The sequence below is a fragment of the Amblyomma mixtum genome, chromosome 9 (genome assembly GCF_055824585.1).
Source record: "Amblyomma mixtum isolate Tamu chromosome 9, ASM5582458v1, whole genome shotgun sequence".
Taxonomy (NCBI): domain Eukaryota; kingdom Metazoa; phylum Arthropoda; class Arachnida; order Ixodida; family Ixodidae; genus Amblyomma; species Amblyomma mixtum.
In genome coordinates this window covers 94,031,149-94,101,515 of record NC_143020.1, presented here as the reverse complement: position 1 = coordinate 94,101,515, position 70,367 = coordinate 94,031,149, and the positions used below count along the sequence as shown (strand labels likewise).

Sequence of the window (70,367 nt, the reverse complement as noted above, 5' to 3'; positions counted from 1 at the left end):
AGACAGGAGATAACTGCACAGAATGTTCACTACATCGGAATCAGTGCGAAAGTGTGGATTTTGCTACGTAGAAGACGAAAATGAGTGGGAAGTGCCGGGGAACGGACTTGTCGAACAGACAATGTGAACAGACAACCCGAACAGACAACACAGACAGCCGGCGATTTTTCTTTGTGGTGGTACCTATCGGATTAGTGTTTTCGCGCTAAAGAAAGGAATCCCACGTAGTGTGTGACGTTAGCTTCAGGGGGTCCAAATTATTCCAACGACCTTCCCTACGGCGTCTCTCATAACCTATGTATGTGCAGCAGAGGGACGTTAAATCACACATACAATACCATCGGTATCCCTCAAGAGAAAAGCATACAACAGCTGTATCTTACCGGTACTCACCTACGGGGCAGAAACGTAGAGGCTAACAAAACAGGGCTTAAGTTAAGGACAATGCAGCGAGCTATGGAAAGAAAAATGATAGGTGTAATGTTAAGAGATCGGAAGCGGGCGGAGAGGGTCAGGGAACAAACGCGGGTAAATGACATCCTAGTCGAAATCAAGATGAAGAAGTGGGCTTGGGCAGGGCATGTAATGCGAAGGCAAGATAACCGCTGGTCCGTAAGGGTAACGAAGTGGATTCCAAGAGAAGGCAAGCGTAGCAGGGGGCGGCAGAAAGTTAGGTGGGCGGATGAGACTAAGAAGTTTCCAGGGATAGGGTGACCGCAACTGGCAAAGGACAGGGTTAACTGGAGAGACATGGGAGAGGCCTTTACCCTGCAGTGGGCCTAGTCCGGCTGATGATGATGACAATACTACCATTTTTTTTCAAGGCGCAAAAACAACAAAGGGATGGGGTGGGGCCCTTCCTTAAATAAAGCGGTCCAGAATACCGAACAATTTCCTTTCTTCAGGACCACTGTGAGTGTATTGGATCAGTGTATGTGCGTCAAAAGAACGAATTTCTCATTCATTGCGCAGAGCTTCATGTACTCGGCTGGCCAATACGAGCTCCTGCCCAAAGGCTTTCCCTTGCTGCCACTGGCGCGAACCTTCTGTGCCCTCCCCACGCGAGCTATCTGCTCGTTTTTCGGCGACCAGTTCAGCAACCTTGGAAGCAAGTACATTAACACGGTGAGTGCAGTGCGTCTCGAAAATTCGCATGCCATTTCGCCTGGGCACAAGACAGCTGCTGAGCGGCGCTCTGTGGCAGCAGTCCCAACCGTGCCTGGTCCTTGGCCTGGTCTTTGGCCTGGTCCTTGCCTGGTCCGTGCATGGTCCTTGTTTGGTCCTGGCGTTGTAAACTGAGAAGAATTGTTGTTCACTTCGTGCCAAAGCTTCTAGTGCACCCAAGTCCCTGCTATTTACGATGAAGGTTGAAGGTTTATTAAAACGAAATACAAATGAGTTGTAAGTTTCATAAAAAAGTTAGTACAGTAGGAGGTCCCAAAGCGAAAACTGTCTGAGGGACCTCCCATCAGGAATACATAAGGAAAGTGCATAAGTTTGGCAGAGGAGCTGGAATAAAAGTATACAATCAAGTTAAAACCTATTAGTGTAATTTGCGGCAATGAATAAGTTATACAATAGTTAGCGGGCATAATTTAACAAAAAAGGCATAAAATAGCAAAACATAAGAGATGACAACATAAGAGATGATGACAATGTCGAGAAGGATTTTCGGGCTTACGACTATATGGCTTCGGGAACTAAGCATTCTCTGTCACCAAAGCACCACGTCGGTGTTGCTTTACCAGTGGCAATAGTTCATTCTAGAGGATCAGTATCACTTCTGTGACGCCATGACATATTGTGGCCATCATTTCATCAGCGAAACTGGTTTCTTTCAGTGCATTCAGCGTAACAGCGGGGGTCCAGTGGTTTGACTATCTGCCTCCCATGCGGGAGGGGGGGGGGGTTCGATCCCCAGTACCGCCGGGTACCCTACGGTAATACAATGGGTACAAGCTTCCCCCTGCCTGGTGATCGGCATCTTTAAGGCGAAATGATTGCTAAATAAGTCTTTGACCACGCCTTGAGTAGAAGATATAACCTTTTGTAGTGGCGCTCTTTTTCCGCGGCTGCCCTTGCGCCAATGAAAATGCATCTTCATCAAGTCACTTAACGGTGAGAAATGCGTCTTGGCTGATGAACGCTGATTATGCATATACCTTGTACACCGGGGTGAGAACTCCTGCAGTTATGTTTTTTTGAGAACTATGGTTTTCTTTTTTTTTCGAGAACAGTGTTGGCATGACACAGAAAGTGCACAACACAACGTTACATAGTCGTAGGTTTCTACTGCCTTTGGGCCGATACTTTCAAACCTTTCTCAATTTGCTTTGCATTCGGCGATCTTTCGGGCAAGTATGTCAAGCAGCCAAGCATTTGCCCATTCTTTATTTCAACTCGTCTGCGTGGCTTTTTTTTTGCAGAATTGAGAGTGAAGCGTCGCTTTTGGGTAGTGAATTTTCATCGGTGACTTCAATTATGTTTAAGCTAAGCTGTCATTATTTCGAGGAGGAAGAAGCACTTGTTAATTAGTAAGCACTTTTTTGTGTAATGGCCGTCCATGCTGTGTTCACTTGCGTTGCTTTTAGCATAATCTATGGCGAAACAACAAACACATTTCATATTCCGCAGATGACAGCTATTGGCACGCAGGTGACATTAGTGGGTGCGAAAGCAGTTACGCCCCTCTGAAGTTTTCCTTATAACTTCTTCCACTGTTGTTTCATAGCTTTGTATCACAGCACCCAAGTGCCCATTTTAGACTTCAGAATAAGTTGTAATTATTTTTTCCTTTTCTTTCGGGTTGCTTCTGCAGACTCGAATCCCTGTGTACCTTTGCCACACGCCTGCCGGGACATCGATGAAAAACCTCGTCCATTTCTCGCAGGTAAGTTTGGAAGGAAAGAACGATTTCGCGAGTTTTGCACCCCCAAGCAGCGCATTTTAATCGGCCCAGTATTGCAAATGGGTGGTTTCACTCTCGGCCTTTGTTGGGCCGCCATTTGCCAATACGTTTCCGGTATTGGACCGAATACCTGCGTTGCTTGGGCCATTACAAACTCAAGTGTCGTACCTGCGGACATACAGTAAGGGGGGAAGGATGTTTACCCGCTTCTTTACTACACTAATGTCTTTGACTGCATTTACAGTAGTAAAAATCCTTCCTCGAGTACTAAGAGCACCTTGTCTTGCAGCATCGTGGAATTAACCTTTTTTCAGTGGATGTGAACGCCGATTTATTTTACACTGGTAATGCGCGTATTCTGGTCTTCCTCCAAGAAGCATGAAGAAATATGTTTGCGGCTGAGAAAGCGATCAAAAACATTTGAACAAAAACACGAACAGGAAAGGAATGACACTCTGTGCTATGTGCTAGCTTAAAACAGTTCTAGGTCTCGAGATAAGAATGACTGCCTTCGAGGTGCAGTAGGAAATCACTGCAGACCCAACACCTATTCATTAAAGTCTCTATCTCACCTTCTGCATCATTACGCGTGTATGCGCTACTTTGTTGTTTTATTTCATGCGACGAATTCTAGTTAGTTCGCTTAGTAAAACACGTTGCGGGGCTAGTTGGTGATGCATTTTCTTTTCTTCAAACTTAAACAGCGCTAACTTTTCAGACGAATACACAGATAGACATGACAGGACGTCATGTCATGTAGACACGTCATGTCTATCTGTGTATTCGTCTGTAAAATTAGCGCTGTTTGGGTTGATGAAATGAGTATTCTATGTAGTTAAATTTCGTTCACCTAACATATATTTCCCAATTGCTTTATTTTTTTTTATATCTCCTTGTTCCTACTATGCTGAGTTGCTTCCTTGCGGAGTTATACAGTTTTTGGCACAAACAACATGCTTCACAATGACGTTGTTTGTATTTGTACTCCGCTCAGTAAGTGTCCGGTAAAAATTAGCGACAGTTTAAGTGTGTAGATATTGAACAGCGCGCCAATCGTGCACACTGGTGTTGAACTGGATGAGCAGTATTGGCCCTTCTTATTTTCCAAACAGCTCGTGACCTCCAAGAAGGCAACCAAGTTTGACTACGGGCCTGACGACAATTTGGTTTATTATGGTCAGGTGAGTGCCAAAAATGTTTTTTTTTTATGCTGTAAGTGTTTCGCTCTATAATTTTCGCGCTTCCAGGGTTCGAACTGCAGAAAGTTCTCAGTTGTGGTCTGAACACAGTTTCATAAAAGCCTCTAAGCCCCACTAAGGGTCAAGCGTGGTCAAGGCGTGGTCAGGGCCACCCACGGTCAGGGCGTGGTCAGGGCCACCCAATAGGATTGGGGCGCTTTGAATATACTTTGAGACTGCCTTCGGCTTGAGAGACTTCCCTAATTCGACTCCAGTACTCGGAACAGTATCGCTAAAAGTAAATCAGGACAGGAGATTAAAAAAAAAATCTGATTCATTTTCGCTGTTTTGGCGTTGTTTTAACGGTGAGCTGTCAAAATGGTCTGAAAATTATTGGATCAAAAGAGGTTGAACTTTTTTCTCAAACACATTTCTGCTATTCTCGAATGTCTTGCATGACTGTTTTCAGCATTGTTTGCTTCTTTCGTTTAAAGTAGCATCAGTGCGTAAAAAGAGGAAGGTCACTCGTGGCATGCAAAAAAAAATTTTTAGACACTCTATAGACTGTCCATAAACATGCATCTGTCTATAAAGTCTGTAGACTCTGTATGAACAAATCCTAGAGAACAGATAATCTATAAATTTATGGCCATAGACTTCTAGTAGACTTTTGTCTACAGACAGATTATAGACTATGAGTAGAAAAAAATGAAATCTATGGGAAGGCAATAGAGTGTATAAGAAGTATATAGACTGTCTATAGACCATCTTTATTAGGGTAGTGCCGTGTGCTCATTCGGGATGTCGCTGATAGCGGTGATGATTGGCGGTGTTGAGAGTATGGCTGAGCTGACGTGTTCAAAGTAGCTGGCAAAAAAACGGGCGAGCCAATATCGTGCTTTACTCTTCATAACAAAGGCGTAGATTGTATTGATGACCATTTTACGCAGTCAAATCACTTTGTAGACTGCTAACGAGAAGATATCCTGTGTCCTACGATATAATACTGACATATTTATCGCTGTATATGCAGGAGGAAGCCCCGGAGTACAAGATAAGCAACGTCAAGACAGACGTGGGGCTATTCTGGAGCCGCGGCGACCAGTTCGTACCCCCTGAGAACGTGCGCGAACTCATCAAGGACCTGGGACCACGGGTGAAAAAGAACTTCTACATCGACGATCCCTACTACACCCACTTACACTTCGCAATAGCACTCAATAACCCTCAAGTGCTGTACAAGGACCTAATCGGATTCATCGACAAGTACGCGTCCTCTGCGTAGGGATACCGTACCTGTGTGCAAGCAGCTGGTCGAATGACGGTGCAGTTTTCTTGCCTGAGCGTGAAGAGACAGCCCCGGTGTTACGAGGCAGACGCTACCGAATTCGAAGCAAGTTTATGAGTCTTCGTGCGGACGCCACTGTAGTGACGACCAGATTTTGCGTATTTGTGTAAGGACCTTCCGTGTCCTAACGACAGGCTTTTGTGCCATACGACGACCATTGCTCTTACGAAGAGGTTTCAAGACGCGTGCCCCAGTGACCTCGGAAAAGAACTTAGTTCCTTTTAACTGGGTCTCCGAGTTGTGTGTAGCCCAGAAAGTATCCTTGTACATACAGTTTCTGTCAAAAATTCAAGGGGGTGGGGGGGGGGGGGGAAGCGTTTTGTTGACCTAAATTGCGGTAAGGCGAAAGCCTTTAGTGTGGTGTTGCTGCTTGTGTCACTGATGTGTGGTTAAGATGTTAATGAAGTGCACAATTGTTTGTGCATCTTAAATGCTGGAGACACTGGAGGGCGTTTGGGAGGCATCCGTCTTATTCGACGCCTTTCTGCAAACACTCTCCAGCGTCATAGACATGGGGAACTACATATGCGTTGGCAGGAAGTAGCGTAGCCATTAGCACGCTCGGCTGCGTAACGGAAGGGTGGTAGTTCGAATGCCATCGTGCACAAGGATTTTTTTTCTGGTCTGACTAGAAAAGCGTGACACCTCTGCTGACAATCTTCTGTCGACAACGATGAGGCATTAAAAGCTCTCGCCTTAATATACAGCACAATGGGTTTTCTTCCAAGCCGTGTAGCGGGGCTCTTAAGTACTTTTGACAGTCCTAAGCCTAGGAGGTTTGAGAACTTAAATTCCTCACGCCTTCTTGAGATTAGGGTCTCTGAGTATGCAAGAGGAGCCGCGCTGTAGGACTCAGAAGCAGATCCTCTGGGCTGTATACTTTTGATAAAGACTGTGCCTGCTGTGGTAATGACTGATAACTTTTTGAAGACCAGCATCTCTGAACCAAAATGTGTGCGTTGGAGTTTGGACTTGTTTTATGGCGATAAATATGTGCCTTCAGTGTTGTCGCGTGGGGAAAGAAATGAAACGGGTGTAAGCAACGTTTAAACGAAAATTCCGGAGAAAAAACGGCGATAATTGCTTTGATTAAGAGAAATGGCTCTGTGTCTTTGTCGAAGTTTTATTACCTCGGTATACTTGATAGGCCATATTCAATAGCGAAAAGGACACGTAATAGAAACCCTTCGATGACTGACGATTATCATTATAAACGAAAGCAGATATGCCAATGATATTTTAATACAGCCGACACCTTTTACAGTTCTGTGAGTTTGCATCTGCTCTGCAATGTTGTCAGTTTTGACAATGCAAGGAAAAGTAATTTCTTGAAATAACAATTGTTAACTACAGCTTCAGAGCCCACCGTACTACTTGTCTTCCAGCGGAATTGAAGTAGTTCTTTCTGCTCAGTCTTTTTTTTTGTTTTTAGCCCTGTTCCGTTAAAGCTAGGCCTATCTGTTGCCCAACTTTATATATTATTATAGTTGTTGGTGCTGTAAACTTGAATTCCGGTGTGTGTGTATGCCCAAACGAATACATTAAACTCGGATCAAAGCATTTGATGATTTCTGATGCATTCTGCGTCATTTTACTGTGATTTTACTGTCTCAGCACCTTTCTTCCAAAGCCTATAATATACAACGAACGTTTTGAATCTGTGTTTAACGCACCATCAATAAATATAGGCACCTTATTCGTGCCACTAGTTGTTGAACTCTCTTTGTTTTTCGCCTTTTGAACTTTCGTCCAATTCTCGTCAGCCTCTGGTCTTGAAAACATGGGATATGGGCAGATTTCATTTCTCTAGCGTAATGTCAGTAGACACTGGCATGCTCTTGCTGCTTGTTACATGATATATTTTTTATAGCGTGTTTTTGGGCCTTGAAGTCCGAGCGCTTGCAAATGCAATGCGAACCATCAAACGCTACGACTTTGCGGTCTATATACGCACTTTGAAGCGCTAAATGAATTGAGACACCAACGCTATTTCCCGTGTGAACATTTTTTTTTGTGGGGCGGCGTACGGAACCTCATCCTACGCAAATTCCTACGGCCCTAACTGCTCTATTCCTGGGAGAGCTGGGCCACTCGGCTTGCCGCACGGCGCCCAACAGTATGGCCGCTGCTGGTGCTCCACGTGACCCTTGTGCTGTGCAACCGCCAATCACACTGTGTCGATATGCAGCCCCAAACCACCCACTTGAACCAGCGACCCCAACATGGGACGCGAAATTAAAGCTTTGTCTCTTCCTCCGGACGATGAGTGACGTCAAAAGCGTGTAATACCTAGAATGTATAACATCTTGTCAGAGATTTATGCACGCCTCTTAATCTAGAGGTGCCCACACAAGTTTTCGGGACACGAAACCCACGAAAAATTTGAAATTTTCTCACTGCCTGGAGGACGGGCCTTACATTCAGCGGTACGTTGAGCAACTCGCGCAGTGAAGCGCACAGCTGAACACATTTATCGCTTTGCGGCTGAATGTTGAGACTGCTCAGATTTTTTTCCGTTTTACAAAAACTTTTGTGGGCATCTGCACATCAACTGATTCATCTTCCAAACAACAGGAAGCGATATTTTTTCAAGTAGAAGTAACAAGAAAGCAACACTTCGCTTAAACACCTGTTCGACTCCTGTTAGTACGAGTGCAGTCGACAATGGATGGAACTTCGCCGGGGTGGCTCCGTGACTTTGGCATTTGGTTGCTAATCTGAATGTTGCGTGTTCGATCCCGGCCACGGTGGCCGTATTTCGTTGGAAGTGAGCTACAAAAACACTCGTGTGCTGTGCGGTGTCAGTGGAAGTGAAAGAATCACAGGTGGTCTAAATTAATTCGGAGCCCTCAACTGCGGGGTCACTCATATCTCACGTCTCTCTTCGGGACGTTACACCCCACAATTTAAAACTTAACAATTCTACAATTTTTAATAAACTAACGACTTGTCCGGGCCAATGTATAGCTTTTAGTGTGAGTTTTGTCGGAAGAGACATTTTAATAATGTGGTAGTATTACTTTGAAGAAACCGACGTTACATCGCGAGCTTAAAAAAGTTAGCACTTGCCGATTTCTGCGAGCACACATTTGACATCAAGTTCTTTCTTCAACTTATGACATTTACATGCACCCTGAAGCACGTAGCGGGCTCCTGCAACAAAGCGCCCACCTGCAGGTCTTTCTACTGGCGACCCACGTACATTCTGCTTCCCCTCAGCTCTCCTCCTTTAAAACAGACTGGCGTGGTACACTGGTTATGAAAGAGTTATTTAAGATATACTTACAGCAGGTTACTTTTCGTGTTTTTTTTTCGCTTAAAGAAAAACATCATCGTCATTATCAGCCTGACTATGCCAATTGCAGGGCAAAGGCCTCTCCCATGTCTCTCCAATTAACCCTGTCCTTTGCCATTTGCGGCCACCGTATCCCCGCAAACTTCTTAATCTCATCCGCCCACCTAACTTGCTGCCGCCACCTGCTACGCTTGTCTTCTCGTGGAATCCACTTTGTTACCCTTAAGGACCAGCGTTTATCTTGTCTTCGCATTACATGCCTTGCCCATGCCAATTCCTTCCGCCTTCCATTCGACAAGGATGTCATTAACACGGCAGATAGTTCGTTTCCGCATACTTGTTGCGGTGTTATTATTCTGGCTACGCTCATGCTACCACTGGTACTACTACTACTGTACGACGTGTCATAACGGCTGTCGCGTACAATAGTTATAGAAACTTAGTATTCCGCTTGTGTTGTAATTACCATAGCGACCGGCAGAAATTTTAGATACATGAAGCGCATTAAGTGACCATTTTTATACCCTCTCCTTCTCTGCTTGGTGACTAAGGCGAAAAATGGGTCACATAGCGCCATCTAGCGTCGCCTGTCGCTACCAAGTGTTGATTAAAGCGAAGTGTATCGAAGTTTCTTTTTCTGACAATCTATTTCATCGCTTTACATCATCCTCTTTTGCCGCTTGTGACGACACAGCTTTAGTCAGCAAGAAATGACAATTTCAGGATTTACTGTGAAAGTTAGTGTTGCGAAAAATTAATTAAAGGTGACTCCTGCATTGTGGCTCCATTTTTCTAAAAGTAATGCCTTAATCCGCCTTAACTGCTACTATACTCGTATTTAGTGTTGTACGCTGGTTTCTGTTTGTGTTTCTTTCAGTCACAAGCCCAAATAAGGTTTAAATGCGCCATCTCAGTCATTTTTATTGGGCGCTCCTGCTTCACTTGAACATCAGCTTAAATGTGCACTTAGAATATAGGTTAAAAGAAAAAAAAAGGGAGAATGAGAGTGAGAATGCGAGTAAAAATAAACAAGTTTTCACACACAATTTCTTGCTGTCCCTTCATCCGTTTGCACGAGAACAACCGTGTAGGTGATAATGGCTCCGGATATCTGCGCGGAGGAAAATACAGAGGACGAACGATCAGCGGACAACAGGAATATTTCCAAGAGGCACACGATCAGTAAAACTCCTGTGCAAATTTATATAAAACCTGGGAAAAAAATAACTCTACCATTCCAAATCTATATCTTTTGACCTTTCACCTTTCAGGTGGTCGAAATTTCCGGAACCCTTCACTACGGCGTCTCTCATAGCCTGAGTCGCTTTGGGACGTTTGACCCCATAAACCAAACCAAACCAAACCTTTTGGATCAACCACTCGATACGCAGGCTGGATGGCAATTGGACAGAATATAATTAAAATAATTGGTTATAAAGCACCACCCAGAATTCCCGAGGCCGGTGGGCCTTGCGCCACACCCCTGATTCGTGACTGGATTTTCTCTTCTCGTGTAGAATGCTTAACCGTCATGATTGGTCGAAATATATGAATGGTTAAAGCACAATTAATTTTCCGCTTGATGACACGCGAACAACGCTTGTGAATATCGGCCCCAGTAATCACAAAGCTGGAAGTGTATTCTTTGCTCATAAAAAAGGATTCTTGACACTCATACCTTGCCTGCTTACGATGACATATGGGATAACCGCTGGGATAACATATAGGATAACCTACCGCGACGAGAAGAGGGAGGTTGATCTCGAACAAACCGCAGCCTGTGAACGCTGTCTGCCCAGCTTCCGACGTGAGGAGTACCAGGTGTAACTGCAAAGAACCCCGTGTGTTAACTACGAAACTACCATGTTACACAATCACACGCTTCTAAAAGCCAACGTAGCGATCGTGAAAACTTTGTTATTTAACAAAAGCGCTTTCGAAAACCCATGAAAAGCCCGGGAAGGTGATGCCATCCATCCTGCTTCTGAAGAAAAAGGTGGCACCTAAAGAAGCAAGAGCAATGAAGCAATTGGAAGCAATTAAGGTGATATAAGTTGTTCACACCACGTTAGTCGTGTCTATGTGTGCATTTGTTCTCGTATCCTGTATTTAATCTGACACGCTTTTGAATACAACTTTCACGTCACAGGTCAGCGCTTCTCACCGTCTATTCATCCCGGGTCAAATGGCCAACTAGCCCAAGCTGCCGCATTACTTACTTCCAAATTTTGTTTTGTGTCGCAGCTCAGATGTTATGCATATCTGCTGCATTCCGAAAAAAAACAACAACATTACTCTCGGAATAGGGCGGCACCTACCGGAAGCGTTACAAGGTTTCATAACGGGGCATAGTCGTCATGCAATCATTACCTCCGAAAGGAAAAAAAAGTACATGATCAAATGCAGTTTCTTCTGTTACAACATTCGCGTCAGTTTTAATATCAATACATGACTGACCTCATCTGAAGGGTTTACATGATTTATAATGAAACTTTGACAAGTTGCACTGAGGGTCAACCGCTGATCTTATACTCGGGTGGTGTCATATACGAAGCAGTGAAGGCATCAGGTAATAATTGAGAAACTTTGCATGCTGTCTGAATCCTTGTGACCAAACGTTTAGGAAAGTTGGTGCTCCGTTACGTGGTAGCACGGCTCTGTGGCAATTTTGTTAGATGTAGGCGCGATGCTGTGATCGAAAAGGTAGCGTGCTGGTGTCCTCTAGTCTTTGTGCACTAGCTCCTATAGTACCAATCGGGAGTTCTTCAAATATTGTATGCGGACATGACAGGTCAGTACTACAGCAGGTGGCGTTTGCGCTACGGGAAGCGGCGAGAAATAACTGAACAAGGGTCTCCTAATTGCTTGAAAGGCGTTGTTGGTATCTGCTCAAGGCGATAAGGAGTTCTATCTCCACCGAAGAAATTCTTGGATCAAAATCACCGACCACTGATAAGATATTCACAAACAGCAATGGATGCATTCTTGCCTGTTTTGTGCTGCATCCTTTAGTAAAAAGGAGAAGTTTGAGTGAAAGAATCTGGTGAGGCATTTGAATTAAGCATTACAAAGGGCAAGTTATATCTTATTTCAATCGCACTGCAGAATGCATCGACATCACTGTTATAGTGTGAGTGGCAAATCTCCAGGCCGGTTTGCAATTAAGCAATTTTGTTCTGTTTCATTATTATGATCCCACCATAAACCATTGCGGCTGTTCTTGGTTCAGTTGGGTTTGCTGAAAATAGAAAACATATAAAGAGTAATCTCTTAATATATTCGTGGGAACCGGAAACTCTGGTTTCACCCTTACCTGGTTTGCCGCAACATCCGACAAATCGCCGTAGTCTGTGTCTTGTACAACGTCCTTGATTCGGTTGGCCTGAAATTATGCGAACGAAACTCAGCACAGATTCCTAGAGCTCAGTACAAACGCAATACACACAAAAATAATTATTGCAATCTAAATGAAGCAAAACATCGGATCTCAAATAACTTAATTGATATTTTCAACACGGAAACATTCAATAAGTGTTATTTTTCAAAAAGAATTTGTGAAGCTTTGACATCTTCCTTTCGTTAAGATTTAATAAAAATATAAATAACTCACTGCAGAAAAATACCATTTTGAAAATGCGTGCAAGTTTTTCGGTGTGTGAAACGAGCGTACAATTTTTTTTTTGCAGCCAATGAATCCGGTGAGAAAACACGAACGGAAAGAAACAAAATTTTGGTACTTGCAATAACTCTATCCCCATTACTTTGCTCGGCTTTCATTTTCACTGCTCAGATATCACCTTCTAAGCTTTTAGAGCGCATGAAAAGAGCAAAAACCTCAGCACATTCTTTGAAAAAAAGCGTCAGGCTGTCAGAGCTTCCAAACATTTCAGTTCTATCTACTTGAGTTGAGCAGAGGATTTTTCACTTATAAACCGTATTACCTCTGAAGTCATCCTGTGAGCAGATCTGGCAGATACGATTAGAATGACGGCCATGCTCACAGCGTAATAAGCACTGAGGACCCTATCCACTACGGAGACACCAGCCAACAGGACACCAAAAGTGGTAGCGCACATAAAGAAGACACCCTGCCCGTAAAACAGTACTGCAGGTGGCCCCAGCAGCGAGTTCATCATGGCCAGTACTCTCCGAAGCTCCGCCTGGTGGAGTCGCACCCTCTGCAGAGTCGCGGTGCAACCCAGAGGTGTCACCAGGGCTCGGACTAGGCTCTCGTTGGCGCCTGCGAAGTACTCCCGCATCACGTGTGCGTTGTACACGATCATCCAGAAGGCCAGACCGAACCACAGCCCCACGAGGAATACACCGACGCAGTAGAAACAAACAGCCACGATCTTGATCCAGTCATGCACGGGACTCATTAGCCTTAAGGCAGTCGGGATAACTTTCCTGTCCGCGGCGACATACTTGATGCTGTCCAGAAGCGCCAAGGCAAGACACCAGCGCGAGACCTTGGTCAACCTTTTCCGCACGTCTTCATGCTTGATACAGAGCTGCGCTTCAAGAACTTCACAAGACTTGAGTATCTCCAGCAGCCTGGTTGATCGGGAGGCGATGATTAGAGCATTGACGGCGGCTTGCACGTAGACGAGAACGTAGAAGCCGTAGGAGATAACGTTAGCAGTACGGGTGAGACTAGACCTGGGGCCCGATTGGGCGGCGATGATGACAGCGAGGGACCACAGGTAGAACAGTAGCGTGACGATGCAGTAGGATGAGTACAAGGGCCTGGCGCCAGTGGTGAGCTCCGCGGAGCGTCGTTTCGTCCAGAGGCCGTTGATGAAGCAGCAACCGGTGAGCTTGCAGGTAACGAGGAATATGCGGTATCCGGGATACGCTGCATTCACGTATGTAGAACTTGGAGATGGCGGCGCTGAGGTTTTTCGAGATTCAGGAACGCTGTGGAGATAACTTCGCAGAGACCTAGGTAGGCTGAGCGACGACATGGCGTTTGAGAAAGCTGGTCAGTCGCCTAGTTCCATGTATGAACCTCTTCGTAGGGAATATTTTGGTTCAGTTTAATAACAATACAGTTACAAAGTAAAGAATAAGAAAGTTATAAACAAAAAGACAGTAGCCAAATTCACATATTCGGCTCACAAAAACAAAATACATCCGAAAAGCCTTCGTTCTGCATTAGGGCAAGTAGGCGTAACCGTTCTGAGACGGGCGCAGAGTCAATACCTTTCCGCGCGCCTTAGCGGTCGCGAACAACAACGTGTGCAAGTTGCTGCCATGGGGACCATTCTGGAAGAAAAAAAACATTAAAAAGAACTATCGTCGATCAACTCATGAATCCCACAAGCGAAAACAGAGGAAACAAGTGAAACTTGGAGCTTTCAATGCTGTCTGTCACAATAGATCAGCGGATGTAACATGAATGGAGAGACACGCCTCAGGGGCGGAGCGGAGAGACCGGTGAATTAAAGATAGACGTTGCCAGAAGCTACGATCTTTTGTGTTGCGGCGACTGCGAGGAGTATACAGCTGCCATGGATCGAAGACGTTTTTGGAAGGAAGCGTCGACACCTGCCCACCTCGGCTTTGAAATCTATATTCGGAGAGCTGTCATAACATGTCTGCGTTCAAGTTCATTCTGCAAGTTTATTTCTGGAACTGTCCGTGAAAGACTTTTTCCAGTAAAATATTGTTAAATATAGGGGAAGAATTGAGCGCACTATACGCGAGCAAAAAGTAATAGCAGCAGTTCCATAAAGGTCATAACTTTGCACGAACTTCCCGACCTTGTACACTGGATATGTTTTTGTACACTGGCTCTTTACCGTGCACTGACATCGCACAGTACACGGGCGCCTCTGTCGTTTCGCCTCCATTGAAACGCGGCCGCCGCGGTCGGGTTCGAACCCGTGTACTCCGGCTCGGTAGACGAGCGCCTTATCACTGAGCCACCGCTGCGGGTGTCACCTGTGGGTTGCTGCCATTTTCACCGTCCACCGGAGTTGCAGAAACGGCTCATGACCCGACGACGACTTCCCAGCCAGGCCGTCGGCAACGAAGGTGAGTGCAGGGCAAGGCCTCGCGGCGAAGGCGACATGTGTCCGTGAAGCCTGCACTGAGCTGTTAGAGTGAATTTAACGTTCACTCACGCTGTTTCCGCAAGAGTTGGATAATAACCAGCAAAGCAACATGCAGCGTATAGAGAAAAGGTTTCACGGGCTGTCGCCATCGTTTTTTTTTGTTCGTGACAAAAGCGTGGATTGATTGATTGATTGATTAAAAACTTCTTTATTTGTTCAGTATTCTCAGAACATGTGGGTGGGCCGCCTAGTCCGGCAGTTCATTGGCTGCTGCTGCTGCGCTGGCCCTCCCCACCAGCCATTGCTGACGGTCAGGATCATCGCTGAGCAGAATAGCCTCCCACTGCTCCGCCGAGGGGTTGGGAATGGGGTCAACTAAGGGATTTAATTGGCATGCCCACACCATATGGTAGAGGTTAGCTACCTCTCCACAGTGTGGGCACTGCGGAGAGTATAGTGTAGGGTACCGCTGGTGTAATTTAGCTGGTGTTGGGTATGTGTTGGTTTGTAGTCTCCTAAGGGTGGTCTCTTCTAACTTATTGAGGGATTTGTGTGGTGTTGGGTACTCTTTTCTGGCTGTTCTGTATGGCGCGAGATTGTCAGCACACACTGTTAAACCTATCAGGTCATGGCACCCTTCATGGTCATCAGGGGGAGACGCCCGGTGTAGAAGAGCTCGGGCATGCCTGTGAGTGGCTTCGTTTCCTCCTGGTAGTTCCAGGTGACCGGGAAACCAGATGACGGAGGCTTGGTTGGGTGGATGCTTAGTCAGCAATGACAACCCTGACTTATGAATTAATCCGTAATTGAAGTTGCGTGGTGAGCTAGGATTTGCGGCGCGTATACAGCTTTAGGCTTAGCTCACAATAGGCAGGTCAGCTGTAGGTATTGAGCCAGCGAGGAAACTTCCCGCGTGCCGCTTTGCTCGCTGCCTCAAGCGGGTTTAGATTTGCGAGCTCGCTGCCGTTTGTGTCCCGAACAAAAACTTGTTCCGAACGGCGTTGCGACCAAGCCACTATGTCGCGCCGCCTAACGTCCAGGCGCATATTTAGACGTTTTTAGCATACCGGAGACGTGCTACCGGAGACGTATACCGGTTTACCGGACTCCTCCCGCGCACGCTTAGTGGCCTCTCCTGGCCGCGCGTATGTCTCTGCACGTGAGTGGGAGGAGTCCGGTAAGCCGGTATACGTCTCCGGTAGTACGTCTTCGGTATGCTAAAACACCTATTGAGCGCCATGTGGTTTGTGGCCGAAAACGGCGCTCGGAAATTCTCGCCAGTCACGACCAGCAACTCCGAAGAACGGACGCTGCCTGCGGTCTGCAGCACATTGTGTTCACGCTGCAGCCAAGGTCGGTTCGCTTTTCTCACTTTTTTTCAGCCCCGCGGCGTAAGGCTTCACTCTGCTCCCACGGTGAGTATATGTGCAACTGCGATATGCTTGCGTGTCGGTCACCTCTTTTTTTATCTTTGCAGATATGCTGACTCCAGCATTCTCATGCTTGATCCAACGGCACTGGTGCATTCGGCCCGCGATGACATCTGGCCCAATATAGCGGTCGCGGGTCGTGCAATGTTTCTTTCGTTGCACCTTCTGCCTCCCCTCACAAACGCTGTACTGTTGGGTGCTTTGACTGCACTGCATCGCGGCGTCGTTTTCTGCGTTTTCGGTAAGCAGGACCGCGACTTATCGAAACGAGAAAACTGGAGTGGCTGCAGATGAAAGCGGTACCCCCAAGGCTGTTCAACATCAGGCGCCGCTGAGAGTGGCCGCGGATGCAGTTCAGTCGATGTTCGCGTGGCATATGCCACGTTTGTTCAGACAGTACAGCCACTGTACAGTGTGACCCTCGGGCGACTTGATCGCGCTTGATCGGTCTGTTTGGCACATGCTGATGGAAACGACTCAACAGCGCTAGCAGACGGGATGGAAGAGAACACAAAACATGTCTTCTTCACTTCCGTCCCGTCTGTCAGGGGGACTTAATTTTTTGGTGCAGAATAAATTTGTTGGGCCTATAGTAACGTTGGTTGGACGCAGTCGGAGTGCGCGCGCGAATTCCCTGTTTGTGTCATCTTGTTCACATTGCTTTTTTGTCTGCAGGTAGGCTGTCTCTAACACGTTCTACACAAGCCGACTGGACATGCTGTTGCGTGAATCGGACGTGGCGCCTTCTGACCTCGCATCTGGCCCTGCAGTGATAGCCGCTTGTCGTGAATGATTTCCTTCTGTTCTTCACGAGTACTATGACGGAGCCAGAAGCGTGTTTGTCCTCGTCCATCTGGAGAGTGTAATGTTGCTGCGTTCAGCGCGCTCTTGCCATGAACTGCATACATGGCGTTCGCTGCTGCGTTCAGCGTGGTCGTCGAGCAACGTGCTTCATCGACTTATCTCCACCACGATACCTGACTCTAAAAAAAAAAAAAAAAACTCCTCTGCCTTCTAACGCGGTCTCTTTCAAAACAACGGCCAATAAATCCTTTGCACAGCAGTTTCGTACGACTTTCTTGTCGGCTCTCCGAAATGAGCCGGTTTGAGCTCGTTGTGGTTGACGCGACTGTCACTCGTGTCAGTGCTGAATGCACTCCAAACCGAAAGAAGTAAAAAAAAAAAAAGGAATGAGGTGTCCTCTAGCGCACAAGTTTTATAACATCGAAGCAAACTTGCGGGCCGTTTACTCTTTTTATTCCAATACTGGCGTATTCGTGTTCAGAGCGTGGCGCTTCAGCCAAACTGCAAATCTACTCCACAAAGTCGAGGCCCAAAAGGTATGTCCAAAAATGGTCGTTAAAAAATGGATTAAACGGCTTTCAGTTTCGCAGTGTTTCGCACTGAAACTGAAAATTAGTATGTAGATTAGTTAATTTTTGAGGATCTTTCAATTCTCGATTAAAACGTGCTCCTTGCCGTGCAGACCACATGCGGACCTCACCGATGTATCTTTCGCGGCTTCCAAGACTAAAATCTGGATCGAAGAGTAAACAATTGGTAGGACGAGAAAGGTACGCAAGAAGATCGGTATCACGAACAGGTCCGACTGGTAGTAGCTTCTACAAATAACCTTATCGTAGTATCGAAACCTGCAATAGGATTGTTAAATTTCATCACATTTAGTATGCGAAACTTATTATTGTTGCGAAAGAAATCGTACGGCCGTCAGAGCCGAGCAAAAATCTTGATTGCGCATCGCTTGTTGTCATAGAAATTGTGACGCGAAGCGGTAATAATTTGGCCCAGGCCACCCCGGGAATCCTAGGCCGATTTTGACAAAAATCTATGTCCAGCCATAATTGGGCTTGCCCGGCATGATGCCGACCTCCAAGTTTGGCCCCGGTCACTTCGAAAAATTTAGCCCGGACTAAATTGAATCAATCAACACAGTCACTAGGGAATCAGCAAAAAAACAAAATGGAGGACATGCTTAAGCTCCGCCCGAAGAGTATGACGCAATATCGTCAATGGATTAGTTGCCCATATATGCGTAATTGGTCATTCTCTACTTTTCATTCAAAGATTCCTGGGAGTCCTGATACCACTGCTGGCCAAGTTACGAGGCGGTTAGACGATGCGCCACTGCCCTGCGATGGCAGATGCTGCCATCGGTAGAGCTTGGGACACCCAGGTCGCTCGGAGACCCGAACGGTTTTTCGCGACCAATAATTAATTTAACTGCCAGCTGCCATCCCTGAAGAAACGGTGCCCACCTGAGTAAACGTTTTTCTTCAGGCCAATGACGATCGATGCAAGAAAGTGGAGAATATCACGTGGTATGGAATAAACTGAGCACTAGAGACTGCCTATCTAGGTTACAAGTGCGAATCTCCACCGCCTAGGCAAGGCTTCAAAAGCTGTTCGCCCGCCCCGTCGATAGCTCAGTTGGTAGAGCGGTGGACTGTAGAGGCTCTCTCATTGCGGACATCCATAGGTCGCTGGTTCGAATCCGGCTCGACGGAGGCTGTATTTTTTTTCTCTCGGTTCCACCGCATGGACATATTACTTTCATAGTGCATATGATATGCAATTCCAAACAAGGACACTTTCATTTGTAAACTTCGCATTTAGTCCTCTATTAAAAAGTGTGCTTGGAAACATTTAAGCACTATGCGACCGATATACGATATTGATCGCTCATAAAAATTTCAGAAAACAAACCTGTGATTTGTAACAGAGGTATCCCAAGGATGTATTTCCTGAGTAGTTTTGTGTTTCTTTTTGGACAATGGGACTCGAACAAGCATGACTTGTAGACACTTTTAGCATGTGCAAGGCAAGAATTCGGTAGGCAGATTGTGATGACGCCACAAGGTCACGTGACCTAGATTACCGTGAAAACGTCACGCTACCTGCTCATTTTTCGACCATGGCGGGTTGCAGAATCGTGTGCCCCAGGTTGGCCATAGAGCGGCCAGAGTGGGTAGACGTGGCCGCCCTGTCTCGGCCGATTTTTCGCTGACGACGTCGCCGACGCAGAACGGGAGTCATAACGTTATTGCGTTTATATGCCAAGCATTTAAAAACAAAGGCACCGGCGAGATTCGAACTCACGATCTCCTGTTTACTAGACAGGCGCTTTAACCAACTAAGCCACGGCGCCGACGGGAAACAAGTGAAAAAGTTTCCAATATTGGCCGACTATTGCTCAACGAGAATCCTTTTTCTTTGTAAAATGGAGGAAGAAACAGTATCGTTCCCTTTGGAGGCAGTCTTTTTTTCAACGCTGCAGCTCGTCCTGCATGCTAAATATTTCGAGGTGAAATAAGCTTGAAGGAAACGACATTGAGTCTCTCTACGACCAGGTGATTTTGAATGGAAGTCATGCGCCTAGATCGCCTGCTTTGGGTGGCATGAAAGGCGCCGTTTAAGATTAATGGAATGTATTGGTGTTACAAGCATATTGTATGGGACACTGGAAACTCACAGTTTGCATAGATTGCTAACAGAGGTCAGGGAGAAAGAGGGCTCGCTGGTAACTTTAATTATCATCATGATGATGAAATGAATACTTTGACGCTACAAAAGGTGCCGGTAAGTGAACGTTCTTTCGAGCAAGTGTGCGGGTGGCATTCATTCGAAGTACAGCTGAAAGTTTCGCTATTCGTTTGCTATGGTTAAGCTGAACATACCGACTCCGAGCCTGTGACTGTTTCTACAATTTTAACCACAGTGTTGAATCCTGGCCGCGGCTGCTGCATATCGTTGGAGGCGGTGGCAGAGCGTTGGAGGCGAAGGCGCCCTTGTGCTGTGCGATGTAATAATTCGTGTGTGACGTCATGATTCTGAGAGCCAATCAGAGGCGTCGAAGAGCTCTTGTAGTCTTCAAGTGGTCACTTCGTCTGAGTTGATTTTCTTCCGTAACTTGTCGGAATGGCCGGTTTGTCTGGTCGAATGCTGGGCTCTTCACGTCTTCGTCCACTCCTCCGGCGACACGTTGCCGGTTGGGGCAGCCACTCCAAACTTCTTGACAGAAAAAACTGATTTATTGAAAACTGGAGAAAAATACAAGTACTAAAAGAAAAAGCTGTTTAAAAGAAGGGCCAGGCCGATGAAGTCAGCAACCGCAGGTGCCGCCGAAGTCGCGGCGCCTACACTGTCGGTCTCTCTTCGCTCACTCCTTGGCGCTGTCGTGTAGCCTCGGCTCCCGATGATGTCGCCTCAGTTGGAACTTGGCGCCCGGGGCTTCTCGCCAAGATGTCGCCCCGTCAAACTTTCGGAAGGTACTGCCTCCAACCGCTCTGCAGAAAGCCGCTCAGACGATCCTGGTCACAACACCAGTTAAGTTTCTCCGGATTGTCGTCGGAATGACCGGTTGGTCTTATCGAATGCTGGGCACTTGACGTCTTCGTCCACTCGTCCGGCGACACATTGCCGGCTGGGGAGCAACTCCAAACTTCTTGACAGAAAAAAACTGATTTATTGAAGACTGGAGCAAAATACAAGTACTAAGAGAAAAGGCTGTTTAAAAGATGGGCGGCCGAGACCGAGACTCGGCGCGCTCCCTCCTCTCTGCTCTTTGTTCGCAGCGGGCTTTTAATCCTTTCGATAATTGGGCGGAGCTCTAGCAAATCTGCTCTCGCCAAATTTCGACCAATACCGCTGCAATGGCACTGTAGATGCAAGTGGGCGGAGCCCAGTGCTCGCCAGAGCCCAACTCTAGAGGCTCCAGTAAAGTCCACTGCTTAGCTAGACAGTCGGGGTTTTCAGAAATCGGCGACCTTACTGACCCCCACCCACTTGAGAGCTAATCTCTTTTCAATGGGAAACGGTCGTCGGCCTCTTGCAATCCCGACAAGGCTGTTCGCAGACTTGCTCCCCAATCCCCGCAGCCTTGGACAGCGTCAGAAGCGCGCGACCCGCTGTCACCATTCCTAACCCCTCCAGACTTCCGACGGACACGGTAGTAACCGGCGAGAGGGGGGAAAGGAGCTACTGGCGCCGTAGGCTTCTAGCTTTATAGTCTGGTTACACCATTATCGAAAACACCGATGTTAACAGGTTATCACAGAACTTTAAAAAAATTCAATAGATGTATCGTGAGATGGATTCGAACCAGTGACCTGTGGATGTCCGCGTGGCCAGAAACCATACAGTCCACCCCTCTATCAACTGAGAAATCGAGTGAACTTGTTTTAAAGCTCTGCCTGTTTCGCTGGGCTGTAGTGATTTGAGGTGTGACCTAGACGCGGTGCTCAGCGCTTTGAGTACCGTCTATAACTGAGCTGCAATTTATGAGCATCGCGCTCTACCGAGAAAAATGTTCTTGAGTTAGAACTTTCATTTTATTACCTTAATTATCTCATTCGCTTGTGGAAATGCTTGTTCTTTGTATATGGCAAATACTTTGCGAACTTATAGTAACAAACCAACATCAGTGTGTCGGCGCATTGCTCCGCACAAAACTGAAAGATTCCGGGCATTGGCTGAGCCAAGCGAAACGAATGGAAAAACTTTGGGCCGGGCAGTAAGGATATTGATTTATTTAATTTGTACAAACTACATGCCGTAAAGGCCTGAAAAGGAGTGGCTTGGACACCCAGTGCATTTTTCAGTCAGCACTGATTAGAAGTCCCGTAATTCTCTTTCTGATAAGCCTAGCGTTCCTCGCTTTGAATGTGTGACAGCCATTCAACATTTTAAATAAGAAGCTTGCACATCCTAAAGTTTCTACAAATCATACTTGTTCGAGTCCCATTGACTTAAAAGAAACACAAAACTACTAAAAAAATACATTTTTGGGACACCTCGGGTAAATCTCAGAGGGTTCACTTCTGAACTTTTGATGTGTGGTCAATATCGTATGTCGGTCGCATAGTGCATAAAATTTTCCAAGCGCACTTTTTAAAAGAGGTCGAAATGCGAAGTTTACGAATGATACTGTCCTAGTTTGGAATATCATATATGCACATTGAAAGTATATATGACCCTGCGGCGGAACTGAGAGAAAAAAAAATGCAACCTCCGTCGAGCCGGATTCGAACCAGCGACCTATGGATGCCCGCATTGGGTAGCCTCTACAGTCCACCGCTCTACCAACTGAGCTTTAGCCGCCTCTCCTAGGCGGTGGAGGTTCATACGTGTGACCTAGATGGTTTGGTTTGGTTTGGTTTATGGGCTTTAACGTCCCAAAGCGACTAAGGCTATGAGAGACGCCGTAGTGGAGGGCTCCGGAAATTTCGACCACCTGGGGTTCTTTAACGTGCACTGACATCGCACAGTACGCGGGCCTCTAGAATTTCTCCTCCAAAGAAATTCTAGCCGCCGCGGCCGGGAGTGTGACCTAGATAGGCAGCCTCTAGTGATCAGGTCTACCTACACCACGTGATATTCTCCACTTTCGTGCGTCGCTCGTCTTTAAGTAAGCTGCCGCTATCGCCTTATGATCCAACTATACGTTGACGTGTTCACTTTCTACTTTAATAGAAAGCCGTCCAGGTTAACCTGAGCTATAGGAGATAGAAAAGGGAGGGAGGGGGCGTGGGTCGGAAGACAGCACAGGTTTTATGTAAAAATAATATGGCAAGGACTTCGAAGTTCATTACCAAATGGAATAGTATGGAAAGTATTGTCCAAGAATCTGCTGGTGTGGCGTGCGCGCTTAATAAAACGACAGTACCTCTTAGTGTTTATTAGAGCAACAAATTCAATCAACACAATCACCAAGGAACCAGCAAAAAACATTTGAAAGACGTACTTAAGCTAAACCTGCAGATCATGACGTGATAGCATTATTGTGCTAATGCCCATATATGCGGAATTGGTCATTATCTACTTACCATTCAAAGATTCCTGGGAGGCCTCATACCGGTGCTGGCGAAGTTACGAGGCTGTTAAGCGATGCGCCACTGCCCTGCGATGACAGGTGCTGCCATCGGTGAAGCTTGTGACACTCAGGTTGCTCTGAGACCCGAGAAACTTGTCGCGACCAATCGTTAATTGAACTGCTGACTGCCAGGGTGAGAAATTTGCTCACAATTCGGTAGGCGGATTGTGATGACGCCACAAGGTCACGTGACCTAGAATAACTTGAGAACGTCACGTGGTGGGACTTTTTTTTTGGCCATGGCTGGCTACACAAGGTCGAACAGAAACTTGTGCCCCAGGTTCGGGGTGTCCACAGGACGGCCAGAGAATGGCGACCATGGGTGGATGTGGCCACCCTACTTCGTCCGATTTTTCGCTGACAACGCCGACGACGGCGCCGGATTTTCGGAGAAGGGAAGCCTTAAGGCTATCGCGTTATTATGCGAGCAAATTATTAAAAAAACGAAGGCACCGGCGAGATTCGAACTCACGATCTGCTGTTCACTAGACAGGCGCTTTAACCAACTAAGCCACGGCGCCGACGAGGAACCGGACAAAAAAATTATGGCTGAGGCTTAGCTAAGGTTGAGCCTAGTCAGATGCGAAGCATATTGGTGGCTAGGCTTGGTAATACATGGCTTTCCTTGGTTGCATACTTGGTCATTTTAATACAACCACTAGAAGCCTTCGTCGTGGGGTAAGACAACGGCATGGCTACAGCGGAACGCCGACTAACCCCGAGACGCGCGTTGGGTGAGCGCCTGGATTGCCACGGAAGCCGCGTCTGCCTGCCCGGTGGAGCGAGCGTTTCACCTACACCGAGTGTGAACGCGCGTTCGAAATGCGCGGGAATGCCGCTCGAGGACATTCCGGCGTCTGTGCGATGGCATCGTCACGACGACGTCACGGTGTCACGTGGCGTGACGGCTAGGGGTCCCACGGCGACGGCGCGAGGTGGAGGCCGCCTCTCTCATCCGATGTCACGTGGTGTGACGTCACGGTGTCACGTGGTGTGACGTCTAGGGGTCCCACACCGACGGCATGAGTGGTAGCTCTAGCAATATGCTTCGCATAAAAAAATTGCAATAATGGCCGACCATTGCTCAACGACGATGCTTTCTCTTTGTAAAATGGAAGAAAAAAAAAGAGCTTCGTCGTCTTTGGACTCAGTATTTTTCAACGCTGGAGCTCGCCCTGCATGCTAAATATTTTAAGGTGAAAGAAGCAGGAAAGATGGGAAAATGATACTCCCTACGGCCAGGCGATTTTCAATGCAAGTCATGCGCCTGCTATAGGCGGCACGAAACCCGCCGTTTAAGATTGAGAAAGGTATTGGTTCTACTAGGCAGATGAGTATGGGACACTCGATACGCACAGACTGCATAGACTGCTTACAGAGGTTTGACAAAGAAAGGGTGGGGCGGTAGCTTTACTGTTGACGCGTTAATGATTACTTTAACCCCACAAAAGGCGCTGGGCAAGTGAACGTTGTTTCGCACAAGAGTTTGAATAGCATTCAAGCTCGGTACTGCTGAATGTTTCTCTATTCGTCTGCTATCGTTAAGCTCAACACACCCCCTGCGAGCCTGTGACTGCTTCTACAATTTCAACCGCCCTGTTGAATCCTGGCCGTGGCTGTGGCTTTTCGATGTAGGCGATGACCATGCGTTGGAGGCGAAGGCGTCCTTTTGTTTTGCGATGTAATAAATCGTGTGCGACGTCATGAGTCTGAGAGGCAATCATAAGAGTCTAGGAGTTCTTGTAAGCTGCAAGGGGTTACTTGATCTGGTTACAGCATCTTCGAAAACCCCGACGTTAAAGGTGGTCACAGAACAGTAAAAAAAAAAAATATTGAAAAACGTCCGTTGAGACGTATTTGAACCAAAAACTTATGAATACCTGCGTGGCGGGAAACCATACAGTCCACCTCTCTTGTTTTAGAGAGCATGTTTTAGAGCTCTGTCTGTTTCGCTGGGCTGTAGTGATTTAGACCCTGCTGACTGCACTTTGAGTGGTGTAGAATTGAGCAGCAATTTACACCCATCGCGGTCTGCCGAGAAAGACTTTGTTGAATAAAAATTTCTCAATTTATTACGTTGATTAATGACCTGATTCACTCACAGAAATGCTTGTCATTCGTATAAACACTTTGCGGACTTCTCGTAACAAATGAACGTCAGCGCGCGTCGACGCATATAGCTTCAAACAAACTGAAAGATTCCTCGGATTGGCTGAGCCAAGCGAAACCGATGGAACGACTTTACGTCGCGCAGTAAGGATATTTATTTATTTCATTTGTGCAAACTACCGGCCGGAAATTCACAAAACAAGAGTGGGATACCATACATTAGAACAGCATTAAATAAAATTCAGGGGGCACTTTGACTGTGTAAAGTGCGCAGAGGCGAAAGCGTTTTCCGCACCACTTTGACTGCTTCTGTGGCACTCGTGGCGTCACATGTAATTGGGTACTAAATACTAAGTGATGACAAATCACTGATTAATGGTTAATTACTGATTCATGCCTGAATACTAATTAACTGCTAATTAATGAAGCTTAAGCTTCGCCTTTAGGAGTGGAACGCGACAGCGTGTTGTAGCGCTGCCAGGGAGTCCACGGAACGCCACGACCCGTTCGGCGCGATGCCTTGCCGTTTGAAGGCAACGCTTTTTGAGGAAAGGAAATGGCGCAGTAATTCTCTGTCATCTCGGTGGACACCTGAACCGCACCGTAGAGGAAGGGAGGAAGTGGGAGTGAAAGAAGAAAGACAAAGATGGCCCGTAATGAAGAAAATGAAAATTGTATTTGAGGAAAGGAAATTACGCAGTAACTGTCTCACATATCGGTGGACACCCGTCAAAATTCAGGGGGAGGGGGTGCACTTTTTTGACCTAAAGTGCGGTCACTGATGTGTGGTTAAGATGTTAAGCTTCGCCTGTAAGAGTAGAATGCGACAGCGTCTTGAAACGCTGCCAGGGTGTCCATAGAACGCCATCGCCCATTCGGTTCTACGCCTCGCTCGCCGGTAAATTGCTTTTTGAGGAAAGGAAATGTATCTGTCTCTTATATCTCGGTGGACACCTAAACCTCGCTGGAAGGGAATGGAGGAGGATGACAGTGAGCGAAGACACCGTATTCACTAGACGCGCCTTTGTTCATTCTAAACCATCGAGGATGGAGGAGAAGGGATTGTTTCTACCATGGGGTGCTGACTGCTTGTTGTGTCACAAACCAGAGTCAATAGAACACGTCTTTATTGATTGCTGGGATGCGCTGCTCTTTTGGGACGTGCTCCAGCGTACAATAAAGAAAGATTTACCCTTGACGCCGTATGGGACACGATTCCTGGACGTTGAGCCGGATATTTATAAATATGATGTAATTTTCCTGCTTGGCCTGCACAGTATTTGGCGAAGCAGGATGGCTGTACGACACTGCAATGAAGATGCGCGTTCTGTCCGCGATTACTTCAAAGAAAACATATTTAAGCTACGTGAAGTGTACAAGGAGCTATGTTTTGGAGATGAAGTTATCGAGTTGATGGGAGAGTTGTGTTCCCTGAAACAGTTTTGATTTTCTCACGCGAGTGAAACACATGTCCCCTCTTGATGTTTGAGAGTGCAGCGCAGAACATCTGTTTATGATCTGTTGTAATCTGTCAAAACAGGCAATAAAGACAAAAAAAGAAAAGCTGGCATGGCGGAGTGGATAGCATGCTCGTCTCGCACTCCGAAGACCGGGGTTCGATTCCCGAGCTCGACCAATTTCCTCCTCGGTTTTATTTATTTATATGGCCTGACTAGAAAAGTTAATTAGGCTAATTGGGTAATTAAGCAGTTAACTAAGCTCAGTCCCACTTACTTGGAGCATCACTATATGATCCCTCCAATTGGTTGCCTGGTTACTAGCCAAAGTACAATTGCCCCGTTTGAAATTGGCGCACTGTGACGTCACGACCATTTCGACCAACTGAAAAGCGTGACATTTCTGTCGACAACTGCTGCTTACAACGATGAGACATTAAAGGCTTTCGCCTTAATACCAGTTTGCTTTGCATGTCACTAGGCTAAACTCAATGCTTCATCCCACCACCCTTTCCATGCCTCATCTTCCTCCCCCACCGCAATTGATTCCTTGGAGGAAAAGGCATATAAAACCTCCGTCAGTGATGTACGCATTGCCCAGATGAAGACAAGTTCTCTTGTCGAAACGTTGTCGATTAGTCATATATTTAAAAAAATACTTATTATCAACTAACCAATAAAGTAGGCGAAACGAAAAAAATATTAGCATATGCTTCGCATATCTCCTAGAAGCATTCACTTGACATCACTTCAGACGAATGCTTTCGTTTTTTAGATTTTTATCCACTTTAACTTGGGTGCCCAAGCTAAAGTGGATCAAAAGTTAAAAAACGAAAATTTTTCAGTCAGTGCTGATTGTAAGTCCCCTGATTATCTTTCTGATAAGCCCACTGTATCCCGCTTAGATTGTGTGACAGACATTCATCATTTTAAGAAGCTTGCACATGGTAAGAGTGCCTATAAGTCATGCTTGTTCGAGTCGCATCGTCCTAAAAGAAGCACAAAACTACTCACGAATTTGCATCCCTCGGACAGCTCGGCTAAATCTCAAAGGTTTCATTTCTGAACCTTTAAAGTGCGGTCAATATCGTATGTCGGTCGCATAGTGCTTAAACGTTTCAGCTTGTTGGATCCCTGCCGCGGCGGTCGAATTTCGATGGAGGCGAAATGTACAGCCCATGTACAGAGGGCAAAACACATGCCTAGAACAACCAAACCGTGTGTTCCGGAGCTCCCAAAACCACTGCGACCAAGAAGGCAAAAAATGACGATGAAATTCTATGAGTTTAACTGCATATGTTTACATCCAGACCCTTTTTAACCAAACCTTATCGCTAGTTATCGCGTGTTACGCTCGAAACACGCTCAGAGCGTGTTCTAGACATGCGTTTTGAACTCTGTACTGTGCGATGTCAGTGCATGTGGACGAACCCCAGGGGGTCGAAATTTTCGGAGCCCCTCACTGCGGCGTCCTTCATAGTCTGAGTCGCTTTGTGACGTTAAACACACATAAAGCAGTAACCATAAATGTTTCCAAGCACGCTTCTTAAAAGAGGGCTAAATGCGATCTTTACGAATGAAGGTGTCCTAACTTGGAATTTCATTTCATACGCACGATGAAAGTAGATATGTTCCTGCGGCAGTGCTGAGAGAAAAAAAAACGTAACTTCCGTCGAGCCGGATTCGAACCAGCCACCTATGGATGTCCGCAATGAGAGAGCCTCTACAGTCCACCGCTCTACCAACTGAGCTATTTTTTTTTTTTCTTTCATGGTACTTATTTACATGGTTTTGTATACAAAGCATATATATACATATGTGTGTGTGCATATACACACACAAAAACAACTATTTACAGAGCACCTAGGTAGGCGCTAGGTGGCAGAAACATAATAGTAACATATTATAACTAAAAGGCCGGTAAAGATATACAGCGTATCAGGAGAGGAAACCAATCCGGTACAAAGTCCGATTTTTTGTAAATGTCCGTTACCTGCAGCAACATTCGGCTAAAGTGAATTCTGGGCGAAACAACAGGTTCAACGTTGCGATCTTGCATGCGTGTTTTCCAAAGACTATGAAGTCCAATCAGAAGAATCATATTGTTACGTGGCCCGAAGTCTATGTCGGCACAAGGACGACCGGAGCACAGGGTCCAGATCACAGCTAGCCCCGAGCGGCAAGCGCGCACACACTGGGCACTTCCTCTGCGTCGTCTTCACGGAGATTATCCGTTACATGGCCCCCCGGTCGGAAAAGCACCGTCTCGGTGCTCATCACGGCAGTGAGGGGGACTGCAAGACGTAGGGCTTGAGGCGAGAGACGTGCACAACATCGGTCTGATGCTGAGAGGACGTGGCACCGGGGAAGGCCGGAGCGATCTCGTAGGTGACTGCGGTGACTTGGCGCAGGACACGGTACGGGCCGATGTAGCGGGACAGAAGTTTTTCAGAGAGCCCCACGCGGCGAGATGGCGACCAAAGCAAGACGAGGGAGCCAGGGGTGAAGGAGACCACACGGTGACGGCGGTTGTAGAATTGCTGCTGAGAGGTCTGGGAAGCGAGGAGCCGGGAGCGTGCGAGTTGGCGAGCGTGGTCAGCGCGGGTAATGGCGTCGTGGGCGTAAGCAGACGGCGGAGCAGTAGAAGTGGGAAGCAGCGTGTCCAGAGGCAGCAGGGGCTCGCGGCCATACAAAAGATAAAAAGGGGAGTAACCGGCAGTGTCATGGCGGGAGGAGTTGTAGGCGAAGGTCACATAGGGGAGAGCGGTATCCCAGTCTCGATGGTCCGGAGAAACGTACATAGCCAGCATATCGGTGAGAGTGCGATTGAAGCGTTCTGTGAGGCCGTTCGGGATGACAGGCGAGCATAATCGGTACTGTACAGCCGCAGTGATATATCGACGGGTTCTGAATCCAGCAGTGGAAGTTCGAGGTGTAGGACGCCATCCGAGCAGTCAATGAGGGCGGAATGGTCAGTCAGAAAATCCAAGCCAAGAATGAGGTCATGGGCACAGGTGGTCAGCACGGTGAATTGAACCGGTATACTGTGGCCGCCAATGGTAACGCGCGCGGTACACGTACCGTCGACAGTAGGCGTGCCACCATCCGCGACACGCACACGGGACATTGCAGGCGTGAGGACTTTGCGTAGGCGACGGCGGAGGGCAGCACTCATCACTGATATTTGAGCACCGGTGTCAATCAGGGCGCGCACAGGAACACGGTCGATAAAGACGTCCAAGAGATTTGGTCGAGAGGTCGAGAGAGGATTTGTGGTCCGGGTCGTTGATGCAGCGTCACCTCCGGGAGCTGCATCATTTAGTTTTCCAAATGGGAGCGGCTGGTTGAAGGCGACTGTGGGGAGCGAGAGCGGCGGCCCTGCGGCGACGGAGAGCGGGAGAATCGGCGTGGAGGGGGAACGGCTGCTTCAGATGGTTCGGACGGGGCTCGGGGCGAGAAGGTGCGGGTCGAGGTAGAACTGTAGAAGGAGGGGCAGACGTTGCGGGCTGGTGAAGACCATGGACTGCGGCAATGTCGGGCGATGTGGCCAATGCGAGAACACCGGAAGCAGATGGGGCGGTCGTCTGCCGTACGCCACTCATTTGGATTGCGATAACGCTGCGGAGAATAATAGGTGCGACGATAAACAGAGGGAGGTGGCTGGGGGGTGTCCGGGCTTCTGATGGTGCACACAGCCGGAGGAAGGTTCAGGTTAGCGAGTTCCTGACGCACGACGGCCTGAATCAGCGACACGGTGGGTAGAGAGTTATCATGTGTGGTCGGACGGGGCAGAACAGGCGCAAGGGCTTCCAGTTCGCGGCGAACGATGCGGGTCACAGTGCCGGTAACGGGGTCATCTTCGGAAGAGGCGCGGGACGGTAATCGGTGTTCCTCACAGGAAGAAGTAGCGGCAGTATTAGGGAGCCGAGAGAACTGCTGTGAAATTCGGCGGCTTTTAACCTGTTCGAAATGACGGCATTCTTTTATGATTGCGTCCACGGTGGTGCAGTCTTTGCAAACCAGTAAGTTAAAAGCATCATCCGCAATCCCTTTCAGAATATGGCTCACTTTGTCGGACTCGGTCATGGCGGCGTCGACCTTGTGGGAAAGCGCCAAGACATCTTGGATATATGCCACATAGCTTTCGGTTGACGACTGGGCGCGCGACGCGAGCTGCTTCTTCGCGGAGAGCTTCCGGTCATCGGGTCTGTCAAACAAAGTACGGAGCTTTTCTTTAAAAGTCTCCCAGCTCGTCAGTTCTTCTTCGTGGGTTTCGTACCAGACCCGGGCCGTGCCACTAAGATAGAAGATCGCATTCGCTAGCATCACGGTGGGATCCCACCGGTTATAGGTGCTCACTCGCTCATATAGGCTGAGCCAGTCGTCGACATCGGTGCCGTCGTTCCCAGAAAAGGTACCAGGGTCACGGGGAGGAGCCATGACCACGAAGGGAGCAGAGGGAGCAGAGGGAGTGGTTCGTGACTCGCCGGGTGGAGCCATGATGGTACTGGGATCGATACCCAGCACCTCCACCAAAGATGTTACGTGGCCCGAAGTCTATGTCGGCACAAGGACGACCGGAGCACAGGGTCCAGATCACAGCTAGCCCCGAGCGGCAAGCGCGCACACACTGGGCACTTCCTCTGCGTCTTCTTCACGGAGATTATCCGTTACAATATCATAAGGATTCCAGTCAGGTTGGGAAACAACAAGGTAGCGCACACTGTAGGAATTTAGGAGAAAATTTTTCTGTAGCGTCCTTTGCAACACATCCCAAAACAAAATCGCGTCTTTGCAGTCTATAAAACAATGTTCAATTGTTTCAGGCACATTGCACAAGCGACAGTTTACAGAAGACACAAAAATGTTTTTCCTATCGAGCCACGTCTTGACAGGTAGAGTTTCAGTGTGTAATTTATAGAAAAATGTTTTGGTGCAAGGAGAAATTGGCATTTTACGCACTCGCTTTAAAACATCATGACCCATGAGCCCAACGTAGACGGAACGATACAGTGGGGGCGGGAAGAGCATGGATATCAAATCCCTGTACAGATTTTTGCGCGAAACAGAATATAAGTACTCATTTGAAAACCGAACTGTCAAAAAACGCACGGAGGCATAAACTTCCTGCATAAAGCCTAATAAACGGGGTCGTTCAGTAAAATTGGAAGAAACTACTAAGTTCGGAAGTAAAGTCATGAAGTTAACCTGCAAGAATGCTCTAATAATCGGAAGGGAACAAGCACGAAAAAAGAAGAAACGGGCAACCAACTGTCTCACATACAGGTGCTCTAGGCCCAGGCCTCCTGCGCAAACAGGCCTGAAAAGGTTATCACGCCGCATGGGCTCAAATTTGGAGGACCAAATAAACGTCGCAAATATACGATGGAAACGCTGTATGTAATGTCTGGCGCAGTGAAGGACCTGGAGTACGTAATAAATTCTTGTTGCCAGAAAGGTGTTGCAAGCCTGGGCTCGACCAAAAATTGAGAGGCGATGCGGTACAAATGTCTGAGCATAACGCTCAACAGCCGGAACTCGCTCTCTCCAGTAATGGGCACTGGATTTGTAGGCATGAAGTGGAACGCCAAGATATTTAGGAGGCACACAAGACCATTCTATGCCAGCGTACAGAGGTGGAGTTGTGCCCCATGAACCAAACCATAGGCCAGAACTTTTGGAGCGATTCATTTGAGCACCAGAAACGATGCCGAATTGATCTATTGTGGACAACACATTATCAATGCTGGGCTTGTCAACGCAGAAAAATGCAAGGTCGTCAGCATATGCCAGCAATTTGACTTCATTACCCAAAATAGGGAACCCATGGATATTACTGTTACGCAAAACACTCAAACAAAGCGGTTCCAGGTAAAGAGCAAAAAGCAGAGGAGACATCGGACAGCCTTGCTTCACAGAAGAGCGGATTGGCACAGGGCTCGAGAGCTGGCCATTAATGATCAATCGTGTTGAACAGTTGCTGTAGCAAAGCTGCACCCCTTTAAGTACAGTAGAACCCACGTTTGCTCGCTCTAGAAGTGAAAACAGAAATGAATGGCGAACGCGGTCAAATGCTTTCGCAAGGTCAATCTGAAGGAGGGCAAGCTGCTCATGACAGCTGGAGGAATATTCAAGTATTGTCCGCGCAATGTGCACATTACTTTGAATGGAGCGGCCTCTCAAACCGCAAGTCTGGTGAGATCCAATGAGTACCGACATTACAAATTGCAGGCGATTTGACAAGACTTTAGCAAAAATTTTGTAATCCACATTTGCCAATGTAATGGGCCGATAACCTTCTACGGAGCGCAGTTTTCCTTCATCAGTAGTTTTCGGAATTAGGACTGTGTGGCTTTTTGTAAAAGACTGAGGAAGGGCTCCTATATCCAGCCCCACTCTGAAGACCCGCAGCAGGACAGGAGTGAGAATAGATTTAAAAGCCTTGTAAAATTCGCTTGAAATGCCGTCAGGACCAGGCGTTTTTGAGACAGGTAACTGATCAATTGCATGTTCCACCTCTTCCTGTGTGAAAGAGCCGCTAATAACAGAACAATCATCTTCTGATAAAGGGCTCACTAAGGTGCTGAAATACGCCAAAATTTCCGAATTATGCACATCAGGTGAAGCACTAAACAAGTCTGTGTAATAATCTACAAATACGGTCATCACCTCATTTGGACTGGACACTAGTCTGCCATTGGACATCATCCCCGAAATAAACTTCGCAGTCGCATGACGGCGCTCATCAAGCAAAGCCTGTCGTGTCGGGTGCTCACATTGCAGATCACGCTTGGTACGAGATCGAACACGGGCACCCCGGTAACGTTCTGCATCAAATCGTTGTAACTCACTTTTGATACTAGCTAATTCATCCGTATATAAACCAGGTGCTTCGCATTCCATTTCATGCAGATTGTACAAATTTTTCCTGAGTGTCTGCTCCTGATGTTTCCTGTGAAAGGACCGCACGGAACCAATTTCTATAGCTGTAGCACGCACGTCTTGCTTAAACATTTCCCAAGCGGCGAACAACGGCATCTTGCTCGAGAGACAGGATTCCAGTTGCGAGCGGACACGAATTACAAACTCTTCATCATTAATTACTGAAGAGTTCAGCTTCCAAAGCGCCCATTTCGGCCTAAATTTTGAACAAACACTGCCTCCGAGGCGAGCAACCACCATGTAGTGATCAGAGAACGAAACTGGTACAGTCTCACAGACCAATCCTCTGGAGACAAGTGAAAAAGATGCATAAATTCGATCTAGGCGAGCGTGAGAATGGCCCTGAATGCGTGTGAATAAGCGGAAACCAGGACATGAACTTCCGGTATCAATGAGCCCTGCATCTTCCGTAACAACAGACAAAAATTCACCGCTCCTGTCCCTGGGTGTATCAGGACCGGCACGATCAGCTGGGTCGCACACACAATTAAAGTCACCCATTAGCACAACATGCCGGTCACAGTCCAGTAAGCTGGCAATGCATTCAAAAAGAGTAATGCGCTGTGGCACAGTATTAAATGCATAGACATTCATTAGTCGCCATGGCTTTCCATAGAGAAGAAAATCGCAGCATATCAACCGGCCCTCATTATCGACATTATAGGTCAAGCCCGAACAGGGGAGTGTCTTGCGCAGAAACAACCAGCAACCCGCCGACAAGCCCACAGCATGCGTTACGAGAACATTATATTCTGATAAAAAGGGCTGCAGGGCCACCTCAGTATCCTCCTCACTTTCAATTTTCGTCTCCTGGACGGCGATAACATCAAGGTGCCTGCTGCAGAAAAGTCGGCGGAGTTGCACCTGCCTCTGGCGAGACCTAAGGCCACGTACATTCAGTGTTGCGAATACTAACTCTGCGGAATCAGCCATGATGACTGTAACTAATTATGCCTACAGTTCCCTGTTCTTGTCGGTAGACGGCGATGCCGCCTGAGAACCACCGCCAGGCCTCCTGGACCGCGAACGTCGGCACTGCTCCTTGTGCCTCGACGCGCGACGCCGACGGCGATGAGTGCTGCGCACCGGGTCCTCATCGCCACTCGTTTCGGAAGCGCAGGACGCACGGCGCTTCTGAAGCGGCTCGTCTGCGGAACCTGGTTCAGCGTCCGCTGGAAGAAGGCCCTTATCCGGAAGCTGCTGGCCAGCATTGACAGGAGGAAGCGAAGTGTCCGCTGTGGTATCCGTAGTGGCCTCAAGGACGGCCACTGGTTCTCCACCAGCAGCAGAATCCGGCGCCTCACACCGAGGCGGCGCTGCATGGTCATCCGCCGGCTCTTTACACTCCGCGGCAGCACTTTGGGGAACAACCGGTGCACTGACACTCAAAGGCTCAGCTACAACGGCGGGTGGCAAATCCCCAGTCGCGTCAAGTACTTCTGTAGCGTCCATGATGTGCTCCTGTAGAGCGTCGTCAGGGGGCCGCACACGATGCCGCAGCTTGTCAGCATACGTCACGACGCACTCCTCCGCTGTGTGGCCGAAACGCCGGCAGTCGTCACACCGCGGCGTACGACAGTGCCGACGAATGTGGCCAACACGGTTGCAACGTAAACACAGAGGTGGTCTGCCCGGAATTAGAACAAGGCTCTGAACGCCGCACACAGTCAGCTGATGCGGAACATCACTAACCCCGACTCCATCAGCAAGAGACAGGACGACATCACGGCTTAGAGTTCTCATCTGCTCCATGTCTGAGACTTTCCAATTTTCCGCTGAGATAGATGTCACCTTCCCGTACGCCTGAAGTGCCTCACGGATGAAGCAATCTTCCAAGCGCTCGGGAAGCCACAAAAGCTTCAGCTTCACCTCCTTCGGTTCCGGGTCAACAACAACGCAGCGGCGGCTCTTCACCAAGAGATCGCCGCACGACACGAGCTTTTCTTTTGATTGCGCAGATTTGCAAGTCACCATCCAGACGTGAGACATCTGGAATTGTCCGATGGAGCTAATTTCTTTGAGGTCTATGACGTTCCGCAGCGAGTCTCTGAAATCCTGTGCCCTGTACGGGCGTCCGGCAAGATCTGCATGCAGGAAAACGGAGTCGGTCACAAGCTTACCGGTTGGGAGTCGGGGCAGAACGATACGGTAGTCATTACTGCCAGCAAAAGCCTGAGCAATACCTCGGCCAGAGGCCGATTGAACCTTTTGTGCGGAGAACATCGAGGAACGCGTCCGCTTCGAACAACGTCTTCTTCTTTCTGAGCTATTTTTTTTCTTTCATGGTATTTATTTACATGGTTTTGTATACAAAGCATATATATACATATGTGTGAGGAGCTTTTGCCGCCTTGCCTGTGTGGTGTACATACATTAGCAAGTTTGGCCTCGAGAGGCAGCCTGTAGTGCTTAGGTAATCTATGTAGGGTGATGATCTCCACTTTGCCGCGCCGCTCATGACTGGCCTGAACAAAAATGTTTCTTGACGAACTTCTTTACTGTTTGATTCACAAATTTTTTTCTCCATAGGAATAACATTTTGTCAAACAAACAAACGAACGAACGAACGAACAAACAAACAAACAAACAAACAAACAAACAAACAAACAAACAAACAAACAAACAAACAAACAAACAAACAAACAAACAAACAAACAAACAAACAAACAAACAAACAAACAAACAAACAAACAAACAAACAAACAAACAAACAAACAAACAAACAAACAAACAAACAAACAAACAAACAAACAAACAAACAAACACACAAACAAACAAACAAACAAACAAACAAACAAACAAACAAACAAACAAACAAACAAACAAACAAACAAACAAACAAACAAACAAACAAACAAACAAACAAACAAACAAACAAACAAATAAACAAACAAACAAACAAACAAACAAACAAATCTTCATGAATGCGCTCAGGCCTTATTCCCGAATGTCTAGATGGGATGTGCCTCTGCTAAAGCAACCAGAAGCAGGACTTCGCGCCCAGAAGGCAATTTCAAGTACGTAACGATAACGATGAGTTTTTGACAACAGCATTGGCAGTAAGAAACCTTATCTGACATCATTCGTGCAACGTGTGACACAAAACTGTTAGGACAATTAGTAAAACCTGTTGCGTCGCAGGTAATGTTCTTGGCTAATTCGCTCCTTTAGGAGGAAATGACACATATAAGACGGCTTTTTTTATGTATTATGCGTCGCATGATATAAATTTTAAACGGGGTAATGCATTTAGTTAACTGTATATGATAGCAGCTCATGAAAAACGCATTTGATTGAGTTGCTTGCCGATACATCAAACAAAGTACACAAAGCATTCCAAACTTTTAAGCTATGACAAGCTGGATTGCTCTCTCGCCACCAAGTGAGCGCCACTTATGAAATAACTCGAAGGACATTTCCATCATTTTCTTATGGATGTTATCTTGGCTGATGATAGTAATTAGGAGATTACATGGTGTGTTATGAAAATCCACCGGAGGTTTTGCCTCACTTGAGGCAAGTAATGATGAACAGAATACTGAAGGCTATCTACGCAAGCACGAGAAAGCAGAAAAAGAGCATAGGACGATCTCAGCAACAGTACTCGAGGATTTCCAGTACTACAAAGAATGTATACGCTGCACTAGGGTAGGTTCGGAAAGATTGAGTGACTGGAAGACTTCACCTGCTAATATAAAGCAGAGACTAACTAGCCGGCCCATTGGCGGGAAGAATTAATTCGGTACATTTCCTAGAGGTGATTAAATAACCAACAGAAGTACGCAACACCAGCGTTTGCGTCATTTATGTCTTTTTCTTCTTGTACATGTAGCGCTGTGAAGTGCCTTCAAATGATAGCCGTAACCAACTATAGAGTCTTCTGCTCTCAATTCATCGTCACCGACATCATCTTCATTATCAGGACAACGGTCTACTTAGTGCTTAAATGTTTCCAAGCACACTTCTTATTTATTTTATTTATTTATTAATTAATACTGCCAATCCCTTTTTCGGGATTTTTACAGGAGTGGGTTTTGTCTGCATAAACGCATAAACATAAACACGCATAAACACAATTTCATGTGTGCAAAAAGGAGAGTGAAAAATATGGGGACGATCGGAAGAGGCATTGGAAAAAGGCAATACAAAGATAACGCATTAATGATCATCACTTTTTCACTTAATAAATGGTCATGAGAAATAAAAATAAATACATGGGAATACAAATGCATGGAAAACCCCCAAAAATGTTAGAAGTAAAAAAAAGAAAAAAATCCCAGTTTGTTCCCTGACAATACAATTTTGCCAGCTAGCGCCAAAATTTTTTCAGTAGTTGGCTGTACAATCAATGAAACATCAAGGGAGTTCCACTCCTGCACAGCTCGCGGAAAAAAAAAGAGAACATAAATTTATTATTAGCGCAGAAGTATTCTTGTATGGTGAGTTCATTTTTGTTACGCCTTTCTCTGGAAATGTTCAAGGTAATGTATGTAGCAGAATCAACTTTAAGTTTGTTATGCGAAATCATGTAGAGAAACTTAAGCTTAACTTAAAACTTAAAAAAGGACTAAATGCGGAGTTTACGAATGAAAGTGTCCTAGTTTGGAATTCCATGCCATATGCACGATGAGAGTGGATATGTCCGTGGGGCGGAAAAGAGAAAAAAAGTAGCATCCGTCGAGCCGGATTCGAACCAGCGACCTATGGATGCCCGCATCGGGTAGCCTCTACAGTCCACCGCTCTACCAACTGAGCTATCGACGGAACGGACGGGGTGCTTTTGCTGCCCAGCCTGGACAGTGGAGATACGCACGTGCTACCTAGTAGGCAGCCTCACGGAAATTTATACCGCATGATCTTAACCTTTTTCCTTCTTCGCTCGTGATAGGACTGGCAAAAAAAAAAACGTTTCTTTGGAAACTTCTTTACTGTTTGATTCACAGATTTGTTTTTCTCCATAGCAATGACATTTTTCTTCATAAGAATAACATTACAATAACAATGACTGGACATGACCGGCCTCTGCCAAAGCAACCAGAAGAAGGACTTCGCACCCAAAAGGCTATGTCAAGCATACAACAACGATAAGCTTTTGACAACAGCAGTGGTCGTAAGAAATCTTATTTGACCTCTTTCGTGCAACGTGTCACACAAATTGGCTAGGACGTTTAGTAAAAGTGTCTGATGCATAGTGGTTGACTGCCTAATTCAGTCCTTTAAGAGGAAATGACACATATAGAAAGACTCTGATCTATAAGGCCTCTCATGACCTATATTTTAAACGCGGCAATGCATTCATTTAAGTGTATATGATAGCAGCTTAGGAAAAATTCTTTACCTTGATATAGTAAATATTTTACGTGCGCATGCATAAAGTAAAGCTCACAAAGCACTCCAAAAATTTAAGCTATCACAAGCTGGATTGCTATCTCATCACTAAGTGACCACCCGACATGAAACAACTTGAAATACTTTTTCAGATGCAATTTTTTTGTTGCATCATTTTTTTTTTGCGGTTGTTATCTTGTTTGATGCAAACATTTTGAAGATTACATAGTGTGCTATGAAAATCCTCCGGAGGTCTTGCCTTATTTCAGGCAGAAATGATAGATAATGATAGACGCAGTACTGATGGTAATGTACGCAAGCGCAAGAAAGCAGATTAAAATGCAAAGGGCGAAAATACTCTATGACTTTCAATACTACAAGGCATGGCTGCGTTGGTGGGGCCGGAATGATGGAGTGGCAGCAAGACTGCCTGCTAATGCAACACTTCAACACTAGTGTTAGCGTCAACTATGTCTTTTTCCCCTTGTACATGTAGCGCTGGGAAGTGCCTTCAAATCATAGCATAACTTACTAGCACAGTATTCTCTCAGCTCATAATCATCGACGTGACTTTATTATCAGGACAAAGGTCTACTTCCAATGTAAACGCCTCTTTTTCTAACTGAGATTATTCGACGTAGAACCACGAAACAAGATCTTGGAAAATGTGCTTATCAGCAGTTAATAGCCTGTGATAGTAGCCGTGCGCCTTACTATGGTTACGGCTGATTTCGATCGTATAGGAGAATGCGTAATTTAACATATTCGATGGTATGAAACCGTGGGCTGTTAGTTGACGTGAAGAAAAAGAGACATGCTAAGAAAAAATGAAGGAGACTGTAAAAAGAGAAGCACAGCAAATATCGCGCGATATCATTTGATGATTAGCGGTCATTCGATATGGTATTTGTTGTAGTAGGTGATTATGATAACGACGAATTCGAAAGAATGAATGTACGATCAGAAGGGGAGGTCTTTGGCTGAAATATCTTTTAGGTGAGGCAAGAAAAAACTGTGATATGCTAATGTAATTAAGCAAGGTAAAGAAGACATTGGGAAGCGAAATAACTACATTAACACCCGCCTCGCATCTTGCTTTATTATATTTTGATAGGCTAGGTAGTTCGGAAGCATCATTAAACTTTTAGCGCCAACCGAGGCATGCAAACCGCACTAGGCGAAACAAGGCCTTGTATGACATCATATATTTTTAGGTTTTCATGTTTTTCGTTTTACACTGCTTGCTTCAATAAACGTAAAAGTCTGTGCAGTCGATGTTAATAGTAATAGCTAATAGTGGTTAGCTCTTCTATTGACAGGACTCGACTTTCGGAGACAGTTCCTGCATATAGCAGTGCAACCAAAGTACTGATGGCGACAGAAATTCGTCCGAACGCGACAGAAGATTCCGATTGCAACCGGCTTCTTCGGGCCGGTTCTGTCGCCTTCGTTCGATCCAGATTCATTCCCTGTGCGTACCTCCTCTTGTTGTCATCGTCCCGTTAACGTGCCTTGGTTGTCTGGGGGTGTAGCTCAGATGGTAGAGCGCTCGCTTAGCATGCGAGAGGTACTGGGATCGATACCCAGCACCTCCACTGCTCCTTTTTAACTGCTGCCGCCTCAGATCAGTGTTTTGATATTAATAGATATTAATTTTGAAATTAATTAATAGACCTTGCGGTGATCATTCCGGCTCTGCCGTTATTTTAAACCAGTAGTTGTGAGAGAGTGTTTTCTCTCGAGTAAACTGTCGCTGTCGCATTATGACCTAACTATACATTGACAAGTTCACTTGGTGTTTTAATAGGAAGCTGTCCAGGCTATCCTAACCTATAAGAGATGTAGAGATGTAAAGGGAGGAGTGGTTGGTCGGAAGACGGCACAGATTCTAAGTAAAAATGAAGAGACAAGGACTCCGGAATTTATTTCCACATCAGACAGTATGGGTAGTATTGTCCAGAAATGTGTAGGAACCGCGTGGGTGCGTGATGGAACTCTCATGCCTCTTGGTGGACGACGTTAGACCGACCAATTTTACCGATGAGCACAGTCACTCGTGAAGCTGCAAATAAAAAAAAAATTAGAGATCACTGCGGTGACCCGCATTGGGAGAATGCGGAAGCAATAAAGCCTCCTCGGCACTCGTCGCCTCTCGTTGCCTCAGTTTATCGTTTTATTTTTGTTTATGAATAATTTAGTGTCTGAATTTGCGTAATTATCTTATGCTTTGATTTAAGATCGATTTATTTACTCTGATTGTACATTCTTTTATCTGAATCCACCATTTTGGTTTTTCTAATTTTGGGACGTGGTTGCTTCCCCGTCCACTTCCTCTATCCCCGTCAAGCCTATTCAACGGTCTAGTTAGTTTTGCTTATTATTAATTAAGTGATTTATCGATGTCAATGAAACTTTATGGTCGATTAATTGTCACTCATCAAATACATTTCAATTCATTTCAAACTTTATTTTCACTCCTTTGCATATTTTGCACTATTTTGCCGTCCACGGCTGTTTCCCCATCCACCCACAATCTCGATGTCCGCGCTATTTCGACGTTTTATCCATATTTATGTTCCTAATTAATTAACTATTAATCCTATCGACATATTTTTTTTGTGCAGCATCCTCACATCTCTTTCGATTACAACCACTCGTTTGATGCTACCTCTTTTGAGAACGTCACAAATGCGGCGGTCACATTTTGCCGACACGTTTTGGTGACACGACCCCCCCGACATGGCCTAGAAATGCGTATAAGGGATACACTTAAGCTCCGCCTTAGGGCGTGGCGGGATAGCTTTAAACAGGTTGATGCCCATATATGCGGGATTGGTCATCCACTACTTTACAGTCATAGATCCCTGGGTCTCCTTATACCACTGCTGGCCCAGCTGTGATGCGGTTAAACGATGCGCCACTGCCGTGCGATTACAGGATCTGCCATCGCTAGAGTTGATGAGACGCGTGAATAGCTCAGTGAGTTGGTTATTCATGTTCTAACAGAAAAAAAAAAAACATTGAAAACGAAGACGCATGACAAGAAGAAAACGCACATGCACAGTACGGTCCACTGCTAAAGGGAACATGCGATCGTGTGCCCTCTGCGCTTCACGAAGCCCTGCCGCCTAGACGCTGCGAGAATAGGCGGCATCAGGCGCATGCTCGCAATGACCAGCTGCCGTGCTCACTGCGCATGCGTCTTGTGCCGTCAATTCCCACAAGTTCTCGGCAGCAGCGCGCCGCGAAGCACGGAGGCCACGCGATCGCATGTTCCCTTTAACAGTGGACCGTACTGTACATTGTCGCCGGTGTTGTTTTTTTTGTTTGAGCATGTGAGACGCAGGTTACTCTTCACGGGCAACCTCTCGCAAACAATCGTTTATCTGTTACCTGCCACGGTGGGTAATTTGCTTAAATCCGGTGGGCAGGTTGGGATGACGCCACAAGGTCACGTGACCGAGGATGAGGTGACGAGATCACGCGACCGGCCAACTTTTCGACCATGGCGGGTTGCGCGAGGCTGAGGGGAGTTTTGTGCCCCACGTCGGTCATAGGGTGATCACCCTGGACTGGCCACCTACCGTGGCCGATTTTTCGCCCACAACGACGACGGTGACGCCGTATTTTCAGCACAATTTGAGCCTTAACGCTATCGCCTTTATGTGCACAAAAAGTTAAAAACGAAGGCACCGGCGAGATTCGAACTCACGATCTCCTGTTTACTAGACAGGCGCTTTAACCAACTAAGCCACGGCTTTTTTTTTCTTTATTGCCTGACTTCGGCAAGAACCACAATATACAAATACACTTACAGAGCACAATGAGCAATAATTAACAACACTATCCGCCTGCCGGGGCGTGGCTTCGTCACGTTAAAACTCTTTAAGCGTCACCAAAGGCTCGACTCTTTCGAGCCACTCGGCAGCTTCAGGAGAGGGTTTCTGACCTTCAATATACCTATGCATGCACTCCCGAAAATAGATGCGTGCTGGCCGTGCATCAGGATCGCGATGATATCCTGCCATTCTGGAGCGCCAAATACAATGGAGTCCCATTAGCATAATAAGGTCGAATGGTGTCCCATCCTCACTCTCTACAGGCAAGTACCGAATACCATGAGAGTCCAGCGTTAATTCCTTTCTTAAAGTCCTTTGTAAGATGTCCCAAAAGTATACCCCCTCCCAACAATGCAAAAAAACGTGGTCTATTGTTTCTGGTTGTTTACAAATTAAACAATGGGATCCCCAAGGTAGAAATAAATGCTTCCCTTCCAAAAATTTCTTTACTGGTAGTGTTCCGGTATGTAATTTAAAGAAAAATGTTTTTGCACTTGGTGGCACCTGCATCGCCTTCACACGCTTAAGTACGTCGCGTCCCAGGCCTCCATTGTATAAGGCCCTGTACACAGGTTGTGGAAGAACTACATCACACAAATCCTTGTACAACTTCTTCCTGCTAACAGAAGATAAATATTCATACGAAAATCGAACAGACAGGAATCGAACACTCGCGACAACCTCTCTAAAGTAACCAAAAATACGTCCCGAGAAACTTTCGGTTGAGACAACAAAGTCCGGCAGTGCATTTCCGAGCCTTAATTGGCACACAGTGCGCAAAAACGGATCACTTACATCGCGCACAACACAAAATCTGCTTACAATCTGCCGCAGAAATAAGTGTCCCAGACTCAGGCCACCGTCCTTCGCCCGCCTAAACAAATTGGCCCGGCTGCAGCGTTCCCAGTCCGCAGCCCACACAAAAGCGGCAAAGATCCGGTGCAGTCTCTGTACGTTCATCCTTGCACAATGCAACACTTGCATCACGTACCACAGCCTAGACATAAAAAACAGATTACACACTGTGGCCCTTGCGAAAATTGAAAGATGTCGCCCTTTCCACCTCTCCACCTGTTCACGCGTGGCTTGCGTCTGGACTTTCCAGTACGAATCGCTATCGCGATAACCATCCAGTGGGACGCCTAAGTACTTTACTGGGGTCGTCACCCAGGACATGTTTGCAAAATTGCCGGGCTTCGTTGGCCATTCTCCGTGCCAAAGCCCCAGGGACTTTGACCAATTCACTTTACTACCGGTGACCTTGATGAATTCTTTTACGCATGCCAGGGCCTTGGTTACACCTTCCCGGTTCACTGTGAACACCGCGACATCATCCGCATAAGCCAGCAGCTTAACTTCTGCCGCCTGTAGCTGGAAGCCTCGAATTTTTTTCACTTTCCATGATATCCAAACACAACGCTTCAATGTAAATGCAGAATAGAAGAAGGCTGAGGGGACAACCCTGGCGCACCGAACGCTGCAGGCTAATGGGGGCCCCCAAACTCTTATCTACAATTAATCTTGTCGTGCAGCTCCGGTACGCCAAGGCCACTCCCTCGCAAATAATGGACCCTACATTTACATGGTCAAGTATGCAGAACAGGATATCGTGCGAAACACTATCGAATGCCTTCTCAAGATCTAACTGAAGGATGGCTACACAACTATTTGTGTTATCACAGCATTCCAGCACACACCTCGCTCTATGAATATTGGAAACAATAGAGCGTCCCTTGATCCCACACGTCTGGTAGGGACCGACTATATCTTGAATTACTGACTGTAGTCTACGGGCTAAAATCTTCATGAAAAATACGTTTGTGAGGGCGATAGGACGATATGCTGTGACCTGCTGTAACTTTTCTGCTTCGTCGATTTAGGGATTAGCACTGTATGGGATTTACCATAAGACGGGGGCAAATAATTTACTTTGTATGCTTCATTATACACTGCTGTGAGTACTGGCACTATTTCATGTTTATATGCTTTGTAAAAAGCTGCGCTTAACCCATCAGGTCCAGGAGATCTTCCCAGGTTCAAATTTTCGATAGCTTGCTCGACCTCTGACGCAGTTATCGACAGCTCCAGCCTTTCTTTCTGTTCGTCATCTAATCGCGGTAAAGCACCAAGAAACTTATCCTTGAATGCGCTCACATCCACTTCTTGCTTTGCAAACAGCGCCTGATAATATTCAAGAAATGCCTGCTGGATATCCCCGCTGTCCCCAGATAACGCCCCACCCCATTCAATCTTTTCAATGTGGTTTCGCTGAGCATGCGTTTTTTCGATTCCTAGAGCTCGTTTTGAAGGTATCTCCCCAACAGCTATATCTTGCACCCTAGCCCGCACAAGTGCACCGCGATAGCGTCCTTCCTCGAAGAGTTCAATTTTGTGTTTTATTTTCCTAATGTCATCCATCCATTTGCCTGGCTGTTCGCTTTCTTTTTCGAGAAGTTTCTCACGCCTCTCTTCTTGTCGTATACAGCTTGACCTTTCGATTGCTGCTATCTTTATTTGTTCTTTGCAAAGTTCCCACTGCTGCCATACTTTCAGTTCCCCACTCGGCTTTAATTTGCTGATTTCTTCGTCTACTTTCCTGCTAAAGATGTCGTCTGTAATGAGCTTATTATTTAATTTCCACATCTCCCAAGAAAACTGATTTCCCCGTTTCTTTGTCCCTATGCCACACAACACTAAACAATGATCAGAAAATGATACCGGTACTACACTGTAGCTACTGCATTTTGCAATAACGCCCGGCGACACATAAATGCGATCTAACCGCGCATGGCTTGAGCGCTGAAAATGTGTGAACCTCACACAACGCGTGCCTTCTAAACATTCCGCCACATCATCGAGGTTGCACGTGTCTATAATTTCTGAGAGTACCTCAGTGCTTCTGTCCCTAAACGCCCGTGCACTGGTTTTGTCACAGCCTCCGAGGACGCAATTGAAGTCGCCCATGACGATCAGGGATTTCTCACAACTGAAGTACCTTTGTACGTTTTGAAAAAAGGCTGTCCTCTCATCCACCGCATTTGGGGCGTACACACAAATGATGCGCCAATATGTTTTGTTGTACAGGAAGTCAATCAAAACAAATCGACCCGATGGACACGCCGTATATGCCTGAACCTCAAGTCCCGGTACATTCTTTACAAAAATGAGACAACCCGCAGACGTGCCTACAGCGTGGGCTGCTACTGCAAAAAACCTAGGCGTGAAACGTCGCACCATGCTCCCGGTCTCCTCTTCCCCCTTCAATTTTCGTTTCCTGCACTGCCAGGACGTCAATGTCGTGCTCAGTTAAAAGGCGGTACACCTGGCTCTGCTTCTTCTTACTTGCCAGTCCCCTGACATTAAGTGTACCGACTTTCATGGGGAACGCATGAGCCATTTTCATGCAGAAGAAAGAGGCCGGGAACATGGTGCTTACCCTTCGCGTCTAGCGCTTGGCTAGACGACATCATTGACACCGGAGCCATCCGGTGCTGGTGCCAGGCCTGGCTGCGGGGGCGGTTTGTCGATGGCTCTCCTCTCCGTTGACACATTTGGTCGTGGCCGGATGGACGACCGCCGTCCTTGGGTCGTTTTTGCCGGCGGCTCCTCGTCGCTGGGGGCTTCCGCCTTGTCTCCTTCGGTTCCGGTCTGGGCGTGAACTAAGCCACGGCGCCGACGGGCAGGCAGGGAAGACATTTCAAATATTCGCCGACTAGTAGGCAAAGAGAAGAAGTTTTATTTTTAAAACTTAGGAAAAGGGAAGTTTCGTTCCCTTTGGACGCAGTTTTTTTCAGTGGTCCAGCTCACCCTGCATACAAAATATTTGAAACCGAAAAAAGCAGGAAAGGAACTGTAATGAGACTCCTACGACCAGGTGACTTTCAATGGAAGCCACGCGCCTGCATCGCCTGCTACGTGCGGCACGAAAAGTTCCGTTTAAGATTCACGGCAGGAATTCGTGCTACCAGGAAGACGTGTATGGGTCACTGAATGCGCACAGGTTGCATAGACTGCTTACAAAGATTTCGCAAAGAGAGGCCGGGGTTGTAATTATATTTTTGACGCATAAACGATTACTTTTAAGCCACAAAAGGTGCCGGCAAGGGAAAGTTGTTTCTAAAAAAAGTCTGTGAATGGCATTCAATCGAAGAACAGCTGAATGTTTTGCTATTTGTTCACCGTGGCTAGGCAAACTGTACTGCTCCAAAAATTTCAACCGCAGCTGTTTAATTCTTTCCGCGGCAGCCGCATTTAGATGTTGGCGATGGCACTGCAGCGATCTGCCTGTTTCCCTGCGCTGTAGTGATTTGCGGTGTGACATCGACACCACTCTTTCCTCTTCGAGATTTGTATAATTGAGCTGCAATTTCTATATACCGCGCTGTGCTGAGAAAGACATGCTTGTGCATAGCTTCTTAGCTTTATTGCCTTAATTATCTCTTTACTCACCGCAATGCTTGTCTTTTGTATATAGTAAACACTTTGCGAACTTATCGTTACCAATCAAGATAAGCGCGTTCTAGTATCTAGCTACTGTTCTATTGATAGAAAAATGATTAGTTTCATCCCATAAAAGTCGCTGGCAAGTGAACGTTGTTTCGAGCAAGTATGTGAGTGACATTTAAGGAAGTATAACTTAACCAGTTCTTAATCGGCTGTAGACGTAAGGAGTTAGTTTGGTTTTGTGGTTTTATGGGGTTTAAGGTCCGAGAGCGACTCAGGCTGCGAGAGACGCCGTAATGGAGGGCTATGGATGATTTCGATCACTGACGTTATTCAACATGCACTGACGTCGCACACTATACGGGCCTCTAGCATTTCACTTTCATCAAAATGCGACTGCCGCGTCTGGGATCGAAACCGCATCTTTTGACTAAGCAGCCGAACACCATACCCAGTGAGACACCCCGGTGGCTGGCACAATGCAATGTCTGTGGTTTTAGTGTGCGTTAGAGCGACTACTTGCAGCGATGAGCAAAAACAGTAGGGAATCATTAAGATGCATAAGAAAATAGGAAAAGAAAGGCACCGGCGAGATTCGAACTCACGATCTCCTGTTTACTAGACAGGCGCTTTAACCAACTAAACCACGGCGCCGACGAACGTGATAAGAAAACATTTCCAATACTCGTCGACTACCTCTCAAAGAGAATCTTTTTCTTTGCAAAGCATAGAGAAAAAGCTTCATACCCTTTGGTCGTAGCCGTTGTCAACGTAGCAGCTCGCCGTACATGTTGTTTGGCAAGTAGAAAGAAGCGGGCAAAAAAAAGAAAACGATACAAATCCCTGCGGCAAGGTAATTTTCAATGGAAGCCACGCACTTAGAACACCCGCTATCAAGGGCAAGAAACGCGCCGATTAAGATTAATGGCACGCACTGACTTTTGTTGCTCATTGGAGACGCTGATTTTCTAGACTGCGTGTGGAGTTTTGGCAAGGAGAGGGCTGGCTGGTCGCTTTCCTGTTGACGCAGAGATGATTACTTTGAAGCCGCAAAAAGTTCCGGAAAGAGAACGTTGTACGGAGCAGGCGTTTGAATAAGATTTAAGTCAAGATAACTACGTTAGCAACGGATTTACAACGCTGATGATGCAAAGCAAGCCGCGCACTATAGACTAGAAACAGACCAACAAGGCTGTATGCTATAACAAAGGCTGTATCTGCCGGACTCGTCCAGCATCACGTCGGCCATGTTCTTAGAGATGCATATGCAAGTACTAGAAGGAAAAACTCTGCGTGACTCGTTTAGTATGCAGGAATGAATTTAACGGCGGCATTTTCAGTCTTCGTCTGCAGATTTCTGTCCTTCCGTACGTCTATACCAGGACGGAGTGACAATCAATAACTGGGCCACTGGCACTCATGCGGGCAGACAGAATGGTGTTGAAAGAGATAGATTCAAAAGAAACGTTTCAAACAATATCCGCGTCGAAGGAACTACGTCGTCTGCAGAAGCGTCTGCTGCAGCAGCAGATACCCTCAATGTCACATCCACTGAACCTGGTGTGGAGGTCGCAGAATGGTATGCCAAGGGAACTTGCTTATGTAGTGATTAGCTTGCACACAGTGCAACATTAAGAACAGCGGTGCTAAAAACTGCATCTAACTCTGTACGCAAAAAAACCACTAGAAGGAAAAACAAGAATTTATATGAAAGACGCTAAGAGAGAGATAAATTTTATGGACCTACGAGCGTACAAGATCTCCACGGAATAACCTAAAAGAGGCTCATTCAAAATGTTACAGTACTTGCACTTTTGGAACGAGCAAATTCTTTTTTTTGTGACACATTTTGTGTGTTTTAACACAGTTTCGCACCCTTCCTCCCATATGCTCTTGACCGCGTTCGAACGTCCTTTCAGCAGCGTCCGCTTCGGCGGATGCAGTTGTTGCTGCGACGCGCGTCTTTTCTTTTCTTTTTCTCTTTCCTCTGATCTTTTAATTCTCCTCTATCTGCACGTGGCAGCGGTGGTGGCTCGGCTCGAGCCAGTAGGCAGGCCCGTGCAATTTTCTTTTCATCCTTCTCCCAGTCACAACAGCAACAACAACATATCTGCGTGTATGTGTTTGGAAGAGTGGTTTGTGGGGTTTAACGTCCCAAAGCGACTCAGGCTGCCAGGGACGCCGTCGTGAAGGGCTCCGGAAGTTTCGACCACCTGGGGTTCTTTAACCTGCACTGACATCGCACAGTACACGGGCGTTCAGAATTTCGCCTCCATCGAAATTGTCTTTCGGGTCAGGAGCCGAGTGCCTTAAGTTGAAATGTGCCCACAGAAAGAAAGCCCTTCGCAAAGGGTATTGAACTCCTGCAGTGTTGCTGTAAATATGCAGGCTGCTTACAGACAAGAAATGCGAAATATGAGATTGCCTGCAAAACGAGATAAGCGCCAGCGGCTGCTGACGGCACACCATCACTCGTGAGAAACGGTACACGCTTATCTTGGAACCAGCAGCGTCGCAAAGCCTTGTCGTGCACAGCGCACAAGGCGCGAATCTCGTTGCGCTTTGCAAAGTCGCTTTCGAAAGCGCTGCGATCTCGGCGCACTCGGCTGCACGGAGCACGCTGTCATAGTATATTTTTTTAAATTTCGCCGGGCTTCTTCACTGCCGAGTAAAAAAATCACGGTCGATTAGGGTAGTTTGGCCAAATCCGAATTAGGAGCTATAGCTTTGTGTGGCCATGTTACGCATACTTTATCGTCCACCTGCAAATATAAAAAGTAAGAATATGTAGTTTTACTCTCTATTGAAGGAGGCGCTGCTAAAAGAATATAAACTGCACGCTGCTTTATTAAACTCACAACAACATTAACTTGATTTAGGTTCCGATGAGCTCTTTGTTTTTATATCTATCTGCTTTGCCCTAGACATCATGTATATTGCTGTATATGTATATTGCTGCCGGCGTACATGACACGTCTCCTAATTCTCCGTCTGATCCGCCTTATCCTTGCCACCTAAGAATAATCGACAGCCATTTAATTTTTAGAATCTTGGAAGATCGAGAAGCGTCTACAAGCCATGATTTATACAGTAGCATAGTTCGAAATGAAACATAAGAAAGTTCAGGATACGTGCCCTTCGTACACCTGAGGTAAACCACACAGGTTTCTCTTGATGAATTTTTATTTCCTATCAATACCGTTTGCTCGATTCCTCAGTGTGTAAATGTTTCGAACTGAACCGTTTAAAAGGGGTCAGACGCGAACATTCCAAGTGAGCTCGAAAAGTATCCTAGATTGGCATGCAGGGTTATTCGCACCGTGAAAGTTTAGAGATCGCTGCGTCACCCGCGCAGAAAAAAAAAAAAAAACTCCGTCGAGCCGGATTCGAACCAGCGACCTATGGATGCCCGCATCGAGTAGCCTCTACAGTCCACCGCTCTACCAACTGAGCTATCGACGGAACGGTCGGTGGGTTTTTGCCGCCTTGCCTGGGCGGTGGCGACTCGCACGTGTGACCTAGATAGGCTGCCTAGAGTTGCCAGGCTGGCTGATTCGACGTGCTACCCCTGTTTTCCGCATCGCATGTCTACTACCTGATCAACACTTTTTCTTGAACTTCCGTCGCACTGATAAGTCTCACATTAGTTTTTCTTTCCAGCAGTAACATTTTGTCAACTTAATACAGGTATATGCTCAAAAGCGTTTTTGCCTTGGTCTGAAACGAATAAAGTGATTGTGGCTGAACCTAGGCAAGCAGTGGTAAGCATTTCGCACTTCTGGGCATTGTCAAGTACAGAGAAAAACAATAAGCTATTCACAGTAGTAGCATTGTTAATAAACACATTTTTTCAGACATTACACTTGCTACTGGCGACACAAAACCGCTTTACCATGGCGGTGAAACCTGCTGCTCTGCTGATTTTTCCCTAACTCAGTTGTTTATGTGGAAATGACGCGAATGAGGAAATAAATGCCGAACCGCAAAATGCATTGAGTTAAGTCTATCATCAAAGAAAAGTTAGGAAAACGCGTTTTTTATTAAATATTTTTTGCCTATATATTGATCAAGCAGCGCTTAAAGCTGGGGTGTGTTAAGGCATCGCAAGCCGGTTTCTCCTGCACTCCTCAATTTACCGCCGCAAATAAAACAGCCTGAAGAACCTTTTGAAATGTAATTTCGTGTGGGAGCTTTTTTTGCTGACATACTACCTAGGTTGATGAAAACGTATAGCATAGATGCCTGGTCATATGGCGTGACACCAAATAACTGCAGTGTTTTTGGCTTCCTTCAGGCAAGTAGCGATAGACGCACAATACGGCACGCCACGCAGGCAAGATTACCTAAACTTCAGAGCGGCGACTTTTATTATTAAGCAAGTTTTACGGCTTTCGTTTGCAAAAAAAAAAAAAAAAAAACCAGCGAACATCGGGCATCGGCCCTCGGTACTTTGCCTCGGTGACACTGACAAGAACTCATTCGTGAATATGGGTAGAGTCCAGTTTAATCCTTCATCAAAATTAAAATTATCGGTGCTGACTCAGTTGAGGGCGAGCAATATTACTTTTCGTGATTGTTTTCTGCAGAAGGCTTAAAACCTGCTCTGATTTTCTTCGGATCTTGCTCTTCGAAGTACACCTGAAAAAGAAGTTCTTGGCCTATCTGCTTACCAGAAGTTAGCTGCCGGTGTTAATGGCCTGGTCGCTTAGAATGGGTATGGCTGGTTTTGAGGCGCACGGGCGATGTCCTGGTTTAGAATCTTCAATGGCTTGAAGCCGTGGGCTGACTGTTAGTATGTGTACCATTGATGGCAAGTTGCTAAGAATATCGGGACGCATCAGATGAGAAAGAGAATAAGTATCTGTCATTCCATGCAAGAAATAGCAGTCGTACGATGCTCTAAGTCGTGCATAGTAGGTGAGTATGCTAACAACGTGTTACAACGTACAGATTTTCACTCGAAAGGGGGCCTCATTGGCTGAGAGAATGAATAAATTATCGGGGAACCAAAAAAAAAAAAACTTCGACGTGCTAACGAAAATGACGCAAGGTGCAGAAGACATTGAGGTTAAGGCACCATGCTTGCAGTGTCCGCGAGGTCATTTCCAGACTAGTTCGTTCGGAATGATTGTGAAGAATACAGCGCAAACCGAGGCACACAAAGAGTAAGAGGATACAGAAACTCCGGTGTTCCGTCTTTTGTAATTCAGTCAGCGTGCTTCTCGTTCGGAACTGCAATATAAAATAAACCTTAATGTCTGTGAAGGTCATGTTAATATCCGGTAACTCCTTTATTTCGCTGTGTACCTTTTATTCACAACACTCGACTTTTAGGGACAGTTATCGGGAATGGCAGTGACCAGCTAAATACTGCTTCGCGGTTGGTAATTCGTTTAAACGCGACGAAGGATTCCGATGGAAACCGGTTTCTTCAGACTTCATAGGCTGCTGTCGTTCGACCTAGATTTCTTCCCTGTGTTTCCCTGCTCTTCGCGTATTCCGGTTACTGCGGTACGCCTCTCCGGGGGTGTAGCTCAGATGGTGCAGGCCTCGCATCCGTGAGAGTGTCCACTGGTTTCTTGAAGTACAAAAAACGGCTGTTCACGTTCCTGAATGGCTCTCGAGGGTAGAGCCCTTGGTGTCCCTAAAGGACTTTTAACATGACGATGCCAGCAGCGCATGGTTGAGTGTGAGAGTCCCACCCGAAAGGGGTACAATGTAAATTTCCGTTTGTGTTTGTGTACTGTGTCGGAGCCCGGCAATAAAGAAAAAAAAAAGCGTAGCTCAGATGGTAGAGCGCTCGCTTAGCATGCGAGAGGTACTGGGATCGATACCCAGCACCTCCACGAGTTATTTTGCGTGGTTGAGCATTGTTGAGTTTTTTTTAGTGCTTATGCACAGCTTAATAAACACGGCTTCCTTTGACCCTCTATAAAAAGATGCTGACCCTACTGTACTCGCCAACGAGTGTGAGCGGAACACATTTCGAATATTCGCCGACTGCTTCTCAAAGAGAACTCATTTTCTTCGTGAAACATAGAGGAAAAGCTTCGTGCCCTATGGACGCAGGCGTTATCAACGACACAGGTCGCCGTACATATTAATTTTGTGAGGAGAAAGAAGCAGACAGGGAACAACAATAAAGATTCGTGCGGAAAGGTAATTTTCAATAGAAGTCACGCACTTAGAGCGCCTGGTATGAACGGCACGAAACGTCGAGATTAAGACTAACGGCCCGCATTGACTTTTGCTGGTCACTGGAGACACATATTTTCTAGACTGCTTGTTGTGTTTTGGCAAGGAGTGGGCTGGCTGGTCGGTTTCCTCTTGACGGAGAAATGATTAAATTGAAGCCGCAAAATAGTGTCCGCAAGAGAACATTGTGTGGGGCAGGTGTGTGAATAAAATTTAGGGAAAGATGACAAAATGAGTTCCGGATTTACAACGCCGATGATGCAAAACAAGTCGCGCTGTATAGACTAGAAGGAGAGCAATAAGGCTGTATGCTATAACAAATGCTGTATCTGCGGGCTCGCCCAGCATCCCGTCGGCCATATTCTTAGAGAAGCAGATGCAAGTACTGGACGGAAAAACTCTGCGTGTCTCGTTTAATATGCCCGGCTGCTCTCCCGGCTGCTCTCCCGAAACCGGCTGCTCTCCCGATTATTCCCAGACTAACTCTGTTGTTTATGAGGAAAAGTCGCGAATGAGGCCGCTTTTGATGTCTAGGGCCTTGCAGGACATATACGCTCGGCTCCCGGTGAGGATGCCATTACATACACCACACTTCGCAACCTTCCTGACTGCGCCAAAGAATTGCTCCTTAAAACCTACAATCCACCAACCAACTAAGCCACGGCGCCGACGGTAGTCGGAGTGATTTCTGCAGTATTCGTGGACTGTCGCTAAAAGTGAATACTTTTTTCAAAATTAATTAGACCAAAAACGTTGCCTCCTTTAGACGCAGTCTTTGTCAACGCTGCTGCTGGCAGTGCATACTAAACATTTCAAGCGGAGGAAGGAGGAAAGAAGAATGAACTGCTTACGGCAAGATGATTTCCAATGGAAGCCACGCGCTTTGAACGCCTGCCTTGTACAGCCCGAGACGTGCTGATTAAGATTAGCGGCAGCCATTGGTGGTACCGGCAAAACGTTTGCGGCTCACTATAAACGCACAGGTTTACAGAATGCTTGCGTAGCTTTGGGAACGAGCGTGCTGGCTGGTGACGTTTCGGCTGACGCGCAAATGATTACTTTGACGCCGCAAAAGGAGCCGGCAGGTGAATGTTGCTTCGAACAAATGTGTGGATAGCGTTCAAGCTGTGTACTGCTGAATGTTTTGCTAGTTGTTTCACAAGGTTAGGCTCGGAGTGTTGTACCTTTGACAGCATGTAAATTTTAACCTCACGTTTGCATCTTGGCCGCGGCTACCGCATTTCGATGGCGGCAAAATGCAGAAAAGCCCTTGCGCTGTGCGTTCTGTGGGTCATGATTCTGACAGCCAATCGGAATCATCACAGAGATTTGGTAATCCCGATTTGGTCATTTGATCTGGTTGCAACATCATCGAAAACAAAAAAGTCAGACAGTAAAAAAAAGTAGAAATATAAAGGACTCCGTCGAACTGGTTTCCAACCATCGACCTATAAATGTCCGCGTGGAAAACAAAAATCCCTACAGTCCGCCGCGCTATGAACTGAGCTATCGACGGAACACGCATTAGCTCTCTGCCTACTTCGCTTTGCTGCGGGCTTTGTGAAGCTGCCTTTTTCGGCAAGTTTTACTTGCAGCCTCCTCCATCGCTTTTGGAGGGAAATAAATACTATTTTATTCTATTCAGTTTAGCGTGTGACTTAGATACGGGACTGTGTGGCATTTTCTCAGCGGTAATTTCTGCATATCCGCTCTTCAAAGACGTGCTTGAAGAAAAACATCTAATTTTATTACATTAATTATTTATCTGATTCATTCAGGGATATGCTTGCTTTTCTTATACAGTAAATGTTCTGCGAACATGTCGTAAGAAACCATTATCGGCCCGTCTACGCATGGCTGTCAACAAACCGAAAGAATCTGGGGATCGGGTGAGGCAAGCTGAATTAATTGAGACTCTACGCCCTGCCCTGCAGTAATGACTAGCATGTCGGTACATAGAGCGTGGGGATAGCCTCTGGAATGCAATATTAATAACGTTAGAAGTTTCCAGCTTTGTTTTGAAGTTGTGGCCGTGTATGCAGCGTTGTTTTCATAATCATCACTCAGCACATAATTTCGTACGTGACTACACTTCCCGTCTCGCAATGGTGCATCACAATGCCTCTGCTACGCCGGCTAAACTGCGGAGAGCAGACGCTACGGTCGGCCCCAGCTGAGCGCAAGGTCATTCTCTACTTTCCATTCATAGATCCCGGAAGTCTTCATATACCAACTGGCGCAGCGGTGCAGCATTCAAGCTATGCGCCACGGCGCTGCAATGATAGGTGCTCCCAAGGCGGGCCTTGTGCGGCCCAGGTTGCCCTTCCCGAGCGCCCAATAATTAGTTTAACTGTCACCTACCACAGTCGGCAGTTTGTTCACTATCCGGTGGGCAGGTTTTGAAAGCCCTGCAAAGTCACGTGACCTAGATGGCCCACCTACCTTCTAGGTAGGTTGCTCTCTGGGGACACCCTGCCAGAGCCTTGGCCATGACTTTTCGCTCACAACGCCGACGTGTGCAACGCTGACACAGAATTTTCCGTGAAACGGTCACTCTGACGCTATCGCATTAAAATATGGAGTCCAAGGGGACTAGTTGTAACCCCCCCCCACTCTCCGGAAGTCTTAAGCAGCAGATGGGCAATGACGTCAGTTCCTTTCTCCTTCGCCGGATTTGCAACGTTGGTGAACCATAACAAGCCGCGCTGCTCCGCCCAGAAGTAAACCACTAGGCTGTATATTTATGACAGCCCGTAGCTGCCGGACTCGTCCAGTATCCCTTCCGACATTTTCTTAGAGAAGCATATGGAAGCACCTGGGCTGAAAAGACGGTTTGACTCATTTAGCATACAGGAATGCTTTAAACGGCTTCGTTTTCATGCCTCTTCGTCCACAGATTTTGGTCTTTGCTTCTGTCCACGCAAGTAGAGAAGGGCCGCTACCACTTGGTCGCTAACACTGCAAAGTGCAAGCAAGAGGCAGTTGAAAGAAAGAGGTGAGGAAGAAAAGATAGAAGAATAGGCGCCTCGCAGAAATCACGTCTGCCGAAGCGGTTGCGACAGAAAAAGGCAGCCCCAGCACCCCATTCTTTCCACCTGGTGTACAGATCGTAGAAGCTCATGCAAAGATAAATTGTCGTTATAATATTTAGGTTACAGTTAGTTCCACCTCAGCAAAACAGTTTTCATAAAATCTCAACGTAATGTCGTGTGCAGCGAAATCGAGAAGGAAAGCAAGGATTTATGTAAAAGACAGTGTACGAGAGATAAATTTTATCTGCTTGTTAATGCACAATATGACTAAAGAGAGTTTTTTTATGTTTTCGGCATGCACAAAGTGTTTTTATTTGGTGACGCGTTTTGGGTTGCCTTCTAACACACATTCGCAACCTCTCTCACACATGCTCTTGACAGCGCTCGAACGTTCTTGTGAAGATTCAACAGGATGTTGAACAGCATTCAACACCACTGAACACTGAAGGTGCTTGTGGAAATATTGAACAGCACGCATGCATTACTGCAGTGGGATAACCTAGGCTTCGAACAGATTTGACCACCCAATTTTTCACGAATGAATCGGCAAAAGGAGGGAGACCCGTGCTACTAAAAGAAACAAAATAAATCCTATTCCACTTAATGCACTAAGGCTTCTTTGCCGGATGCATAGATGGGGGACTAAAGTTTCGCTCATATTCTTCACGACAAAGGGTAGTGTCCCCGTGTTCCGAGCATGTTCATACCAGCAGTTTTTTAGACTCTTTTTTTATGAGTCTATCATAATTGAGTTGGAAAGGGAAATATATATACTGATGCAACTGATTGCATGTATGTGTGTGCATGTATATGTTACGGTGAGCGTTTTGTCTCAAACTGGTTTGCCTTGTCATTAATATCCTAAGTATAGCTCGCCAGGTAGATTCACAAGATAACCTCTTCAGCATTCGTTAAAGTTCGCTTCGTTCTCATCCGAACTGTAAGCGAGGTAGAGAGAGAGATAAAGGGATTTTAATGAGAGGAAAAGGTGGAGAGGTCGGCCGGTGGTAACATGGCCCTGACCTGCTACTCCACAGTCCCAGTCAACAGTATACAGACCAAGGTGTTTGCTTCTAAGCTGTTCAGCGGGGCTCCCTAGCACATACGAGGGGGTACCCAAAAGAAACCGGACTTATTTTTGTTTGAACTTATTTGTTCACATTTTCAGCACAGACCTTCAATCTTCTTCAAAGTATTCCCCACTTGCAATGATACGCTTGTCGAATCTTTCATTCCATTTTTCAAAACATTGTTTAAATTCATCTTTTGTGATGCTTGACAGTGCTTCCGTCGTTTTTTTCTTCACCTCAGCAACATCAGCGAAACGCTTTCCATTCACCTATTTTTTCATTCTAGGAAACAAAGAAAGTAGCACGGGGCAAGGTCGGGAGAGTATGAGGGTTGAGGAATAGGGGTCATGCCATTTTTGGTCCAAAATTGTCGTACAGACAGGGCTATGTGAGCAGGGGCATTGCCATGATGGAAAACCCAATCACCCGACCGCCACAAATCTGGCCGCTTCCACCACACACTGCTGCCGAATCTTTTCAAAACATCCAAGTAGAAAGCCTGGCTGACTATCTGACCCTGCGGAACAAATTCTCAATGGACGACTCCTCTCACGCCGAAAAAACAAATCAGCATAGTTTTGAGGTTTGGTTTCACCTGACCAGTTTTCTTGAGGCGAGGTGAATTTGAAGTTTTCCATTGGCATGATTGTTGCTTTGATTCAGGATTCGATTCAGGAACACTTGAGTTGTCCCCATAGCATCGTCCTTGTACGTCTTTCTTAATATTTCAAGAGTTTTCATTCAACTTTTTCCGAGCAAAAATAAGAATTTCACCGGCGCACGCTGTTCACGAAAATCAGCCATTGCAAAAACGACATTCACACAAAACAGTCGTCACTCTAAAACTCTGCCTAAACTAGTCTGACCTCCTTCAACGACGGCACTCGGCTTACTGACTCTGGAATGTTCGTTCTATGCGCTCCTAGTGGCAAAATGCGGTACCACAGAAGCTTTGCCGACAAAAAATTTAGTCCGGTTTCTTTTGGGTACCCCCTCGTACAAAGCAGTACAAAGGTTGGGAGCATTGAGGACGCGATGCCATTCCTCTCTCGAGAGGTGGCGGTCACTTAGGATGCATAACGAGGCATACAGCAGGCCTCACAAGCAAACTCCTTGGGCAGTATTATACTTTTGACGGGGGGGGGGGGGGGGGGGGGGCGGGTGTACCCATTTTTTTCTCTTGTTGGGTCAGCAGTATAGAGACAGAGGATGATGAACTGGCAACGTTTCTGCAGAAACGACTGAATGTCTACGTGGATTGAAGAACGGCCACTCTTTATTTGAAAAAAATTGCGATGACACTTTGGCAAATAAAGTGTTGAGAGGCGAAAGCCAAGGACACTAGGCCGTGACGACTTCCGGTGGATGTGACGTCACACCGCTCCCGCGGCTACATCGAAACCCAAATTACACATCTTTCGGGGATCTTACGTGTTAATTACGTTTAATTACACAATTTCCATCTAATTTCAAGCAAATCCGACGTTTTTTCGATCATTCTGTGACAATTTTCACTATGCCGTGACGACTTCCGGTGAATGTGACGTCACACCGTACCCGTGGCTATATCGACGTCCGCGTTATTTCGACGCAATTTCGCCATTTTTGTCTATAATTAATTGACTAATGAATCTATTGTCATCCAACTTGACCTCCAGGTTTATTTTTCCTCCTCTATCTAAAGCAACCATTGGTTTTATTCTATCTTTTTTAGTTCCCGAATTAAATGCGCGTGACGCGCTTTGTTAGCGGACAACGATATGAACCGTTAAAGTCTTTCTCCTTAATATGCGCAGAAAAAAGCGCGCACACAAATAATAGATTGCCTGTTGTTATAAGAATTTGTACGGACTTTTCAGGACAGGGGAATGGTTCTGCTTTGAGCGTGAAATATCAGGTAACCGTATATATGAGATAAACACCACAGGTTGCAGTTGACGCGCCGCGTGCCGTCAGCAACCTCTGGTGTTTATCTCTCAGCCAGCACCAACAAGAAACAGTAGCGGGCAGAAGAGATGGTGCAAAATTTGACAGTGATTTACAAAGTCGCGGATTAGAGCCATGTGATCGCGATGTATTCGGGCGCACGAAGCACGCTTTCGCATGATATTCGTTTTAGATTTCATTGGATTCGCATTTACAGAATAAAAGGGGCTATGCTAAGCTATATTGTCGAAAGTACCTGGGCAGGACCCGTTTCGTGGCGCTAAATAGCTTTCTTATTCGCATCTGAGCGTTTAAACCCATATTTAAAAATTTAAACAGAATGTAACTTTCGTATACAAAATGCGGGGCAAACAAAATACTAACCGGTGCTTGACATAACTCCTAATAACTTGCTTCAGGTCAATTCGAAATAAAAAAAGGCATTTGTTGTTTTTAAAATTTGATACATTTAAGCGCGTACACTCTTTTATAGCTGCACCGGCGCTGATGACATGCGCTCATATTCTTCAGCTCCCACAATTGCTTGCCTGTTAGCAATAAGCGTCTGTCATTCAACACTTTTTAATATCGTGCAAGCTAGGGGGTACACAGGTTATGATTTAAAGGGTCCATCATACGAAACGAAGCTAGAAATTACTGAGAAAATGTATTCTTCGGATAAATCGGGTTAACCTGAGAGGTTTCTCTTTTGGGATTTTTATGTGATATTGACATCGTATGATCGATCGTATAACAATTAGATGTTTCCAAGCAAACCATTTAAAGGCGGACAAAAAGCGAACTCTGTAACCGAGCTTGAAGAGTAGCCTAGTTTGAAATTTTGGGTTATTTTCGGTATGAAACAGTACTGCACGCAAAAAAAAAACGACTCCGTCGAGCCGGATTCGAACCAGCGACCTATGGATGTCCGCAATGAGAGAGCCTCTACAGTCCACCGCTCTACCAACTGAGCTATCGACGGAACGGACTGCGAGCTTTCGCCGCCTTGCCCGGGCGGCGGCTATTCGCACGCGTGACCTAAATTGGTCGCCTCGAGTTACCAGGCTGGCTTATACGACGTGCTACGCCTATTTTTTGCATCGCTTACCTATTCCCTCATCAAAAACCTTTTTCTCTTACTTATCAGTAAGTAATTTTTTTTTCTAGCAGTAACATTTTGTCATCTAATACACACATATTCTCATATGCGACAATTCTGGACAAAACCAATTTTGAACGGGAAACATTTCATAAACACAGACCTTAAATACAAAATGTAAGATTAAACTATAACAGTAAATACATCCGCAGATCACCTGACGTCACTCTCGTACTTTTTTTTTCTATTGACGTTTTTGCTATGTTTAACTGTTATATGCGATCGATGGCAATAGTTTAAAAGAAATATTTTGTGACATATCAGGAGAATGGAATATTGTCTTCCAAATTTCCATAAAGACATCTTAAAATTTTTCAATTTTCAAGAGTTTTGTCCGAAATTGTTCGACATATCAAAGCTTAATTGCCTTGGCCCCGACAAAACTGAGCATGTGACTAGGCATGGGCAAACAACAGCGAGCATTTCGCACTTGAGGGCATTGTCAAGTGAATAAAATTGAATTGAATTGAATTGAACACCAAAACGATAAGATTATCACAATGGTAATTTCATCACTAAGAAATAATATCTGGCCTTATTCGCGCTACTTGGGGCACAAAACCTCTCTACCACGGCAGTGCGGCTAGCTGTGGCTGTTTGGCATTTTGTTTGTCTAATTCGATCCTTTTTTTATTACGGCTTTATTTACGGTTTTTTTTATGCGGAAATGACGTGAACAAAGAGAATGTGCGTGTCTAGTGCCTTGTAGGACCTACGTGTAGAACGCCTAAATGCAGCGAGTTAATTCTTGATTAACTGTAGAATAATTCAGTTAACTGTAGATTAGCCGCACTTTCTTAGTAAAAAGAGCCTGCGACGAAAGGTGCTAACTGCCTACAAAACATTCTTACATCCATCCTTAAAATACAATGGAGTTTTCTTGAGTCGTCACCAAAAATTTTAATACCCGAATTCTAAATAATTAAAGGAATGGTAGTTCCTTTTGTGTCTTCAGTTATGGTAAAGAAAAGACAGAGTCGTTAACAGTAATGCTCCGCTCATGTGGGAGGGCTTTAATCATTAGAAACACCGAGTCAAAAAGCCAAACTAAAGCTTTTTTTTTCAGATCCTTCTAGGACAACTGAAGATGAAGAAAAGGGAGATAAGTTAATTTCCCTGAAAACAGAGCTCGAGAATAGATCATGACAGCGAAAGGAAGCCTTATAATGCACTTATTGATGTCTAGCGTTTTTCTGTTTTTCCTAACATCACTGAAATCTGGAACGCTTTGCCTGGTGATGCTGTGAATGAAACAGTCGTGCAGATATGCGAAAGTGTCTTTGAAAGTTTTTTTTGTCTAAAAATGACATGTTTACTTGATATTTTCACTAGTATCTAGTGCCTACTGCTGTAATATGCTTATTGCTAAATAGTTGGGTTCTTTGTTGCTGTTGTCTACATCATATGTATTAGCTTATAGTGGTCGGGACCCTTAAACAAATTTTGTTGGGTCCCTGAAGTTGAAGAGGGAAAGTAGAGGAATTCAGGATTTTGTTGCAGAACAGATTTTCCGCTTTAACTGAAGATGACGACCGTGATGTTGAAACAATGAACAATCGTCTCACAGATATCATAACGGAGTGTGCCGTAGAAGTAGGCGGTAGGATGGTTCGACAGGATACCGGGAAGCTATCTCAGGAGACTAAGGATCTGATTAAGAAACGGCAAAGCATGAGGACGTCTAACTCCATAGATAGAATAGAGCTAGTAGAGCTGTCGAAGTTAATAAATAAACGCAAGGTAGCCGACATCAGGAAGTTTAACATGGAGAAAATCGAGCATGCTATAAAGAGCGGAGGTAGCCTAAAAGCAGCGAACAGAAAACTAGGGATAGGTAAAAACCAGACGCATGCGATAAGAGACAAAGAGGGCAATGTCATTAGCAATATGGATAAGGTAGTTAAAGCAGCTGAAGAGTTTTACACAATTCTATACAGTAGCGATTTCAATCAGAATGTTACTGTGAGAGGCAGTGGAACACAGCAATGGGACATCCCGTCAGTTACGAAGGAGGAAGTAAAGAAAGCCTTGGGAGCAATGCAGAGGGGGAAAGCAGCTGGTGAGGATCAAGTAACAGCAGATTTGTTGAAGGACGGAGGAGAGATTGTGCAAGAAAAACTAGCCACCCTGTATGCGCAATGCATTGTGACCTCCAGCGTACCTAGAGCTTGGAAAAACGCTAACATTATCTTAATTCATAAGAAAGGTGACGCCAAGGACTAGAAGAATTATAGACCGATCAGCTTGCTGTCTGTTGCCTACAAGGTATTTACTAAGGTAATCGCTAATAGGGTCAGCACCAGCCCTCTTCAACCAAAGGACCAGACAGGCCTTCGTAAAGGATACTCGACAATGGACCATATTCACGCAATAAATCAGGTGATAGAGAAATGCTTAGAATATAACCAGCCTCTATATATAGCGTTCATTGATTACGAGAAAGCATTCGACTCAGTAGAAACCTCAGCAGTCATGCAGGCATTGCGGTATCAGGGTGTGGAAGAGTGCTATGTGAAAATTTTGGAAGATATTTATAACGATTGCACAGCTACCATAGTTCTCCATAAAGTCAGTAAAAAAATTCCAATAAGGAAAGGTGTCAGGCAGGAAGACACGATCTCGCCTATGCTATTCGCTGCCTGTTTACAGGAGAGAGAGAGAGAGAGAAAAAACTTTATTTACAAAGGAATTCGGGGCACGCCCCAGGGTCCCCGCACGACCCCACTGCAGTCAAGTGTTTATGTTCCTGAGGTCCATAACACTGGCAGCACGGCCGGTGGCGATGGTCTGCACGGCCGGGTCCTCCGAATGCAGCAGGGTCTCCCAGTCCTCCCAGGTCTTGAGGTTCTCTAGGTCCCGCGGGGTAGGGTCCGCCGGGCAGAGGGAAAGGATGTGGAGGGAAGAAGCGAAGGGTTCTGGGCATAGGGCGCAAGCAGGAGTGGGGAAGGAGGGATGATAGTGGGTTAGGGTAAGGGGCGAGGGGACAGTATGTGTTTGTAATCTGCGCCAGAGTGTTGCGTGTCTGTTATCTAGGGAGGGGTGGGGCGGGGGTAGAGCTGGCGAGAGGCTCTGTATGCCTGGGTCAGCTCACTGAATGAGTGCATGCGATCCTTCGTGAATCCCCGATCCGAGGCCACCTGAGCCCGGTTTAAAGAACATCGGGCTAAAAGGTTGGCGGCCTCGTTTCCGGGATTCCCGGAGTGCGCAGGCACCCATATCAGCTCCACTTGGCGGGGCGGGGGTGCATCGGGCGAGTCCAGTATGCCAAAAGCAGGGACATGAACTCGGCCTCGAGCAAAATTTAGGATCGCAGTTTTAGAGTCAGTTAAAATATACCGGGCTTCCGTGCGGGTTATAGCAAGTGCAATGGCGGCTTCCTCTGCAGCCTCTGGGGACGTATCTGGAGGGAGAGGTAGTGTGAGGAGGGTGGATGAAGAGGAGTCCACTGCAGCTGCTGTCGCTTCATCACCCGTGCAGGCAGCGTCCACCCATACGGCGTCCGGCTGGGGGCCGTACGCTCGATGGAGTGCCTTCGCACGGGCTCTGCGGCGCTGCTCATGGTGGGACGGGTGCATATTCCTCGGGAGCGGCCTGATGAGAAGCTCTCGGTGAAGGGATCGTGGGATGGCGAGAAGGGTTGGGTCGTTGGCCGGTATTTTGATTCCCAGGGAGTCCAGGATATACCGACCTGTGGAAGTTTTTGTGAGCCTGATGTATTGGGCCTGTCGGTGGGCCTCCACCAGTTCCCCGATCGTGTTGTGGAGGCCCAGGCCTAGTAATCTGTCTGTGGGTGTTTTGAGGGGAAGATGAAGTGCTACCTTGAATGCCTTGCGAATCAAAGCATCCAAAGCGTTTATGTCATGTTTGGATAGTTGTAAGTATGGGGTAGTGTACAGTACACGGCTGAGGACAAAGGCATGAATGAGGCGACATAGGTCGCGCTCCTTCATGCCTCTATGATGTCCCGAAACCCTGCGGATGAGGTGCGATATCGCGCCTGCAACCTGCTTGAGTTTCTTGAGGGTAGTGGTGTTTTTGCCATCGTTCTGGATGTGCAAGCCCAATACACGGAGGGTGCCAACCTCAGGTACCGGGTAACCATTCAATTCAATGACAATGGGGGAGCGGGGACAGCGGTGGTTCTTAGGCCGGATGAGGAGCAGTTCGGACTTCTCTGGGGAGCAAGACAGTCCGATGGTCCGTGCGTAATTTTGGGTGAGGGTGGCTGCTTCCTGTAAGGTGTTCTCTATGTCGCCGTCACTGCCGTGGGTGGTCCACAGGGTGATATCATCGGCATAAAGAGTGTGCTTCAGATGGGGAAGTATTACAGGAAGTATTCCGGGGCTTGAAATGGGAAGAGTTGGGGATAAGAGTTAATGGAGAATACCTAAGTAACTTGCGATTCACTCATGACATTGCCTTGCTAAGTCACTCAGAACATGAACTGCAAAGCATGATCAATGAATTAGACAGGCAGACCAGAACGGTTGGGCTAAAAGTTAACATGCAGAAAACCAAAGTAATGTTCAACAGCCTACCAAGGAACTGCAGTTTGCAACTAGTAGCCAGATGCTGGAAGTAGTAAGAGAATATGTCTATTTAGGGCAGGTAGCGAAAGCTGATCCACATCAGGAGAGGGAAATAACTAAAAGAATAAGAATGGGGTGGCGCGCATATGACAGGTTATCTCAGGTCATGAATGGCAGTTTACCGATATCCCTCAAGAGAAACGTATACAACAGGTGTATCTTACCGGTACTCACCTATGGGGCAGAAACGTGGAGGCTAACAAAGAGGGTTCAGCTTAAGTTAAGGACAACGCAGCGAGCTATGGAAAGAAAAATGATAGGTGTAACGTTAAGAGATCGGAAGCGGACGGATTGGGTGAGAGAACAAACGCGTGTTAATGATATCCTAGTTGAAATCAAGAGGAAGAAGTGGGCTTGGGCAGGGCGTGTAACGCGAAGGCAAGATAACCGCTGGTCCTTAAGGGTAACGGAGTGGATTCCAAGAGAAGGCAAGCGTAGCAGGGGGCGGCAGAAAATTAGGTGGGCGGATGAGATTAAGAAATTTGCGGGAATATGGTGGCCACGGCTGGCGAAGGACAGGGCCAATTGGAGAGACATGGGAGAGGCCTTTGCCCTGCAGTGGGCGTAGTCAGGCTGATGATGATGAAATAGACTTTCTTTTTTCTTTATTTCAATATTTTGCGTTGTGTGCTATAAGTTGACGCTATGAAAGAAAGAGGAAACTTTATTACAACAGGAATTCGGGACACGCCCCAAGGTCCCCGCAAGACCCCACTGCACTCGTGTTTATGTTCCTAAGGTCCATAACACTGGCAGCCCGGCCGGAGGCGATGATCTATACACGGCCGGGTCCTCCGAGCGCAGCAGGGTCTCCCAGTTCTCCCAGGTCTTGAGGTTCTCTAGGTCCCGCGGGGTAGGGTCCGCCTGGCAGAGGGAAAGGATGTGGAGGGAAGAGGCGAAGGGTTCTGGTCATAGGGCGCATGCCGGATTGGGGAAGGAGGGATGATAGTGGGCTAGGGTAAGGAATGAGGGTAGATAGTGTGTCTGTAGTCCGCGCCAGAGTGTTATTTGCTTGTTATCTAGGGAGGGGTGCGGCGGGGGGTAGAGCTGGTGTGAGGCTCTGTAGGCCTGCGTCAGCTCGCTGAATGAGTGCATGCGCTCCTTCGTGAATCCCCGATCCGAGGCCCAGCTGCTTCACATCTCGGTGGCCGCCTCAACCACGCCGGGGATTCTGTAGCGAAAGCTACGTTGGCCACCAACTTGCGAATTCGCTGCGGCGGTGCTCCGAGGAGGCACAGAAACCTTGAACCGTTGCTTAGCAACTGCCGGAGCTGGCGGACGCCGCGCGCTCGCCGCGCCATCTGGCATGACGTCACACCGCGCGCCGCACCGCGGAGCCGCCGTTTGGGATGACGTCACACCGCTTGCCTCGTCGTTGCGCTCGCCTCCGCTCGCTTCGTTAGCTGTGTCGCATGCCTGCTTTCGCTACGTATACCCTGGCATAGCCGAGCTAAGCCACTGCCAATTTTTTTAGCTGCAATGGCATCGCGCAAGTACACAATCGTCTCACATTTTGCCATCATTGATGCGGCCGGATTGGAACCCGGGTCCACCCTCCGTTTATTGAAACGCGGCTGCGGCAGCTGCGGGAGGGGGCCTGACAGGTGATTTCACGTGAAAATAAGGTTAGGTTGACGCGAGGCAAATGATTATTGGTAATATTTTGGAATTAATTAAAGGAAGAGAGGAAGAGCAACCCAAGTGAACGGCTTCGGATTTATTTGGATTCCCTTGTGCTCCATAGCGTGCAATAATACAGCGCAGCCTGTAGGCACCTGTTTATTTTTATACGAAGTTAAAGACCTTGCGCTAGAGGTCGAAAGTTTGCTCGTGAAGAGAGATCATGTCATTTCGCTACAAATTAGACACCGAGTGGTAAGCAAAGTTTGGTAGCGAAACTGGCACACTGACGCAGACCTCACGAAAAGTCAAGCATTGACTGTTCGGCGTGTGACGTCTTGACCAGCATTTGTAGTGTGATGAATGCTGTAGGCGAACTCTGCCGCCTACGTCGTGTGTTTTTTTTTCTGTTTTGTAGAGGGACCATATAAACTTTTCAGATGAACTTATTCTCAATATGTCTTGGCCAGCATTTGTAGTGTGACGAAGGCTGTGATAAATTTCTGTATATTTTATTTCAAGGAAACTAACCATAAATTCTCAGTATTCGACTTTTAGCACTAATCTACACGTCTGTGCGCAGCGTTTCTTACTTTGTTGTGCTTATGCCATGTATTTTCGCGCCTTTTGTTTTCTTGTGCAGAGTATGCTACGTCATGTACAATCAGACCGGAATGAAACATGAACAGCGCATGTCAACAAAACGAAATATTTTACCTACTTTGTTTCAGTTGCAGTGTACAACTAGCCTGATTCGGTGAATTTAAGGTTAAGGGTGGTTTTTCGCCCCGAAGGTACTCAGGCTATGAGGGATGCCGTAGTAAAGGGCTCCTGAAATTTCGACCACCCGGGGTTTCATTAACATGTATAACACCTATTGACATCGCACACTACACAGGCCTCTAGAATTTCGCCTTCAGCGAAATTCGACCACCGCGGCCAGTACCCGCGTGTTTCGGGTCAGCAGCCGAGTGCCATAACCACTCGCCTATCGAGGCGGCGGTTCAAAAATTAGGTGCGGTTGAACTACTCTTGAACCTGGTTATAGAGCGAAAGCTATGGCGTATCGGGCAATTATACGGGGCTTGGCGTCTGTAACGCTGAGCGCGTTCGGAACACTCGAGGTGGCGTTAGTTAAAACATTTATTAAGGGACAGGAGATATGTTTGGATCAGCCCGTAAGGGACTGATCCTTACAAGCAATAGGTGGAGGTCCCTAGTATGAGACCCTTGTAGCGGTGGCCGCCGCCCGGGTGCGCCCGACTTCTGCTCGGTCGCCTCCCAGTCCTCCCTGGTTGGGTTGGGGATGGGGGGAATAGCCGGGTTGGAGGGGCAAGCCCACACCATGTGATAGGTGTCAGAAGACACCGCACTACACTGCGGACAAGCTGCCGCTAAAGGAGGGATCAAAATGTTTTAGTGCTGCCGGGCATTTTGACCACTCCTTTAACGGCAGCTGCCCGCACTGTAGTGCCGGGCGCCCGCCGCGGTGGCTGAGTGGTAAGGCGCTCGTCTACCGAGCCGGAGTACCCGGGTTCGAGCCCGACCGCGGCGGCCGCGTTTCGATGGAGGCGAAACGCAAGAGGTGCCCGTGTGCGCGATGTCAGTGCACGTTAAAGATCCCCAGGCGGTCGAAATAATTCTGGAGGCCTCCACTACGGCACCTCTTTCTCTCTTTCTTCTTTCACTCCTACCTCCCTCCCTTCCCTTAAGGCGCGGTTCAGGTGTCCGCTGAGATGTGTGAGGCAGATACTTCGCCATTTCCTTTCCTCAAAAACCAATTTACCATTTACCGGGCACAGAAATGTATTGGTGAGAAGGCGGAGAAGGAGCCGCTCATCCGCCTTCTTCAGGCCTTTCAATGGCCGATGGTAAAGGCGATGACTGTCTTGATAATAAGTTGTAATATCTTAGGATCGGGTTTCTGATCGGGTGGGGAGGAGAGGCAGCGCGCCAACCCTGCCACCCTGGCAGGTGGCAGTTAATGGTTGATCGCGAGAGTTTGCTCACCCAATGAACGCTGTGGCCTATTGCAGCAGTGCCGCGTATCTGTCACAACGTTGCCTGCGCAAACGCATGCAGCCCACATCTCTCTTACCACCCTATGTACCTCAAAGCGCGATTCAGGCGTCCACTGACCCAGGGTGCCATGTATGTGCACTTCCTTTTTTTCATAGCAGCCAGTCTGGAAGGTTAACGCCAACGCCTATCAACGCAATGAACGCCGACGGCCTAAGGCTTTAGTGCCGCGTTTCTGCCGCAACGTTTTGAGTGCTGTGGGGTCGCGCGGGGACCCTGGGGCGTGCCCCAAATTCCTGTTATGATAAAGTTTCTCTCTCTCTCTCCCTTCTGAATAAATGTTTTCACAACCACCGCTGCTAGTCTACTACGCTAAATTTACTACGCTACGTTTTCTACGCAAGAATATCATAACGGTTGAACGGAATTTCAAGATTTTTCATTTCGGTGCATTATATTAAAACGCCCAACTAAAGATCTTGTTCCATCCCATTGAAGAGGTGTGCGCTTGAGAGCGTTTCTGAGTTCTCTTCAATATATTTGCAATTGCAAAGCCTAGTTCGCCACTAAACCGGCGCTTTGGTGAGCGCTTCATAACTTGTCATGCCGTAGCAATTGATAGTAGGGTGCTGTTATAAGCGATGTAGTGTGACAAATGCTATGGGAGGAGCCATCGGAGAAGCAAATGATTTATTTAGAACACTGGCAGCCTGATTGCCATTCTTTAAGCAGGGGCAGGCGTATGTGCACGGCATACGTAGCAGCAAGTACATTTCATGTATGGGATCATAAGCATATGGCTAGAGACAAAACAGCTTACACTAGCGAGCTGGGTGTTATTTGTAAAGCAACAAACAGATTGCAGGACAAGGAATAAAAAACATGACAAATTAGAATAAAAGCAATGCAACTTAAGTCGACGTCTGAACCAGATAAAAATAAGTAACAATACGGTGAAGAAACTTTAATATTCAGGACAGTGCGGGAGTGATTAAAGATAAATTTTCACGTTGCACAACATCAGCAGATAAGGCATTCCACAGGCGAGCCGTTCTTGGAAAGAATGATTGTTTAAAAATATTACTCTTGAAGGCATATTCTTTAAATTTTAAGAAAAATATTAACGGTCTAATGAGTGCTATTCCTGGATTATTCCGCTTCAGAAATGCATGCGTTCTGACCCGTGTTTAAAAGGAAAGACGCATAGCTAGTTCACTTTGTCGGTGGACTCCAAGCGCGCCAAGGTTCCTAGCGGATGCGTATTTCTGGGGGTGGTGGTGAAGGCATTTATATAGAAGGGACACAAATTAGGGTGGACGTGTTAAAAGGAACGAAAAATAGCGCCCGGCCCGCACATTTAGAAGGGACAGGAGGTATGCTTGGATCGGCCCGTAAATGACCGATCCTTACAAGCACCAGGTGGAGGTCCCTAGTATGGGACCCCACTGGTGGTGGCCGCCGCCAGGGTGCGTCCGACTAAGGCTTGTTGGGCCTGTAAGTCGTGACAGCCGAGCAGGGTGGCCTCCCAGTCCTCC

General features: G+C 46.7%; 3 protein-coding genes and 8 non-coding genes across 12 annotated transcripts in view; 3 read left to right on the top strand and 8 right to left on the bottom strand.

The window, feature by feature from the left end:
• LOC149330194 (lipase member J-like) overlaps positions 1-7,151 on the top strand; it is a 40,744-nt gene extending 33,593 nt beyond the window's left edge. For both annotated transcript variants that reach the window (XM_089560797.1, XM_089560798.1), the window contains 4 exons: positions 973-1,125; positions 2,819-2,890; positions 4,021-4,089; positions 5,120-7,151. In XM_089560797.1, the coding sequence (XP_089416923.1) occupies positions 973-1,125; positions 2,819-2,890; positions 4,021-4,089; positions 5,120-5,371 (546 nt within the window). In that variant the 3' untranslated portion in view covers positions 5,372-7,151. The remainder of the gene's footprint in view (positions 1-972; positions 1,126-2,818; positions 2,891-4,020; positions 4,090-5,119) is intronic.
• Positions 7,152-9,765: 2,614 nt separating this feature from the next.
• LOC149330193 (uncharacterized) lies at positions 9,766-13,719 on the bottom strand. The gene is made up of 4 exons (XM_089560105.1): positions 12,671-13,719; positions 12,043-12,111; positions 10,467-10,556; positions 9,766-9,840 (listed from the first exon to the last, which is right to left on the bottom strand). The coding sequence occupies exons 1-4, from the start codon at positions 13,691-13,693 to the stop codon at positions 9,766-9,768; spliced, it is 1,257 nt and encodes a 418-aa protein (XP_089416231.1). The 5' UTR covers positions 13,694-13,719.
• A 4,929-nt stretch (positions 13,720-18,648) lies between these two features.
• TRNAY-GUA (transfer RNA tyrosine (anticodon GUA)) lies at positions 18,649-18,740 on the top strand. The gene is given in 2 exon segments: positions 18,649-18,685; positions 18,705-18,740. It is a non-coding gene; the product is annotated as a tRNA-Tyr (tRNA).
• Positions 18,741-19,307: 567 nt separating this feature from the next.
• TRNAT-AGU (transfer RNA threonine (anticodon AGU)) lies at positions 19,308-19,381 on the bottom strand. Its single transcript has one exon. It is a non-coding gene; the product is annotated as a tRNA-Thr (tRNA).
• Positions 19,382-23,551: 4,170 nt separating this feature from the next.
• TRNAT-AGU (transfer RNA threonine (anticodon AGU)) lies at positions 23,552-23,625 on the bottom strand. The gene has a single exon. It is a non-coding gene; the product is annotated as a tRNA-Thr (tRNA).
• Positions 23,626-33,884: 10,259 nt separating this feature from the next.
• Positions 33,885-35,855, bottom strand: LOC149330189 (uncharacterized). The gene is made up of 2 exons (XM_089559389.1): positions 35,796-35,855; positions 33,885-35,696 (listed from the first exon to the last, which is right to left on the bottom strand). Exons 1-2 carry the CDS (start codon positions 35,833-35,835, stop codon positions 34,567-34,569), a joined length of 1,170 nt encoding a protein of 389 aa, XP_089415515.1. The 5' UTR covers positions 35,836-35,855; the 3' UTR covers positions 33,885-34,566.
• A 2,430-nt stretch (positions 35,856-38,285) lies between these two features.
• Positions 38,286-38,376, bottom strand: TRNAY-GUA (transfer RNA tyrosine (anticodon GUA)). Its single transcript is given in 2 exon segments — positions 38,286-38,321; positions 38,340-38,376. It is a non-coding gene; the product is annotated as a tRNA-Tyr (tRNA).
• Positions 38,377-40,462: 2,086 nt separating this feature from the next.
• Positions 40,463-40,535, top strand: TRNAA-AGC (transfer RNA alanine (anticodon AGC)). Its single transcript has one exon. It is a non-coding gene; the product is annotated as a tRNA-Ala (tRNA).
• Positions 40,536-47,802: 7,267 nt separating this feature from the next.
• TRNAT-AGU (transfer RNA threonine (anticodon AGU)) lies at positions 47,803-47,876 on the bottom strand. Its single transcript has one exon. It is a non-coding gene; the product is annotated as a tRNA-Thr (tRNA).
• Positions 47,877-50,593: 2,717 nt separating this feature from the next.
• Positions 50,594-50,684, bottom strand: TRNAY-GUA (transfer RNA tyrosine (anticodon GUA)). The gene is given in 2 exon segments: positions 50,594-50,629; positions 50,648-50,684. It is a non-coding gene; the product is annotated as a tRNA-Tyr (tRNA).
• A 9,651-nt stretch (positions 50,685-60,335) lies between these two features.
• Positions 60,336-60,427, bottom strand: TRNAY-GUA (transfer RNA tyrosine (anticodon GUA)). The gene is given in 2 exon segments: positions 60,336-60,371; positions 60,391-60,427. It is a non-coding gene; the product is annotated as a tRNA-Tyr (tRNA).
• Between the last annotated feature and the right edge of the window lie 9,940 nt (positions 60,428-70,367).

Excerpts from the sequence above, each read along its gene's own strand:
- LOC149330193 (XM_089560105.1), bottom strand. The coding sequence starts at position 13,693 with ATGTCGTCGCTCAGCCTACCTAGGTCTCTGCGAAGTTATCTCCACAGC. Across the intron at positions 10,557-12,042 it reads CGGATGTTGCGGCAAACCAG|TTACACCTGGTACTCCTCAC; the intron begins GTAAGGGTGAAA and ends GGTTCTTTGCAG. Across the intron at positions 9,841-10,466 it reads ACCTCCCTCTTCTCGTCGCG|ATATCCGGAGCCATTATCAC; the intron begins GTAGGTTATCCT and ends TCCTCCGCGCAG.
- LOC149330189 (XM_089559389.1), bottom strand. The coding sequence starts at position 35,835 with ATGTTCTCCGCACAAAAGGTTCAATCGGCCTCTGGCCGAG. Across the intron at positions 35,697-35,795 it reads TCAATCGGCCTCTGGCCGAG|ATCTTGCCGGACGCCCGTAC; the intron begins GTATTGCTCAGG and ends TCCTGCATGCAG.